This window comes from Oryzias latipes, chromosome 1 (assembly GCF_053564925.1).
Source record: "Oryzias latipes strain Hd-rR chromosome 1, Olatipes_Hd-rR_3.1".
Taxonomy (NCBI): domain Eukaryota; kingdom Metazoa; phylum Chordata; class Actinopteri; order Beloniformes; family Adrianichthyidae; genus Oryzias; species Oryzias latipes.
The window spans coordinates 6,863,448-6,935,536 of NC_136237.1; the positions used below are offsets into that span (position 1 = coordinate 6,863,448).

General features: G+C 40.5%; 1 protein-coding gene across 1 annotated transcript; it reads right to left on the reverse strand.

Annotated features, from left to right (window-relative positions):
- Nucleotides 1–46,380: 46,380 nt before the first annotated feature.
- Nucleotides 46,381–53,168, reverse strand: LOC144993845 (uncharacterized). Its single transcript, XM_078949657.1, has 5 exons — nt 53,012–53,168; nt 52,510–52,611; nt 52,240–52,407; nt 52,011–52,127; nt 46,381–51,814 (listed from the first exon to the last, which is right to left on the reverse strand). Exons 1-5 carry the CDS (start codon nt 53,058–53,060, stop codon nt 46,719–46,721), a joined length of 5,532 nt encoding a protein of 1,843 aa, XP_078805783.1. The 5' UTR covers nt 53,061–53,168; the 3' UTR covers nt 46,381–46,718.
- Between the last annotated feature and the right edge of the window lie 18,921 nt (nt 53,169–72,089).

The following is a 72,089-nucleotide window of genomic DNA, read 5'->3' on the forward strand; positions in this document are numbered from 1 at the left end:
CTTCATTTAAATACATGGAGAATCCTTGAAAACCTTTGTTGCTTTCAAGCATTATAACTTTAACATGCTTTCAGCTATAGGCACTGTTCAAACATAGAAATGTTCACAAGGCTTTGGACTTCAACATACGTTTTGAAATTATTATGGGATGGCAACACAACCTACTGTTTGGCGGCCATTTTGTGCCTAAACGTGAGGCGTTTTTAAACTTCTGTTTTTAACCATTTTACTATTGAAATGTTCAACTCTTATAGCTTATTCCTTTAAGTTATGAATTTTGGTCTTTCATATCCTTGAAATTTTCAAGATATTCCAGGAAATTCCAGGATTTTACAGGAGCTATGCTCCATTTAAATACAAGCATAATCATTGAAAACCTTTGTTTACTTTAACCATTGTAACTTCAACATGCTTTCAGCTAGAGACACCGTTCAAACATTGAAATTTTCACAAGGCTTTTGATTTCAGCATTGGTTTTGAACTTATTATGGGATGGCAACACTACCTACGGTTTAAATGCCATTTTGTGCCAAAATGTGAGGCAATTTTAAACTCCTTCAAACTTTCACCTATTTTAACCACTCTACTATTTCAATGTTCAACTCTTTCAGCTTTGGGCCATAAAATACGGTTAGAAATCATTATGGGATGTCGACACAACCTACTGTTTGGTGGCCATTTTATGACAAAATATGAAGCAAATATTGCAATAAACTTCATCCATGGCTGGAACAGAACATATTAAAATTCACTGGATCTGGACATATAAGGAATGTGGGCGTGGTTAGCAAACAAACTTCGTTGCTAAGGACGTCCAAAGGTTTACTTTTTCCGATTTGTCTGAAACTGACGTCGATTTGTTCGTCATACCCAGGCGACCCAAACGTAAAATGGTTGCTATGGAGATAAAATTAATAGAAAGCCGCCATTTTGAAAAAAGTGGATTTTCTATCAACTTAGAACATGTAGCTTTTACCAATATGATACTCTCAAACAACGTGTTTTTTGGAGTCAGTTGATAATGCTGATTCCAATGCTAGCACTTTTAGCCATATTAGCATTATCTTTACATTTTCAACAGTTCAGCCATTTTTTAACAATTTCAGCTTTCATGCTTAACTCCTTCTACAAACTTTGACCTATTTTAACCATTCTACTATTACAATGTTCAACATTTTCATCTTATTCCTGCTAGGACTTTTGCACCTTTAACTTTTCAAGGTTTTTCCAGAACAGTTAAGCCATTTCTTCAGCTAATTCAGCTTTCATTCAGCAGTACAGCATTCAACCCTGCATTTTCTTCTGGAAATGCAGCTTCTTCTAGTTTTTTTTATTCTTTACACCTATCTTCCGCCGTTTTTCGCCGCTTAACTCCTTCTACAATTTTTAACCGATTGTAACCATTCAACTTTTAAAATGTTCAGCTCTTTCAGCTTATTATTGCTATGACTCTTGGTACTTCTAATCCTTGTACTTTTTAAGATATTCCAGTTTTTCCGGGAATTTTTGCCCTATTAAAATGCATTGGAAAGTTATGGTGCAAGAGGTTCCCGGATCGACACCCGGTTCGGACACTTGAAATTTTTCTACCATTCACCTTTTTAAATGTTCAACTCTTTCAACTTATTACAGATATTACTTTTGGTCATTCAAATCATTAAAATTTTTAAGATATTCCAAGATTTTGCAGGATTTTTGCTCCTTTAAATACATAGGGAATTCTTGTGCTTAACCTTTTTTACAGGTTTTCACCTTTTTTAACCATTTTACTTTTAAAATGTTGAGCTCTTTCAGCTCAGTTCAGCCATTTCTTTTACAAATTAAGCTTTCTTTCAGCAATACAGCATTCAACCCTGCATTTTCTTCTGGAAATGCAGCTCCTTCTAGTTTATTATTGGTTGAATGCTGTAAAGCATTCAACCCTTTGTTTTCCTGTTTCTCTTTATTTATTATTATTATTATTGGTTGAATGCTGTAAAGCATTCAACCCTTTGTTTTCCTGTTTCTCTTTATTTATTCTTTATTACGCTCATCTTCCGCCGTTTTTCGGCACTTAACTCCTTCTACAGTTTTTAACCGATTTTTACCATTCAACTTTTAAAATGTTCAGCTCTTTCAGCTAATTATTGCTATGACTTTTGGTACTTTTAATCCTTGTACTTTTTAAGATATTCCAGTTTTTCCGGGAATTTTTGCCCTATTAAAATGCATTGGGAAGTTATGGTGCACAAGGTTGCCGAATCGACTCCCAGTTCGGACCCTTAATATTTTTTCTACCATTTTACTTTTAAAATGTTCAAATCTTTCAACTTATTACAGTTATTACTTTTGGCTTTTGAAATACTTCAACTTTTTAAGATATTCCAGGATTTTTGCTCCATTAAAATACACAGGCAATCCTTGTGCCTAACTTCTTTTACAGTTTTTTACCTACTTTAACCATTTTACTTTTAAAATGTTGAGCTCTTTCAACTTATTACAGTGATTACTTTTGGTCATTCAAATCATTGAACTTTTTAAGATATTCCAGGATTTTCCAGGATTTTTTGCTCCATTAAAATACACAGGGAATCCTTGTGCTTAACTTCTTTTACAGGTTTTTACCTACTTTAACCATTGTACTAACCATTCCTTTCCTTCAAATCTTCAAATTTTCAACAATTCAGCCATTTTTTCAACAATTTAGGGCCTTGTTTAACTCCTTTTACAATTTTTGTACCTACACAATTTTTTTACCACCACTTTTGGTCCTTCAAATCCTTTGACCTTTCAAAAGTGAAAATTTTCGTTCGTTTTTTCCACGTAAAAAACGAACTGTGGCATGAAATCGTTTCAACTCAGCTTCTCCCAATAAGACTATATACGACAAGCTTGATTAATAGATACCGGCTGCATTGTGTCGTCACAGAAATGTTAGCTCAATGGCTTAGAAAGTGGTCTTACAATACTGAGGTTCTCAGTTCGAATCCAGCATCTGACTTTTTCTGCATGTTTTTTTACCTTGCCTTTCTTGATGAAATTCAGTTCCACTAACTCAATTATATTTCGTTACATGGAAGAAATTTCTTTGAGGTGGGGTTACTCATAAGCTTTGACGTTTCAATGTATGTTAGAAAAAACAGTGGGAGCAAATCTAAGTTAGTTTTGATGTATTTTTTATTTTCCTCCTCGTAGCTGGAAGCTGCAGTTCAAACATGTGCTTCAGCCATTTTGTGAACAAGCGTCGCCCACGGCCGCTAAGGCTCATGGGAAGTGTTGATTCCCAAACCATGAGTTAGGTGGCTGTTACGAGAATTGACTATCATGTTGTTACGCCACACGTTAGTTGTTCAAAGACAATAAAATGCTGTGTCATCCAGCTATCTAGCTGATGATCAGCACAGCTCTCAATTATACATGGATGAGTATGCTAAGATTCATGACCCATGCAAAGTTGAGAGAATTAGTCATGAGGTTGAACATAAGACAGAATGCCCCTTTCTGGAGGAAGTGACCGTACTTTCACTGTTAAATTCTTAGTGCTTTGGAATATTACATCAAAGTTTGAAATCATTATGGGATGGAAACTGCATGGCAGCCATTTTGTGTTTTTCAAATTTGAAACTGTAGTTTCTTTCAACCAATATAACTTCCACATACTTGTAGGTAGAGACACAGTTCAAACATTGAAATGTTCGCAAGGCTTTGGACTTCAATATAAGGCTCAAAACTATTATGGGATGGCAACACCACCTAGAGTTTGGTGGCCATTTTGTGCCAAAATGTGAGGCAATTTTATACTTCTTCAAACTTTCACCTATTTTAATCATTCTACTATTACAATGTTCAACCCTGTCAGCTTATTCCTTTCAGCTACTACTTTTGGTCTTTCAAATCTTTGAACTTTTCAAGATATTCCAGGATTTTCCAGGATTTTTGCTCCATTAAATTACATAGGGAATTCTTGTGCTTAACCTCTTTTACAGGTTTTCACCTATTTTAACCATTTTACTTCTAAAATTTTGAGCTCTTTCAGCTCATTATTGCTATGACTTTTGGTCATTCAAATCATTGAACTTTTTAAGATATTCCAGGATTTTCCAGGAATTTTGCTCCATTTAAACACAAGGATGATCCTTGAAAACCTTTTTTGTTTTAACCATTGTAACTTCAACATGCTTTCAGCTAGAGACACCGTTCAAACATTGAAATGTTCACAAGGCTTTGGACTTCAAAATGAGGCTCAAAACTATTATGGGATGGCAACACCACCTAGAGTTTGGTGGCCATTTTGTGCCAAAATGTGAGGCAATTTTAAACTTCTTCAAACTTTCACCTATTTTAATCATTCTACTATTACAATGTTCAACCGTGTCAGCTTATTCCTTTCAGCTACTACTTTTGGTCTTTCAAATCTTTGAACTTTTCAAGATATTCCAGGATTTTCCAGGATTTTTGCTCCATTAAATTACATAGGGAATTCTTGTGCTTAACCTCTTTTACAGGTTTTCACCTATTTTAACCATTTTACTTCTAAAATTTTGAGCTCTTTCAGCTCATTATTGCTATGACTTTTGGTCATTCAAATCATTGAACTTTTTAAGATTTTCCAGGATTTTTGCTCCATTAAATTACATAGGGAATTCTTGTGCTTAACCTCTTTTACAGGTTTTCACCTATTTTAACCATTTTACTTCTAAAATTTTGAGCTCCTTCAGCTCAGTTCAGCCATTCCTTTTACAAATTAAGTTTTCTTTCAGCAATACAGCATTCAACCCTGCATTTTCTTCTGGAAATGCAGCTCCTTCTAGTTATTATAGTATCTTCCGCCGTTTTTTGGCGTTTAACTACTTCTACAATTTTTAACCTATTTTAACCATTCTACTATTAAAATGTTCATCTCTTTCATCTTATTTCTGCTATGACTTTTGGTTTTTCAAATCCTTTTACTTTTTAAGATATTCCAGGTTTTCCGGGAATTTTTGCTCCATTGAAATACATGGAGAATTTTTCGTTCAGAAGTTCACAGTTAAACTCCTTCTACAATTTTTCACCTATTTTAACCGTTCGACTATGAAAATGTTCAGCTCTTTCATCTTATTCTAGCTATGACATTTTGGTCCTTCAAATCTTTGAACTTTTCCATTTATTCCCGGATATTCCTGAATTTTCCAATCTTTTTGCTCCATTGGCCACACCTTTGCTTCTTTAAACAATTGTAACTTTAACATTCTTTTGGCTAGAGACACCGTTCAAATATTGAAATGTTCACAAGGTTTTGGACTTCAACATAAGGTTCAAAATTATTATGGGATGGCAACACCACCTACAGTTTGGCGGCCATTTTGTGCCAAAATGTGAGGCAATTTTAAACTTCTTCAAACTTTCACCTATTTTTACCATTCTACTATTACAATGTTCAACCCTTTCAGCTTATTCCTTTCAGCTATGACTTTTGGTCCTTCAAATCCTTGAACCTTTCCAGATATTCCCGGATATTCCCAGATTTTCCAATCTTTTTGCTCCATTGGCCACACCTTTGCTTCTTTAAACAATTGTAACTTTAACATTCTTTTGGCTAGAGACACCGTTCAAATATTGAAATGTTCACAAGGTTTTGGACTTCAACATAAGGTTTAAAAATTATTATGGGATGGCAACACCACCTACAGTTTGGCGGCCATTTTGTGCCAAAATGTGAGGCAATTTTAAACTTCTTCAAACTTTCACCTATTTTTACCATTCTACTATTACAATGTTCAACTTTTTCATCTTATTCCTGCTAGGACTTTTGCACCTTTAACCTTTCAAAAGGTTTTTCCAGTACAGTTCAGCCATTTCTTCAGCTAATTCAGCTTTCATTCAGCACTACAGCATTCAACCCTGCATTTTCTTCTGGAAATGCAGCTCCTTCTAGTTGGTTGAATGCTGTAAAGCATTCAACCCTTTGTTTTCCTGTTTCTCTTTATTTATTTATTACGCTCATCTTCCGCCGTTTTTCGGCCTTTAACTCCTTCTACAATTTTCAACCGATTGTAACCATTCAACTTTTAAAATGTTCAGCTCTTTTACCTTTTTTCTGCTATGACTTTTGGTTTTTCAAATCCTTTTACTTTTTAAGATATTCCAGTTTTTCCGGGAATTTTTGCTCCATTGAAATACATGGAGAATTTTTCGTTCAGAAGTTCACAGTTAAACTCCTTCTACAATTTTTCACCTATTTTAACCGTTCGACTATGAAAATGTTCAGCTCTTTCATTTTATTCTAGCTATGACATTTTGGTCCTTCAAATCTTTGAACTTTTCCAGATATTCCCGGATATTCCCAGATTTTCCAATGTTTTTGCTCCATTGGCCACACCTTTGCTTCTTTAAACAATTGTAACTTTAACATTCTTTTGGCTAGAGACACCGTTCAAATATTGAAATGTTCACAAGGTTTTGGACTTCAACATAAGGTTCAAAATTATTATGGGATGGCAACACCACCTACAGTTTGGCGGCCATTTTGTGCCAAAATGTGAGGCAATTTTAAACTTCTTCAAACTTTCACCTTTTTTTACCATTCTACTATTACAATGTTCAACCTTTTCAGCTTATTCCTTTCAGCTATGACTTTTGGTCCTTCAAATCCTTGAACTTTTCCAGATATTCCCGGATATTCCCAGATTTTCCAATCTTTTTGCTCCATTGGCCACACCTTTGCTTCTTTAAACAATTGTAACTTTAACATTCTTTTGGCTAGAGACACCGTTCAAATATTGAAATGTTCACAAGGTTTTGGACTTCAACATAAGGTTTAAAAATTATTATGGGATGGCAACACCACCTACAGTTTGGCGGCCATTTTGTGCCAAAATGTGAGGCAATTTTAAACTTCTTCAAACTTTCACCTATTTTTACCATTCTACTATTACAATGTTCAACCCTTTCATCTTATTCCTTTCAGCTATGACTTTTGGTCCTTCAAATCTTTGAACTTTTCCAGATATTCCCGGATATTCCCAGATTTTCCAATGTTTTTGCTCCATTGGCCACACCTTTGCTTCTTTAAACAATTGTAACTTTAACATTCTTTTGGCTAGAGACACCGTTCAAATATTGAAATGTTCACAAGGTTTTGGACTTCAACATAAAGTTCAAAATTATTATGGGATGGCAACACCACCTACAGTTTGGCGGCCAATTTGTGCCAAAATGTGAGGCAATTTTAAACTTCTTCAAACTTTCACGTATTTTAATCCTTCTACTATTACAATGTTCAACCTTTTCAGCTTATTCCTTTCAGCTATGACTTTTGGTCCTTCAAATCCTTGAACTTTTCCAGATATTCCCGGATATTCCCAGATTTTCCAATGTTTTTGCTCCATTGGCCACACCTTTGCTTCTTTAAACAATTGTAACTTTAACATTCTTTTGGCTAGAGACACCGTTCAAATATTGAAATGTTCACAAGGTTTTGGACTTCAACATAAAGTTCAAAATTATTATGGGATGGCAACACCACCTACAGTTTGGCGGCCATTTTGTGCCAAAATGTGAGGCAGTTTTAAACTTCTTCAAACTTTCACGTATTTTAATCCTTCTACTATTACAATGTTCAACCCTTTCAGCTTATTCCTTTCAGCTACGACTTTTAGTCTTTCAAATCTTTGAACTTTTCAAGATATTCCAAGATTTTCCAGGATTTTCCAAGATTTTTGCTTCATTTAAATACATGGAGAATCCTTGAAAACCTTTGTTGCTTTCAAGCATTATAACTTTAACAAGCTTTCAGCTAGAGGCACCGTTCAAACATTGAAATGCTCACAAGGCTTTGGACTTCAACATACGTTTTGAAATTATTATGGGATGGCAACACAACCTACTGTTTGGTGGGCATTTTTTGACAAAATCTGAAGCAAATGTTGCAATAAACTTCATCCATGGCTGGAACTGAACATATTGAAATTCACTGGATCTGGACATATAAGGAATGTGGGCGTGGTTAGCAAACAAAGCTCGTTGCTAAGGACGTCCAAAAGTTTACTTTTTCCGATTCATCTGAAACCGACGTTGATTTGTTCCTCATCTCCAGGCGACCCAAACATAAAATGGTTGCTATGGAGATAAAATCAATAGAAAAGCCGCCATTTTGAAAAGAGTGGATTTTCTATCAACTTAGAACATGTAGCTTTTACCAATATAATACTCTCAAACAACATGTTTTTTGGAGTCAGTTGATGATGCTGATTCCAATGCTAGTACTTTTAGCCATTTTAGCAACATCTTCAAATTTTCAACAATTCAGCCATTTTTTTCAACAATTTCAGCTTTCATGCTTAAGTCCTACAAATTTTGACCTATTTCAGCCATTCTACTATTACAATGTTCAACTTTTTCAGCTTATTCCTGCTAGGACTTTTGAAACCTTTAACTTTTCATGGTTCTTCCAGTACAGTTCAGCCATTTCTTCAGCTAATTCAGCTTTCATTCAGCAGTACAGCATTCAACCCTGCATTTTCTTCTGGAAATGCAGCTCCTTCTAGTTGGTTGAATGCTGTAAAGCATTCAACCCTTTGTTTTCCTGTTTCTCTTTATTTATTATTATTATTATTATTTATACTATCTTCCGCCGTTTTTTGACACTTAACTACTTCTACAATTTTTAACCTATTTTTACCATTCAACTTTTAAAATGTTCAGCTCTTTCAGCTTATTATTGCTATGACTTTTGGTACTTCTAATCCTTGTACTTTTTAAGATATTCCAGTTTTTCCGGGAATTTTTGCCCTATTAAAATGCATTGGAAAGTTATGGTGCAAGAGGTTCCCGGATCGACACCCGGTTCGGACACTTGAAATTTTTCTACCATTCACCTTTTTAAATGTTCAACTCTTTCAACTTATTACAGATATTACTTTTGGTCATTCAAATCATTAAAATTTTTAAGATATTCCGAGATTTTGCAGGATTTTTGCTCCATTAAAATACATAGGGAATTCTTGTGCTTAACCTTTTTTACAGGTTTTCACCTTTTTTAACCATTTTACTTTTAAAATGTTGAGCTCTTTCAGCTCAGTTCAGCCATTTCTTTTACAAATTAAGCTTTCTATCAGCAATACAGCATTCAACCCTGCATTTTCTTCTGGAGATGCAGCTCCTTCTAGTTATTATAGTATCTTCCGCCGTTTTTTGGCGTTTAACTACTTCTACAAATTTTAACCTATTTTAACCATTCTACTATTAAAATGTTCATCTCTTTCATCTTATTTCTGCTATGACTTTTGGTTTTTCAAATCCTTTTACTTTTTAAGATATTCCAGGTTTTCCGGGAATTTTTGCTCCATTGAAATACATGGAGAATTTTTCGTTCAGAAGTTCACAGTTAAACTCCTTCTACAATTTTTCACCTATTTTAACCGTTCGACTATGAAAATGTTCAGCTCTTTCATCTTATTCTAGCTATGACATTTTGGTCCTTCAAATCTTTGAACTTTTCCAGATATTCCCGGATATTCCCAGATTTTCCAATGTTTTTGCTCCATTGGCCACACCTTTGCTTCTTTAAACAATTGTAACTTTAACATTCTTTTGGCTAGAGACACCGTTCAAATATTGAAATGTTCACAAGGTTTTGGACTTCAACATAAGGTTCAAAATTATTATGGGATGGCAACACCACCTACAGTTTGGCGGCCATTTTGTGCCAAAATGTGAGGCAATTTTAAACTTCTTCAAACTTTCACCTATTTTTACCATTCTACTATTACAATGTTCAACCCTTTCATCTTATTCCTTTCAGCTATGACTTTTGGTCCTTCAAATCCTTGAACTTTTCCAGATATTCCCGGATATTCCCAGATTTTCCAATCTTTTTGCTCCATTGGCCACACCTTTGCTTCTTTAAACAATTGTAACTTTAACATTCTTTTGGCTAGAGACACCGTTCAAATATTGAAATGTTCACAAGGTTTTGGACTTCAACATGAAGTTCAAAATTATTATGGGATGGCAACACCACCGACAGTTTGGCGGCCATTTTGTGCCAAAATGTGAGGCAATTTTAAACTTCTTCAAACTTTCACGTATTTTAATCCTTCTACTATTACAATGTTCAACCCTTTCAGCTTATTCCTTTCAGCTACGACTTTTAGTCTTTCAAATCTTTGAACTTTTCAAGATATTCCAAGATTTTCCAGGATTTTCCAAGATTTTTGCTTCATTTAAATACATTGAGAATCCTTGAAAACCTTTGGTTTTTTCAACCATTGTAACTTCAACATGCCTTTAGCTAGAGACACCGTTCAAACGTTTAATTGATCACAAGGCTTTGGACTATAAAATAGGTTTAGAAATCATTATGGGATGTCGACACAACCTACTGTTTGGTGGGCATTTTTTGACAAAATCTGAAGCAAATATTGCAATAAACTTCATCCATGGCTGGAACTGAACATATTGAAATTCAATGGATCTGGACATATAAGGAATGTGGGCGTGGTTAGCAAACAAACTTTGTTGCTAAGGACGTCCAAAGGTTTACTTTTTCCGATTTGTCTGAAACTGACGTCGATTTGTTCGTCATCCCCAGGCGACCCAAACATAAAATGGTTGCTATGGAGATAAAATTAATAGAAAAGACGCCATTTTGAAAAAAAGTGGATTTTCTATCAACTTAGAACATGTAGCTTTTACCAATATGATACTCTCAAACAATGTGTTTTTTTGAGTCATTTGATGATGCTGATTCCAATGCTCGCACTTTTAGCCAATTTAGCATCTTCAAATTTTCAACAGTTCAGGCTTTTTTTCAACAATTTCAGCTTTAATGCTTAACTCCTTCTACAAATTTTGACCTATTTTAGCTATTCTACTATTACAATTTTCCACCTTTTCAGCTTATTCCTGCTAGGACTTCTGATCCTTTAACTTTTCAAGGTTTTTCCAGTACAGTTCAGCCATTTCTTCAGCAAATTTAGCTTTCATTCAGCAGTACAGCATTCAACCCTGCATTTTCTTCTGGAAATGCAGCTCTTTCTAGTTATTATAGTATCTTCCGCCGTTTTTTGGCGTTTAACTACTTCTACAATTTTTAACCTATTTTAACCATTCTACTTTTAAAATGTTCATCTCTTTCATCTTATTTCTGCTATGACTTTTGGTTTTTCAAATCCTTTTACTTTTTAAGATATTCCAGGTTTTCCGGGAATTTTTGCTCCATTGAAATACATGGAGAATTTTTCGTTCAGAAGTTCACAGTTAAACTCCTTCTACAATTTTTCACCTATTTTAACCGTTCGACTATGAAAATGTTCAGCTCTTTCATCTTATTCTAGCTATGACATTTTGGTCCTTCAAATCTTTGAACTTTTCCAGATATTCCCGGATATTCCCAGATTTTCCAATCTTTTTGCTCCATTGGCCACACCTTTGCTTCTTTAAACAATTGTAACTTTAACATTCTTTTGGCTAGAGACACCGTTCAAATATTGAAATGTTCACAAGGTTTTGGACTTCAACATAAGGTTCAAAATTATTATGGGATGGCAACACCACCTACAGTTTGGCGGCCATTTTGTGCCAAAATGTGAGGCAATTTTAAACTTCTTCAAACTTTCACCTATTTTTACCATTCTACTATTACAATGTTCAACCCTTTCATCTTATTCCTTTCAGCTATGACTTTTGGTCCTTCAAATCTTTGAACTTTTCCAGATATTCCCGGATATTCCCAGATTTTCCAATCTTTTTGCTCCATTGGCCACACCTTTGCTTCTTTAAACAATTGTAACTTTAACATTCTTTTGGCTAGAGACACCGTTCAAATATTGAAATGTTCACAAGGTTTTGGACTTCAACATAAGGTTTAAAAATTATTATGGGATGGCAACACCACCTACAGTTTGGCGGCCATTTTGTGCCAAAATGTGAGGCAATTTTAAACTTCTTCAAACTTTCACCTATTTTTACCATTCTACTATTACAATGTTCAACCCTTTCATCTTATTCCTTTCAGCTATGACTTTTGGTCCTTCAAATCTTTGAACTTTTCCAGATATTCCCGGATATTCCCAGATTTTCCAAGATTTTTGCTCCATTGGCCACACCTTTGCTTCTTTAAACCATTGTAACTTTAACATTCTTTTGGCTAGAGACACCGTTCAAATATTGAAATGTTCACAAGGTTTTGGACTTCAACATAAAGTTCAAAATTATTATGGGATGGCAACACCACCTACAGTTTGGCGGCCATTTTGTGCCAAAATGTGAGGCAATTTTAAACTTCTTCAAACTTTCACGTATTTTAATCCTTCTACTATTACAATGTTCAACCCTTTCAGCTTATTCCTTTCAGCTACGACTTTTAGTCTTTCAAATCTTTGAACTTTTCAAGATATTCCAAGATTTTCCAGGATTTTCCAAGACTTTTGCTTCATTTAAATACATGGAGAATCCTTGAAAACCTTTGTTGCTTTCAAGCATTATAACTTTAACAAGCTTTCAGCTAGAGGCACCGTTCAAACATTGAAATGCTCACAAGGCTTTGGACTTCAACATACGTTTTGAAATTATTATGGGATGGCAACACAACCTACTGTTTGGTGGGCATTTTTTGACAAAATCTGAAGCAAATGTTGCAATAAACTTCATCCATGGCTGGAACTGAACATATTGAAATTCACTGGATCTGGACATATAAGGAATGTGGGCGTGGTTAGCAAACAAAGCTCGTTGCTAAGGACGTCCAAAAGTTTACTTTTTCCGATTCGTCTGAAACCGACGTTGATTTGTTCCTCATCTACAGGCGACCCAAACATAAAATGGTTGCTATGGAGATAAAATCAATAGAAAAGCCGCCATTTTGAAAAGAGTGGATTTTCTATCAACTTAGAACATGTAGCTTTTACCAATATAATACTCTCAAACAACGTGTTTTTTGGAGTCAGTTGATGATGCTGATTCCAATGCTAGTACTTTTAGCCATTTTAGCAACATCTTCAAATTTTCAACAATTCAGCCATTTTTTCAACAATTTCAGCTTTCATGCTTAAGTCCTACAAATTTTGACCTATTTCAGCCATTCTACTATTACAATGTTCAACTTTTTCATCTTATTCCTGCTAGGACTTTTGCACCTTTAACTTTTCATGGTTCTTCCAGTACAGTTCAGCCATTTCTTCAGCTAATTCAGCTTTCATTCAGCAGTACAGCATTCAACCCTGCATTTTCTTCTGGAAATGCAGCTCCTTCTAGTGTTACATTTGTTTTCCTCTTATGCTATCTTCCGCCGTTTTTCGGCACTTAACTCCTCCTACAATTTTTAACCTATTTGAACCGTTCAACTTTTAAAATGTTCAGCTCTTTCATCTTATTACTGCTATGACTTTTGGTTTTTCAAATCCTTGTACTTTTTAAGATATTTTAGGATATTTCAGGATTTTTTGCTTCATTGAAATACATTGAAAAAAAATCCTTGCAAACCTTTGTTTCTTTCAACCATTATAACTTCAACATACTTGTAGCTAGAGGCACCGTTCAAACATTAAAATGATCACAAGGCTTTGGACTATAAAATACGTTTAGAAATCATTATGGGATGTCGACACAAACTACTGTTTGGTGGCCATTTTATGACAAAATCTGAAGCAAATATTGCAATAAACTTCATCCATGGCTGGAACTGAACATATTGAAATTCACTGGATCTGGACATATATGGAATGTGGGCGTGGTTAGCCAACAAACTTCGTTGCTAAGGACGTCCAAAGGTTTACTTTTTCCGATTTGTCTGAAACTGACGTCAATTTGTTCGTCATCCCCAGGCGACCCAAACATAAAATGGTTGCTATGGAGATGAAATTAATAGAAAAGCCGCCATTTTGAAAAAAGTGGATTTTCTTTCAACTTAGAACATGTAGCTTTTACCAACATGACACTCTTAAACAATGTGATTTTTTTAGTCAGTTGATGATGCTGATGCTAGCACTTTTAGCCATTTTAGCATCATCTTCAAATTTTCAACAGTACATCCATTTTTTCAACAATTTCAACTTTCATGCTTAACTCCGTCTACAAATTTTGATCCGTTTTCGTCATTCTTCTTTTACAATGTTCACCTTTGACTTTTGGTCCTTTAATTTTTCAAAATATTCCAGGATTTTCCAGGAAATTTCAGCCATTTTTTCAACAACTTCAGCTTTCATGCTTAACTCCTTCTACAATGTTTGACCTATTTTAGACATTCTACTTTTACAATGTTCAGCTTTTTCATCATATTTCTGCTTTCATTCAGCAATACAGCATTCAACCCTGCATTTTCTTCTGGAAATGCAGCTCCTTCTAGTTTATTATTATTATTATTTATACTATCTTCCGCCGTTTTTTGACACTTAACTACTTCTACAATTTTTAACCGATTGTAACCATTCAACTTTTAAAATGTTCAGCTTTTTCAGCTTATTATTGCTATGACTTTTGGTACTTCTAATCCTTGTACTTTTTAAGATATTCCAGTTTTTCCGGGAATTTTTGCCCTATTAAAATGCATTGGGAAGTTATGATGCACGAAGCGACCGGTTCGACACCCGCTTCGGGCCCTTCAAATTTTTTTACCATTTTACTTTTAAAATGTTCAACTCTTTCAACTTATTACAGTTATTACTTTTGGTCATTCAAATCATTGAACGATTTTTTGCTCCATTAAAATACATAGAGAATCCTTGTGCTAAACTTCTTTTACAGGTTTTTACTTATTTTAACCATTGTATGAAACAGTTCAGCTCATTCCTTTCCTTCAAATCTTCAAATTTTCATTAATTCAGCCATTTTTTAATAATTTCATGCCTTGTTTAACTCCTTTTACAATTTTTTTACCTCCAAAATTTTTTTTTACCACCACTTTTGGACCTTCAAATCCTGTGACTTTTCAAAAGTGAAGGCTCATGGGAAAGTGTTGATTCCCAAACCATGAGTTAGGTGGCTGTTACGAGAAGTGACTATGATGTTTTTGCACCACATAAGTTAGTGGTTCAATGAAATATAATGCTGTATCATTCAGTTAGCTAGCTAGCTGATGATCAATATATCTCTCCATTATAAATGGATGTGTGTGCAAAAACAAATGACACATGCATAGTTGAGAGATTTGATCTTGAAGTTCTGCTTTTGCCACAACGTCTCCTGTTGCATGATGTGGCTCCACTTTTACTGTCAAATGATTAGTGCTTTGGATTATAACATCAAGGTTTGAAGGCATTATGGGATGGAGACTGTTTGGCAGCCATTTTGTGTTTTTCAAATCTGAAAGCCTTTGTTTCTTTAAACGAATATAACTTCAAAATACTTGCAGCTAGAGACACCGTTCAAACATTAAAATGATCACAAGGCTATGGACTATTAAATACGTTTAGAAATCATTATGGGATGTCGACACAACCTAATGTTGGTGGCCTTTTTATGACAAAATCTGAAGCAAATATTGCAATAAACTTAATCCATGGCTGGAACTGAACAGATTGAAATTCACTGGATCTGGACATATAAGGAATGTGGGCGTGGTTAGCCAACAAACTTCGTTGCTAAGGACGTCCAAAGGTTTACTTTTTCCGATTTGTCTGAAACTGACGTCGATTTGTTCGTCATCCCATGCCGACTCAAACGTAAAATGGTTGCTATGGAGATAGAATTAGTAGAAAAGCCGCCATTTTGAAAAAAGTGGATTTTCTGTCAACTTAGACAGGTAGCTTTTACCAATATGATATTCTCAAAAAAAATTGTTTTTTTTGAGTCAGTTGATGATGCTGATGCTAGCACTTTTAGCCATTTTAGCATCATCTTCAAATTTTCAACAGAACATCCATTTTTTCAACATTTCCAGCTTTCATGCTTAACTCCGTCTACAAATTTTTACCTGTTTTGGTCATTCTACTTTTACAATGTTCACCTTTGACTTGTGGTCCTTTAACTTTTCAAAATATTTCAGGATTTTGCAGGACAATTCAGCCATTTTTTTGAACAATTTCAGCTTTCATGCTTAACTCCTTCTACAATGTTTGACCTATTTTAGACATTCTACTTTTACAATGTTCAGCTTTTTCATCATATTTCTGCTTTCATTCAGCAATACAGCATTCAACCCTGCATTTTCTTCTGGAAATGCAGCTCCTTCTAGTTGGTTGAATGCTGTAAAGCATTCAACCCTTTGTTTTTCTGTTTCTCTTTATTGGTTGAATGCTGTAAAGCATTCAACCCTTTGTTTTCCTGTTTCTCTTTATTTATTATTCTTTACGCCTATCTTCCGCCGTTTTTCGCCGCTTAACTCCTTCTACAATTTTTAACCGATTGTAACCATTCAACTTTTAAAATGTTCAGCTCTTTGTGCTTATTTGTGCTATGACTTTTGGTTTTTCAAATCCTTTTACTTTTTAAGATATTCCAGGTTTTCCGGGAATTTTTGCTCCATTGAAATACATGGAGAATTTTTCGTGCAGAAGTTCACAGTTAAACTCCTTCTACAATTTTTCACCTATTTTAACCGTTCGACTATGAAAATGTTCAGCTCTTTCATCTTATTCTAGCTATGGCATTTTGTTCTTCAAATCCTTGAACTTTTCCAGATATTCCCGGATATTCCCGGATTTTCCAATTATTTTGCTCCATTGACCACACCTTTGCTTCTTTAAACCATTGTAACGTCAACATGCTTTCAGGTAGAGACACCGTTCAAACATTTAAATGTTCAAAAGGCTTTGGACTTCAACATAAGGCTCAAAATTATTATGGGATGGCAACACCACCTACAGTTTGGCGGCCATTTTGTGCCAAAATGTGAGGCAATTTTATACTTCTTCAAACTTTCACCTATTTTTACCATTCTACTATTACAATGTTCAACTCTTTCAGCTTATTCCTTTCAGCTATGACATTTGGTCCTTCAAATCCTTGAACTTTTCCAGATATTCCCGGATATTCCCAGATTTTCCAATCTTTTTGCTCCATTGGCCACACCTTTGCTTCTTTAAACAATTGTAACTTTAACATTCTTTTGGCTAGAGACACCGTTCAAATATTGAAATGTTCACAAGGTTTTGGACTTCAACATAAAGTTCAAAATTATTATGGGATGGCAACACCACCTACAGTTTGGCGGCCATTTTGTGCCAAAATGTGAGGCAATTTTAAACTTCTTCAAACTTTCACCTATTTTTACCATTCTACTATAACAATGTTCAACCTTTTCAGCTTATTCCTTTCAGCTATGACTTTTGGTCCTTCAAATCCTTGAACTTTTCCAGATATTCCCGGATATTCCCAGATTTTCCAATGTTTTTGCTCCATTGGCCACACCTTTGCTTCTTTAAACAATTGTAACTTTAACATTCTTTTGGCTAGAGACACCGTTCAAATATTGAAATGTTCACAAGGTTTTGGACTTCAACATAAGGTTTAAAAATTATTATGGGATGGCAACACCACCTACAGTTTGGCGGCCATTTTGTGCCAAAATGTGAGGCAATTTTAAACTTCTTCAAACTTTCACCTATTTTTACCATTCTATTATTACAATGTTCAACCCTTTCATCTTATTCCTTTCAGCTATGACTTTTGGTCCTTCAATTCTTTGAACTTTTCCAGATATTCCCGGATATTCCCAGATTTTCCAATGTTTTTGCTCCATTGGCCACACCTTTGCTTCTTTAAACAATTGTAACTTTAACATTCTTTTGGCTAGAGACACCGTTCAAATATTGAAATGTTCACAAGGTTTTGGACTTCAACATAAAGTTCAAAATTATTATGGGATGGCAACACCACCTACAGTTTGGCGGCCATTTTGTGCCAAAATGTGAGGCAATTTTAAACTTCTTCAAACTTTCACGTATTTTAATCTTTCTACTATTACAATGTTCAACCCTTTCAGTTTATTCCTTTCAGCTACGACTTTTAGTCTTTCAAATCTTTGAACTTTTCAAGATATTCCAAGATTTTCCAGGATTTTCCAATGTTTTTGCTCCATTGGCCACACCTTTGCTTCTTTAAACAATTGTAACTTTAACATTCTTTTGGCTAGAGACACCGTTCAAATATTGAAATGTTCACAAGGTTTTGGACTTCAACATAAAGTTCAAAATTATTATGGGATGGCAACACCACCTACAGTTTGGCGGCCATTTTGTGCCAAAATGTGAGGCAATTTTAAACTTCTTCAAACTTTCACCTATTTTTACCATTCTACTATTACAATGTTCAACCCTTTCATCTTATTCCTTTCAGCTATGACTTTTGGTCCTTCAAATCCTTGAACTTTTCCAGATATTCCTGGATATTCCCAGATTTTCCAATGTTTTTGCTCCATTGGCCACACCTTTGCTTCTTCAAACAATTGTAACTTTAACATTCTTTTGGCTAGAGACACCGTTCAAATATTGAAATGTTCACAAGGTTTTGGACTTCAATATAAGGTTCAAAATTATTATGGGATGGCAACACCACCTACAGTTTGGCGGCCATTTTGTGCCAAAATGTGAGGCAATTTTAAACTTCTTCAAACTTTTACGTATTTTAATCATTCTACTATTACAATGTTCAACCCTTTCAGCGTATTCCTTTCAGCTACGACTTTTAGTCTTTCAAGTCTTTGAACTTTTCAAGGTATTCCAAGATTTTCCAGGATTTTTCAAGATTTTTGCTTCATTTAAATACATGGAGAATCCTTGAAAACCTTTGTTGCTTTCAAGCATTATAATTTGCTTTCAGCTAGAGGCACCGTTCAAACATTGAAATGCTCACAAGGCTTTGGACTTCAACATACGTTTTGAAATCATTATGGGATGTCGACACAACCTAATGTTGGTGGCCTTTTTATGACAAAATCTGAAGCAAATATTTCAATAAACTTCATCCATGGCTGGAACTGAACAGATTGAAATTCACTGGATCTGGACATATAAGGAATGTGGGCGTGGTTAGCCAACAAACTTCGTTGCTAAGGACGTCCAAAGGTTTACTTTTTCCGATTTGTCTGAAACTGACGTCGATTTGTTCGTCATCCCATGCCGACCCAAACGTAAAATGGTTGCTATGGAGATAAAATTAATAGAAAAGCCGCCATTTTGAAAAAAGTGGATTTTCTGTCAACTTAGAACATGTAGCTTTTACCAATCTGATACTCTCAAACAATGTGTTTTTTGGAGTCAGTTGATGATGCTGATTCCAATGCTAGCACTTTTAGCCATTTTAGCATCATCTTCAAATTTTCAACAGTACATCCATTTTTTCAACAATTTCAGCTTTAATGCTTAACTTCTTCTACAAACTTTGACCTATTTCAGCCATTCTACTATTACAATGTTCAACTTTTTCATCTTATTCCTGCTAGGACTTTTGCACATTTAACTTTTCAAGGTTTTCCCAGTACAGTTAAGCCATTTCTTCAGCTAATTCAGCTTTCATTCAGCAGTACAGCATTCAACCCTGCATTTTCTTCTGGAAATGCAGCTCCTTCTAGTTTATTATTATTCTTTACACCTATCTTCCGCCGTTTTTCGCCGCTTAACTCCTTCTACAATTTTTAACCGATTGTAACCATTCAACTTTTAAAATGTTCAGCTCTTTCTGCTTATTTGTGCTATGACTTTTGGTTTTTCAAATCCTTTTACTTTTTAAGATATTCCAGGTTTTCCGGGAATTTTTGCTCCATTGAAATACATGGAGAATTTTTCGTGCAGAAGTTCACAGCTAAACTCTTTCTACAATTTTTCACCTATTTTAACCGTTTGACTATGAAAATGTTCAGCTCTTTCATCTTATTCTAGCTATGACATTTTGTCCTTCAAATCCGTGAACTTTTCCAGATATTCCCGGATATTCCCGGATTTTCCAATTATTTTGCTCCATTGACCACACCTTTGCTTCTTTAAACAATTGTAACTTTAACATTCTTTTGGCTAGAGACACCGTTCAAATATTGAAATGTTCACAAGGTTTTGGACTTCAACATAAGGCTCAAAATTATTATGGGATGGCAACCCCACCTACAGTTTGGCGGCCATTTTGTGCCAAAATGTGAGGCAATTTTAAACTTCTTCAAACTTTCACCTATTTTTACCATTCTACTATTACAATGTTCAACCCTTTCAGCTTATTCCTTTCAGCTATGACTTTTGGTCCTTCAAATCTTTGAACTTTTCCAGATATTCCCGGAGATTCCCAGATTTTCCAATGTTTTTGCTCCATTGGCCACACCTTTGCTTCTTTAAACAATTGTAACTTTAACATTCTTTTGGCTAGAGACACCGTTCAAATATTGAAATGTTCACAAGGTTTTGGACTTCAACATAAGGCTTAAAATTATTATGGGATGGCAACACCACCTACAGTTTGGCGGCCATTTTCTGCCAAAATGTGAGGCAATTTTAAACTTCTTCAAACTTTCACCTATTTTTACCATTCTACTATTACAATGTTCAACCCTTTCATCTTATTCCTTTCAGCTATGACTTTTGCTCCTTCAAATCCTTAAACTTTTCCAGATATTCCCGGATATTCCCAGATTTTCCAATCTTTTTGCTCCATTGGCCACACCTTTGCTTCTTTAAACAATTGTAACTTTAACATTCTTTTGGCTAGAGACACCGTTCAAATATTGAAATGTTCACAAGGTTTTGGACTTCAACATAAGGCTCAAAATTATTATGGGATGGCAACACCACCTACAGTTTGGCTGCCATTTTGTGCCAAAATGTGAGGCAATTTTAAACTTCTTCAAACTTTCACCTATTTTTACCATTCTACTATTACAATGTTCAACCCTTTCAGCTTATTCCTTTCAGCTATGACTTTTGGTCTTTCAAATCTTTGAACTTTTCCAGATATTCCTGGATATTCCCAGATTTTCCAATGTTTTTGCTCCATTGGCCACACCTTTGCTTCTTTAAACAATTGTAACTTTAACATTCTTTTGGCTAGAGACACCGTTCAAATATTGAAATGTTCACAAGGTTTTGGACTTCAACATAAGGTTCAAAATTATTATGGGATGGCAACACCACCTACCGTTTGGCGGCCATTTTGTGCCAAAATGTGAGGCAATTTTAAACTTATTCAAACTTTCACGTATTTTAATCCTTCTACTATTACAATGTTCAACCCTTTCAGCTTATTCCTTTCAGCTACGACTTTTAGTCTTTCAAATCTTTGAACTTTTCAAGATATTCCAAGATTTTCCAGGATTTTTGCTCCATTAAAATGCATAGGGAATTCTTGTGCTTAACCTCTTTTACAGGTTTTTACTTTTTTTAACCATTTTACTTTTAAAATGTTGATCTCTTTCAGCTCAGTTCAGCCATTTATTTTACACATTAAGCTTTCTTTCAGCAATACAGCATTCAACCCTGCATTTTCTTCTGGAAATGCAGCTCCTTCTAGTTATTGGTTGAATGCTGTAAAGCATTCAACCCTTTGTTTTCCTGTTTCTCTTTATTTATTATTCTTTACGCCTATCTTCCGCCGTTTTTCGCCGCTTAACTCCTTCTACAATTTTTAACCGATTGTAACCATTCAACTTTTAAAATGTTCAGCTCTTTCTGCTTATTTGTGCTATGACTTTTGGTTTTTCAAATCCTTTTACTTTTTAAGATATTCCAGGTTTTCCGGGAATTTTTGCTCCATTGAAATACATGGAGAATTTTTCGTGCAGAAGTTCACAGCTAAACTCCTTCTACAATTTTTCACCTATTTTAACCGTTTGACTATGAAAATGTTCAGCTCTTTCATCTTATTCTAGCTATGACATTTTGTCCTTCAAATCCTTGAACTTTTCCAGATATTCCCGGATATTCCCGGATTTTCCAATTATTTTGCTCCATTGGCCACACCTTTGCTTCATTAAACAACTGTAACTTTAACATTCTTTTGGCTAGAGACACCGTTCAAATATTGAAATGTTCACAAGGTTTTGGACTTCAACATAAGGTTCAAAATTATTATGGGATGGCAACACCACCTACAGTTTGGCCGCCATTTTGTGCCAAAATGTGAGGCAATTTTAAACTTCTTCAAACTTTCACCTATTTTTACCATTCTACTATTACAATGTTCAACCCTTTCAGCTTATTCCTTTCAGCTATGACTTTTGGTCCTTCAAATCCTTGAACTTTTCCAGATATTCCCGGATATTCCCAGATTTTCCAATCTTTTTGCTCCATTGGCCACACCTTTGCTTCTTTAAACAATTGTAACTTTAACATTCTTTTGGCTAGAGACACCGTTCAAATATTGAAATGTTCACAAGGTTTTGGACTTCAACATAAGGTTCAAGATTATTATGGGATGGCAACACCACCTACAGTTTGGCGGCCATTTTGTGCCAAAATGTGAGGCAATTTTAAACTTCTTCAAACTTTCACCTATTTTTACCATTCTACTATTACAATGTTCAACCCTTTCATCTTATTCCTTTCAGCTACGACTTTTAGTCTTTCAAATCTTTGAACTTTTCAAGATATTCCAAGATTTTCCAGGATTTTTGCCCCATTAAAATGCATAGGGAATTCTTGTGCTTAACCTCTTTTACAGGTTTTTACTTTTTTTAACCATTTTACTTTTAAAATGTTGAGCTCTTTCAGCTCAGTTCAGCCATTTATTTTACACATTAAGCTTTCTTTCAGCAATACAGCATTCAACCCTGCATTTTCTTCTGGAAATGCAGCTCCTTCTAGTTGGTTGAATGCTGTAAAGCATTCAACCCTTTGTTTTCCTGTTTCTCTTTATTTATTATTCTTTACGCCTATCTTCCGCCGTTTTTCGCCGCTTAACTCCTTCTACAATTTTTAACCGATTGTAACCATTCAACTTTTAAAATGTTCAGCTCTTTGTGCTTATTTGTGCTATGACTTTTGGTTTTTCAAATCCTTTTACTTTTTAAGATATTCCAGGTTTTCCGGGAATTTTTGCTCCATTGAAATACATGGAGAATTTTTCGTGCAGAAGTTCACAGTTAAACTCCTTCTACAATTTTTCACCTATTTTAACCGTTCGACTATGAAAATGTTCAGCTCTTTCATCTTATTCTAGCTATGGCATTTTGTTCTTCAAATCCTTGAACTTTTCCAGATATTCCCGGATATTCCCGGATTTTCCAATTATTTTGCTCCATTGACCACACCTTTGCTTCTTTAAACCATTGTAACGTCAACATGCTTTCAGGTAGAGACACCGTTCAAACATTTAAATGTTCAAAAGGCTTTGGACTTCAACATAAGGCTCAAAATTATTATGGGATGGCAACACCACCTACAGTTTGGCGGCCATTTTGTGCCAAAATGTGAGGCAATTTTATACTTCTTCAAACTTTCACCTATTTTTACCATTCTACTATTACAATGTTCAACTCTTTCAGCTTATTCCTTTCAGCTATTACATTTGGTCCTTCAAATCCTTGAACTTTTCCAGATATTCCCGGATATTCCCAGATTTTCCAATCTTTTTGCTCCATTGGCCACACCTTTGCTTCTTTAAACAATTGTAACTTTAACATTCTTTTGGCTAGAGACACCGTTCAAATATTGAAATGTTCACAAGGTTTTGGACTTCAACATAAGGTTCAAAATTATTATGGGATGGCAACACCACCTACAGTTTGGCGGCCATTTTGTGCCAAAATGTGAGGCAATTTTAAACTTCTTCAAACTTTCACCTATTTTTACCATTCTACTATTACAATATTCAACCCTTTCAGCTTATTCCATTCAGCTACGACTTTTAGTCTTTCAAATCTTTGAACTTTTCAAGATATTCCAAGATTTTCCAGGATTTTCCAAGATTTTTGCTTCATTTAAATACATGGAGAATCCTTGAAAACCTTTGTTGCTTTCAAGCATTATAACTTTAACAAGCTTTCAGCTAGAGGCACCGTTCAAACATTGAAATGCTCACAAGGCTTTGGACTTCAACATACGTTTTGAAATTATTATGGGATGGCAACACAACCTACTGTTTGGTGGGCATTTTTTGACAAAATCTGAAGAAAATATTGCAATAAACGTCATCCATGGCTGGAACTGAACATATTGAAATTCACTGGATCTGGACATATAAGGAATGTGGGCGTGGTTAGCAAACAAACTTCGTTGCTAAGGACGTCCAAAGGTTTACTTTTTCCGATTTGTCTGAAACTAACGTCGATTTGTTCGTCATCCCCAGGCGACCCACACGTAAAATGGTTGCTATGGAGATAAAATTAATAGAAAAGCCGCCATTTTGAAAAAAGTGGATTTTCTGTCAACTTAGAACATGTAGCTTTTACCAATATGATACTCTTAAACAATGTGGTTTTTTGAGTCAGTTGATGATGCTAATGCTAGCACTTTTAGCCATTTTAGCATCATCTTCAAATTTTCAACAGTACATCCATTTTTTCAACAATTTCAGCTTTCATGCTTAACTCCATCTACAAATTTTGACCTGTTTTGGTCATTCTACTTTTACAATGTTCACCTTTGACTTTTGGTCCTTTAATTTTTCAAAATATTCCAGGGTTTTCCAGGACATTTCAGCCATTTTTTCAACAATTTTTTAGCTTTCATGCTTAACTCCTTCTACAATGTTTGACCTATTTTAGACATTCTACTTTTACAATGTTCAGCTTTTTCATCATATTTCTGCTTTCATTCAGCAATACAGCATTCAACCCTGCATTTTCTTTTGGAAATGCAGCTCCTTCTAGTTTTTTTTATTCTTTACACCTATCTTCCGCCGTTTTTCGCCGCTTAACTCCTTCTACAATTTTTAACCGATTTTAACCATTCAACTTTTAAAATGTTCAGCTCTTTCTGCTTATTTGTGCTATGACTTTTGGTTTTTCAAATCCTTTTACTTTTTAAGATATTCCAGGTTTTCCGGGAATTTTTGCTCCATTGAAATACATGGAGAATTTTTCGTTCAGAAGTTCACAGTTAAACTCCTTCTACAATTTTTCACCTATTTTAACCGTTCCACTATGAAAATGTTCAGCTCTTTCATATTATTGTAGCTATGACAGTTTGGTCCTTCAAATCTTTGAACTTTTCCAGATATTCCCGGATATTCCCAGATTTTCCAATCTTTTTGCTCCATTGGCCACACCTTTGCTTCTTTAAACAATTGTAACTTTAACATTCTTTTGGCTAGAGACACAGTTCAAATATTGAAATGTTCACAAGGTTTTGGACTTCAACATAAGGTTCAAAATTATTATGGGATGGCAACACCACCTACAGTTTGGCGGCCATTTTGTGCCAAAATGTGAGGCAATTTTAAACTTCTTCAAACTTTCACCTATTTTTACCATTCTACTATTACAATGTTCAACCCTTTCATCTTATTCCTTTCAGCTATGACTTTTGGTCCTTCAAATCCTTGAACTTTTCCAGATATTCCTGGATATTCCCAGATTTTCCAATCTTTTTGCTCCATTGGCCACACCTTTGCTTCTTTAAACAATTGTAACTTTAACATTCTTTTGGCTAGAGACACCGTTCAAATATTGAAATGTTCACAAGGTTTTGGACTTCAACATAAGGTTCAAAATTATTATGGGATGGCAACACCACCTACAGTTTGGCTATCATTTTGTGCCAAAATGTGAGGCAATTTTAAACTTCTTCAAACTTTCACCTATTTTTACCATTCTACTATTACAATGTTCAACCCTTTCAGCTTATTCCTTTCAGCTATGACTTTTGGTCCTTCAAATCCTTGAACTTTTCCAGATATTCCCGGATATTCCCAGATTTTCCAATGTTTTTGCTCCATTGGCCACACCTTTGCTTCTTTAAACAATTGTAACTTTAACATTCTTTTGGCTAGAGACACCGTTCAAATATTGAAATGTTCACAAGGTTTTGGACTTCAACATAAGGTTCAAAATTATTATGGGATGGCAACACCACCTACAGTTTGGCGGCCATTTTGTGCCAAAATGTGAGGCAATTTTAAACTTCTTCAAACTTTCACCTATTTTTACCATTCTACTATTACAATGTTCAACCCTTTCATCTTATTCCTTTCAGCTATGACCTTTGGTCCTTCAAATCTTTGAACTTTTCCAGATATTCCCGGATATTCCCAGATTTTCCAATGTTTTTGCTCCATTGGCCACACCTTTGCTTCTTTAAACAATTGTAACTTTAACATTCTTTTGGCTAGAGACACCGTTCCAATATTGAAATGTTCACAAGGTTTTGGACTTCAACATAAGGTTCAAAATTATTATGGGATGGCAACACCACCTACAGTTTGGCGGCCATTTTGTGCCAAAATGTGAGGCAATTTTAAACTTCTTCAAACTTTCACCTATTTTTACCATTCTACTATTACAATGTTCAACCCTTTCATCTTATTCCTTTCAGCTATGACTTTTGGTCCTTCAAATCTTTGAACTTTTCCAGATATTCCCGGATATTCCCAGATTTTCCAATCTTTTTGCTCCATTGGCCACACCTTTGCTTCTTTAAACAATTGTAACTTTAACATTCTTTTGGCTAGAGACACAGTTCAAATATTGAAATGTTCACAAGGTTTTGGACTTCAACATAAGGTTCAAAATTATTATGGGATGGCAACACCGCCTACAGTTTGGCGGCCATTTTGTGCCAAAATGTGAAGCAATTTTAAACTTCTTCAAACTTTCACGTATTTTAATCCTTCTACTATTACAATGTTCAACCCTTTCAGCTTATTCCTTTCAGCTACGACTTTTAGTCTTTCAAATCTTTGAACTTTTCAAGATATTCCAAGATTTTCCAGGATTTTCCAAGATTTTTGCTTCATTTAAATACATGGAGAATCCTTGAAAACCTTTGTTGCTTTCAAGCATTATAACTTTAACATGCTTTCAGCTAGAGGCACCGTTCAAACATTGAAATGCTCACAAGGCTTTGGACTTCAACATACGTTTTGAAATTATTATGGGATGGCAACACAACCTACTGTTTGGTGGGCATTTTTTGACAAAATCTGAAGCAAATGTTGCAATAAACTTCATCCATGGCTGGAACTGAACATATTGAAATTCACTGGATCTGGACATATAAGGAATGTGGGCGTGGTTAGCAAACAAAGCTCGTTGCTAAGGACGTCCAAAAGTTTACTTTTTCCGATTCATCTGAAACCGACGTTGATTTGTTCCTCATCTCCAGGCGACCCAAACATAAAATGGTTGCTATGGAGATAAAATCAATAGAAAAGCCGCCATTTTGAAAAGAGTGGATTTTCTATCAACTTAGAACATGTAGCTTTTACCAATATAATAATATCAAACAACGTGTTTTTTGGAGTCAGTTTATGATGCTCATTCCAATGCTAGTACTTTTAGCCATTTCAGCAACATCTTCAAATTTTCAACAATTCAGCCATTTTTTCAACAATTTCAGCTTTCATGCTTAAGTCCTAAAATTTTTGACCTATTTCAGCCATTCTACTATTACAATGTTCAACTTTTTCAGCTTATTCCTGCTAGGACTTTTGCACCTTTAACTTTTCATGGTTCTTCCAGTACAGTTCAGCCATTTCTTCAGCTAATTCAGCTTTCATTCAGCAGTACAGCATTCAACCCTGCATTTTCTTCTGGAAATGCAGCTCCTTCTAGTTTTTTTTATTCTTTACACCTATCTTCCGCCGTTTTTCGCCGCTTAACTCCTTCTACAATTTTTAACCGATTGTAACCATTCAACTTTTAAAATGTTCAGCTCTTTCTGCTTATTTGTGCTATGACTTTTGGTTTTTCAAATCCTTTTACTTTTTAAGATATTCCAGGTTTTCCGGGAATTTTTGCTCCATTGAAATACATGGAGAATTTTTCGTGCAGAAGTTCACAGCTAAACTCCTTCTACAATTTTTCACCTATTTTAACCGTTCGACTATGAAAATGTTCAGCTCTTTCATCTTATTCTAGCTATGACATTTTGTCCTTCAAATCCCTGAACTTTTCCAGATATTCCCGGATATTCCCGGATTTTCCAATTATTTTGCTCCATTGGCCACACCTTTGCTTCTTTAAACAATTGTAACTTTAACATTCTTTTGGCTAGAGACACCGTTCAAACATTTAAATGTTCACAAGGCTTTGGACTTCAACATAAGGCTCAAAATTATTATGGGATGGCAACACCACCTACAGTTTGGCGGCCATTTTGTGCCAAAATGTGAGGCAATTTTAAACTTCTTCAAACTTTCACCTATTTTTACCATTCTACTATTACAATGTTCAACCCTTTCATCTTATTCCTTTCAGCTATGACTTTTGTCCTTCAAATCTTTGAACTTTTCCAGATATTCCCGGATATTCCCAGATTTTCCAATGTTTTTGCTCCATTGGCCACACCTTTGCTTCTTTAAACAATTGTAACTTTAACATTCTTTTGGCTAGAGACACCGTTCAAACATTTAAATGTTCACAAGGCTTTGGACTTCAACATAAGGCTCAAAATTATTATGGGATGGCAACACCACCTACAGTTTGGCGGCCATTTTGTGCCAAAATGTGAGGCAATTTTAAACTTCTTCAAACTTTCACCTATTTTTACCATTCTACTATTACAATGTTCAACCCTTTCATCTTATTCCTTTCAGCTATGACTTTTGGTCCTTCACATCTTTGAACTTTTCCAGATATTCCCGGATATTCCCAGATTTTCCAATGTTTTTGCTCCATTGGCCACACCTTTGCTTCTTTAAACAATTGTAACTTTAACATTCTTTTGGCTAGAGACACCGTTCAAATATTGAAATGTTCACAAGGTTTTGGACTTCAACATAAGGCTCAAAATTATTATGGGATGGCAACACCACCTACAGTTTGGCGGCCATTTTGTGCCAAAATGTGAGGCAATTTTAAACTTCTTCAAACTTTCACCTATTTTTAGCATTCTACTATTACAATGTTCAACCCTTTCAGCTTATTCCTTTCAGCTATGACTTTTGGTCCTTCAAATCCTTGAACTTTTCCAGATATTCCCGGATATTGCCAGATTTTCCAATCTTTTTGCTCCATTGGCCACACCTTTGCTTCTTTAAACAATTGTAACTTTAACATTCTTTTGGCTAGAGACACCGTTCAAATATTTAAATGTTCACAAGGTTTTGGACTTCAACATAAGGTTCAAGATTATTATGGGATGGCAACACCACCTACAGTTTGGCGGCCATTTTGTGCCAAAATGTGAGGCAATTTTAAACTTCTTCAAACTTTCACGTAGTTTAATCCTTCTACTATTACAATGTTCAACCCTTTCATCTTATTCCTTTCAGCTATGACTTTTAGTCTTTCAAATCTTTGAACTTTTCAAGATATTCCAAGATTTTCCAGGATTTTTGCTCCATTAAAATGCATAGGGAATTCTTGTGCTTAACCTCTTTTACAGGTTTTTACTTTTTTTAACCATTTTACTTTTAAAATGTTGATCTCTTTCAGCTCAGTTCAGCCATTTATTTTACACATTAAGCTTTCTTTCAGCAATACAGCATTCAACCCTGCATTTTCTTCTGGAAATGCAGCTCCTTCTAGTTATTAATATGTTTTATTTATTTATTTATTTTACCATGTTTACTATTTTAACTACTAATTTTTTATCTTACTAATACCTATTTTATTATTACGACGGAGTATTAGGGCCACAAAAAAAAAAAAATTAGAGCCACCAGAAAAAAAAAAGAAAGTAAAATTACGAGATTTTATCTCGTAAATTTAGGAGATAAAAACTCGTAAATTTAGGAGAAAAAAACTCGTAATTTTAGGAGATTACAGTGGAAGTGAGCATGCAGAGCAGCAGGTGAACGCCGTGCAGCCGCAGAGAAGACCGACTAAACTTTGTTGAACAGCTGAGCTGAATGTTTATTGATAACGTTCCAAATGTCTGGAAGGTCATTTGTTTGATTTCCGATTCATTAAAGTTTTATTTATTGATGGTTGGTTTGCAGGATCTCTGCAGCCCGATGAAGCCGTCGTCGGTGTCCCTGCAGCTGTTCGCTTGAATCCTTTCTTCCTCCACCAAAGCCAAAGACAAGACTCTACGTCTGTGTGACGCTTCCGTCACACAAAAGGAGGAGCACTTTTTTTTTTGGCATTTTCAACGTTCCAAAGCCAATATAAAACACTATTTTCATTCCTCTTTATTGTTTTATGCTGAAACGGGACATTTCATCTGCAGGAGGGGGCGTTTGTAACACTGTTTACTTCCGCATTGGTGTTGGGATGACAGGTTCATGACGTAATGAGACAAATGAACTTCAGGATATGTGAATAAAAAGAAGAATAAAGGCTGCAGCGATTGTCTACACCCAAACGTGTCTCTGAGCTCTTTATTTTACATATTAAACTCCGCTTTACTGACACTGAACCCCGGAAAGACTGCTACACGGAAACTAATCTGATTTTGAGTCGCCAAAAGGTTCAGAATCTCTTTGTTTTACGCCTATAATAATCCGGAAATTAAGCTTCACAAAAGGCTCCACATACTTCATCTTCAAGCTAGGTTCCGATAAACGGACAACTTCGGTGTTTTTTCCTTAATCTACGACTTTTTTCTCGTAAATTTATGAGATTTTAAGTCGTAAATTTATGAGATAAAAAGTCGTAAATTTACGAGTTTTTATCTCCTAAATTTACGAGATAAAATCTCGTAATTTTACTTTTTTTTTTTTTGGTGGCTCTAATTTTTTTTTTTGGTGGCCCTAATACTCCGTCGTATATTATTAATATGTTTGTTTATTTATTTATTTATTTTACCATGTTTACTATTTTAACTACTATTTTTTTTATCTTACTATTACATATTTTATTTTTAATATGTTTTATTTATTTATTTTACCATGTTTTCTATTTTAACTACTATTCTTATCTTACTATTACCTATTTTATTATTAATATGTTTTGTTTATTTATTTATTTATTTTACCATGTTTGCTCTTTTAACTACTATTTTTTATCTTACTATTATCTATTTTTTTAAGGGGAAGCACTTTGTAGGAAAGGTGCTATAAAATAAAGTTGAATTTGAAAGTTGTTGGTAAAGTTGAACTCACTTTGGTATGGAATTAACTCCATACTTTGTCTTCGGTCTACAGGTAACGTAAAAGCAAAACGTTTTTGAAAATACTTTGACTCACTTGTTTGTGCACAGGCTGATGTAATCACTAAAAACAACTACCATAGTCAATGTGTGTTTCCACAATAAGGTAGAAGTGTACCTTTAGGACAAGGAATCTGGATTGACAGGCGCAGCTTCTGCAGAAGATGCCACAGCGAGACACAGCTGGCGAGCAGCTGCAGAGCTCTGCTACCCCGTGATGCAGCCCCGGGGTGTGATTACAACACACAGACTTGCACCATGACTCCTTTTCTCTTTGATGTGAAGCATTTTGATATGCTTCTATGTTCTGTTTGTGACTACCAGAGACTCAGTACCAGTGACAAAAAGCATGTCCGACTGCACACCGAGAAAAGGGGTTTAAAGAAATCAAGGGCAAAAGATAAAACTATAGAGAACAGAAGCAGATTTGTTTCACTTTCATAAAAACTAAAACTGCAGAGTTTGGAATCATTATCATAGTGAGTATGGTTTAAGCTTTGAAAGACTAAAAGGAAATACAGTATATGGTCATTCATCTTCTAAACCTGTTTTGTCCCTTTCAGGGTCACGGAGCTGCCGGAGACTATCCCGGTCTGTCACAGGCTGTCTGTAACATAAAGAGATTTGATTATACTAGTGTATAGCAGAGGTGTTACATTTCCATGCCTTTTCTCTGCATCTGACACCAACTTCGACACCTTCTGCTTGTCAAAGCACAGGGAGTTTGTACCCTTTTGCCTTCTGTCTTTGGCCACACTCTTCATGTCAGGCACGCGACACAGAGTTTGTCTCACAGTCACCACAGCATGCAGAATCATTGGACATTAGTCTTCCAGACATTGGTCTACATTCCATCACCCTTCATGGACACTTGCTCCCAAACAGTTGTTTTCAGTTTTCTCTTTCTCTGATCTCAGTACCAAGCTCTTGGTGTCAGTTCTTTTAAATGAGCGGCTGGGCTGGCATGTGATGAACGCAGAGTCTTTTAGAGGTGTGAAGTGGATCAAGTGCTCATCTTTTCAAAACAACAGGACCACTACTTACAGCTGTTACAGACATGGAGATGTGATTACTGATGCGTTTGTATGGCTTTTTAAAACAAAAAATGATATCTAAACATCCTCATTGTCTTCCATGCATGCATTAAAATGTACACAGACAAACTTTTGAATTGATCTGCTGTGAATGAAAGTATTGTTCACATCCGTGTTTTTAAATGACTTATTGCATGAGTTGGTTGGTGTTTATTTGGATAATTATGATTTAATGGGAACAGTGTAATGGTGAAATTTTGTTTTTTCAACATTTCTAGAATGTCGATAAAGTTTTGAGCGAATACGGGGAAACAGGAAGTGAGGGAAAAGGGAAAGGGAAACACAGCAAGTAAGAACAATAGCAGAAAGTATAAACTTACTTCTGAATGAACTGTGTCAAATTTCAATCTTTGGTGATACATGCATGCGTGATATACGTAATCATAAGTGTTTCTTGCGTTTGTCATTCTTTGGTGTGCGCAGATGTCTGTCGAGGGTTTAGGGTCTTTATGTGAGTGAATTCAATTTTGAGCTGTACAAAATTTTTGGTCGGTGGAGAATTACGCAATTTATGCATATTTTATGTAGTTTATCTGCAATTATTACGTAAATTGTATGCAATTGTGCGTGATTTTTGCGAGATGCACACAGTAAATGTATGGCTTTCCATGACCGTTCCACATAACAGACTTTTTACGCATGTACCACTGATGTATAACTTTTGTATATGGCGTGTTTGCACATAGAAAGCGCAATAATCACGCACGGTTTGTGTTCTACATTGTTTTATGTGTTGTTAACGTTGTTCATTCACGTAAAGACCACAAACTTGCTCACTTTTTCCACATCTATCCACGTATGATCAATTTTCCTCCATTCAATATAAATGTGTGCAGTGGCTGTGTGACACGACCTTAAAAGAGCATACATCTACAGGTAAGAAAACGTTTAACAACACATTTGTTATTTTCTAAATAGCAAGCATGTGGCCAAAAAAATAAAAACGAGCTTTTAAGTTGGATAATGCGTTATTGAAGCCAGTTGTCATGCAGGGATTTGCTCGTCTTCCTCCTGCAGTCCTGATTCTGTCAGTTGGGCTTCATGAAGTTCTATCATGTTTGTAAAACAATCGTTTATTTTTGCTTTAGCCCGAAACAGATTCTTTGCTCTAAATTTACAGAGCTAATGTTTTTCCGCTCTGCACTTTCTGCTGGATTCATTATTTCAGTCTGTCGTTTCCAAAAACGACAGACCCAGGAATGTAACTTAATATTTATTGGGCTGAGGAGACTGGGGAGCTGGAGCTTGCAGTACTCGGAATAGCAAGAGATGGGAGCCGCCAGCAGGCTGAGAGGAGAGTCGAAAAACAGTCACTTAGGGAGAAGCGAGAGGGGGGGTGAAGCGTGGAAACCTTGAATGAAGAAGTCCTCTAGAGGCCAGAGCCGGGAATGAGAGATTCTTGGGATGGATCCGACTTGGAATTGCAGTCTTGTGGAGAAAGACACGGAGTGAGAGCGTCGGCTGACGAGCAGGCAGAATGCTTGGTCTCTGGAAGCGTGACAGGTAAGTAGTTGTTTGGCTTGAGGACCTGGAGCGTTAACATAGACAGGGCGTAAGGTTAATAACTTGAACTTCAGCTCAAATCACAACAACGAGGCTGGTAGTCAGGCAAAAAGGCTAGACGTTCCGGCAATAACTGAGACTACGTGGCAGGCTTAAATACTGAGGCGTACAGGTGAGGAGAATCAGACCTGATGAGCGGCCGCTGAGAGGGAGGGGTACTGTCATGACTGCCGCTGCCCCTCCCTCAACGACCGGCACCTGACGGTCGGGCAGGCTGGTCAGGATGCTCACTATGAAACTGGGCAACAAGATCAGGGTCAAGGATGAACCGAGCAGGAACCCAGGAACGTTCCTCAGGACCATAACCCTCCCAATCTACTAGGTACTGTAGGCCACGTCCACGGCGGCGAGAACGAAGCAGGCGCCTCACTGTATAAGCAGGACCCCCATCAATGAATCGAGCCGGTGGCGGGGCCTCAGCAGGAGGGACAAGAGGGCTGGTCTTGACAGGTTTCACCATGGAAGTGTGGAAGGTAGGGTGTATACGGAGAGTCCTGGGTAGACGCAGGCGAACTGCCACCGGATTGACCACTTTGGAGATGGGAAAGGGACCAACAAACCGTGGAGCCAGTTTTCTGTTCTCCACACGAAGAGGCAGGTTAGTGGTAGAAAGCCAAACCCTTTGACCCACTTGATAGGAGGGAGCAGGAATCCTCCGTCGGTTTGCGGTGGTGCGGTAGGTCTCCACGGTCCGTAGGAGAGTCTGCCGGGCCCTGCGCCAGGCCTGCTGACATCTGCGAACGGACGCATGGGCAGATGGCACAGAAACCTCCCCCTCCTGGGAAGCAAAGAGAGGGGGCTGGTAGCCAAACACCACCTGGAAGGGGGACAACCCTGTGGCAGACGAAGGAAGCGTATTATGTGCATACTCAACCCAGACCAGATTGCGGGACCAAGATGCAGGCTCGCGGCTACAGAGAAGACGGAGGCCGGTCTCCAACTGTTGGTTGAGCCGTTCTGATTGGCCATTGGATTGTGGGTGAAAACCAGAGGACAGACTCACAGAGACTCCAAGCAAACGGCAGAACTCGGCCCAGAACTTAGCAGTGAATTGGGGTCCCCGGTCTGAGACAATATCTCTGGGAAGGCCATGGAGACGAATGACGTTGCTGAGTAGGACCTCAGCAGTCTCCTTGGCCGTGGGGAGCTTGGGTAGAGCAACAAAATGAACCATTTTAGAAAAACGGTCTACTACCGTAAGGATCACTGTCTTGCCCTCAGATGGTGGAAGTCCTGTGACGAAGTCCAGGGAGATGTGGGACCAGGGCCTTCTAGGGACGGACAGAGGCTGCAGAAATCCAGCAGGTGGGGACGTAGTTACTTTGACTTGGGCACATTCTGGACAAGCAGAGACATATTCATTGATGTCCTTCCTCATGTTGGGCCACCAAAAGCGCTGTCCAATGATGGAGAGTGTTCTTCTCTGTCCAGGATGGCAAAACATACGTGAGGTGTGAAACCATTGAATAACCCTGGCTCTGAGATCTACAGGTACGTAGAGACGTCCTACGGGGCAGGCAGAAGGAGATTGAGAGTCCTGGTTAGCCGACCTTACCTCCTCTTCTATGTCGATACTGAGAACAGCGAGTCGAGCAGAGGTAGGCAGTATAAACTCAGGAAAGGCCTTCTTCAGGGGGCATTCATCCCTTCGGGACAGTGCATCAGCCTTCACGTTTCGAGACCCTGGTCTATAGGACAAAGAGAAGGTAAACCGGTTAAAGAAAAGGGCCCAGCGAGCCTGGCGTGAGTTCATCCTTTTGGCAGTTCTTAAATACTCCAGGTTCTTGTGGTCAGTAAACACAACGAAAGGAATTTCGGCCCCCTCCAACCAGTGCCGCCATTCTTCTAATGCTTCTTTAATAGCCAATAACTCCTTCTCCCCGACATGGTAGTTCATTTCAGCATTGGACAGACGGCGGGAATAGAAGGCACAAGGGTGCACCTTGTTATCCAGACTGCGTTGGGATAGAACTGCTCCGATCCCAGTGTCGGAAGCGTCTACTTCCACAATGAACTGTCTACTGGGGTCAGGAACAACCAGCACAGGAGCCGATGTGAAGCGGTTCTTTAGATCTTTGAAGGCAGATTCTGCTCTCTGGTTCCAAGAAAAGCTCTGTTTGGATGATGTTAAGGCATGTAGAGGCGAAGCGATTTTACTGTAATTCTTGATGAAGCGCCGATAGAAATTGGCGAATCTTAGAAAACGTTGCAATTGCTTACGGTTTTCGGGTTTGGGCCATTCCAACACTACCTGGACTTTCTTAGGATCCATCTTAACTCTGCCCTCAGCGATGACCAGACCCAAAAAAGAAGTGGTGGTGGCATGGAATTCGCACTTCTCAGCCTTAACATATAGCTGGTTTTGGAGTAGGCGTAGGAGAACCTTGCGCACATGTTGGATATGCTCAACCTCTGAACGAGAAAATATCAGGATATCGTCCAGATAAACAAAAACAAAGCGGTTGATCATGTCCCCTAACACATCGTTAACCAGGTTCTGAAAAACTGCGGGAGCGTTGGTTAAGCCAAATGGCATGACTTGGTATTCATAATGACCTGAAGGTGTGTTGAATGCCGTCTTCCACTCATCTCCTTCCCTGATCCGCACCAAATGGTAGGCATTACGAAGATCCAACTTCGTAAAGATCCTGGCCCCCTGAAGGAGTTCAAAGGCAGAGGACATGAGTGGCAGAGGATAACGATTGCGTACTGTAATTTCATTTAGCCCTCGGTAGTCAATACAAGGCCTTAGACCCCCATCCTTCTTCTTTACAAAGAAAAACCCTGCCCCAGCTGGGGAGGAGGAGGGTCTAATGAGTCCAGCAGCTAGGGACTCCTTAATATACGTCTCCATGGCCGCTCTCTCAGGGACCGACAGAGAGTATAAATGACCTCGGGGGGGAGAAGTACCTGGCAAGAGGTCAATGGGACAGTCGTAAGGGCGATGTGGAGGTAGGTTGGTAGCTTTTACCTTATTAAACACTTCCTTAAGGTCGTGATAAGGGGTGGGTATTTTAGAGAGGTCAGGGTATTTTTCAATAGAGATGATTTTCTGGCTAGGGACTGATGGGGTTTCCATGGCACCAAGGCAGTTTCTGTGGCAGTCAGTACTCCAGGTCAGGATTCGTCCTGTAAGCCAATCAACCTGAGGATTATGACGTTGTAACCAAGGCAGTCCTAGTATAACGGGTAGGTCAATATTCCTGAGGATGTGGAATCTGACAGTTTCAGTGTGATTGTCGATCTGCATCTTAACAGGTTCTGTAACAAGAAGACTGTTAGTGATCACATGTCCATCAATGGCTTTGACACTCAAAGGTTGCTGAGACAAAGAAACGTTAACACCCCACTTTTGTACAATCGCCTCTGCCATAAAATTGCCATCAGCCCCTGAATCAATAAAAACAGTTTCTGTGAGTACCTGATTCTTGACGTGAAAAGATGCTCTGGTTCTTGGGTTGGGATGAGAGGAGGAGGACACAGAAAGGCTCAAACACGTCTCCTCCTTCCGTGTTGAGCCTGGTCTTTTACTGGGCAGTTATTGACATGATGACCAGGAGAGCCACAGTAAAAGCACAGGTTCTGCTGGAAACGACGATCTTTCTCTTCTTTGGAGAGTCGGGTGCGACCCAACTGCATGGGCTCCTCCGTGCTTGAGCCTGAAGGGGCTGACTGCTTGGGGAAAAAACAGGATTGCTGTTCATGTGAAACGGGGCGTGATCTTTGTGGTCTCTCTCTCCCTCTCTCCTGGATGCGTCTGTCAATGCGAGCGGCTAGGGACATCAAGTCATTGATGCGACTTGGAAGTTCACGTGCTGCCAGTTCATCTTTAACGTTGTCAGACAGACCTTCATAGAACATGTCGTAGAGGGCCTCCTCATTCCACTCACTGTTACTTGCAATGGTCCTGAAACGAATGACATAATCATCAACTGTCTCTTTCCCTTGGCGTATCTTGGTTAACTGTCGAGCAGCTTCTCTATGGGGTTTTACTGGGTCGAAAATCTCCCTGAGCTCTTCTGAGAATCTCCTGTACGAGGAACAGATGATAGAGTCACGAGTCCATTCAGCTGTTGCCCACTGAGCCGCCCGGCCAGTCAGCAGAGAAATTACATAGGCAACCTTAGATTTTTCTGAGGGAAAAGAAGATTCCTGAAGAGAAAAAATCAGTTCGCATTGACAGAGAAAAGTCCGACATGAAGCAGGATTTCCGTCATATCTTTCTGGTGGATTCATCTTGGGTTCGTTGATGGATTGCACAGTGACAGAGGGCGGTAATCCTTGGGAAACACTCATAGAAGCGAGTTTCTCAGTTATGTCACGTAAACCTGAAGAAAACTCAGCCATCCGCAGATCATAGTTCCTGAAGGCACCCTCAACCTGGGATTGGAACTCCTGAGCTGTCTTTGGGTCCATTGTGGCCGGAACGTTCTGTCAGGAAGGATCTTGGGGACCAACCCAAAAACGACAGACCCAGGAATGTAACTTAATATTTATTGGGCTGAGGAGACTGGGGAGCTGGAGCTTGCAGTACTCGGAATAGGCACCAGAGGGCGTTGCAAGAGATGGGAGCCGCCAGCAGGCTGAGAGGAGAGTCGAAAAACAGTCACTTAGGGAGAAGCGAGAGGGGGGGTGAAGCGTGGAAACCTTGAATGAAGAAGTCCTCTAGAGGCCAGAGCCGGGAATGAGAGATTCTTGGGATGGATCCGACTTGGAATTGCAGTCTTGTGGAGAAAGACACGGAGTGAGAGCGTCGGCTGACGAGCAGGCAGAATGCTTGGTCTCTGGAAGCGTGACAGGTAAGTAGTTGTTTGGCTTGAGGACCTGGAGCGTTAACATAGACAGGGCGTAAGGTTAATAACTTGAACTTCAGCTCAAATCACAACAACGAGGCTGGTCGTCAGGCAAAAAGGCTAGACGTTCCGGCAATAACTGAGACTACGTGGCAGGCTTAAATACTGAGGCGTACAGGTGAGGAGAATCAGACCTGATGAGCGGCCGCTGAGAGGGAGGGGCAGTCATGACATCCACTTTTCTTTGCGAATCACTTCCAAATCATTCAAACATGATGACTGTCGCTTCGTAACTCTGAGCTTCGGTTCCTTCTGTAGGACTGAGGTCCGGAGACTGGCTGGGCCACTCCATGACCTTGATATGTTTTCTCTTCAAGATTTCCACGTTTGCCTTGGCTGTGTGTTTTGGGTCATGATCCTGTTGGAAGACCCATCTACGACCCATTTAGACCTCCTGGTAGAGGTTCTCCTTTGGTTTTGATGGTACAGGGCTACACCTATCCTTCCATTGAAGTGGCCCTGTGTAACCCCCCCCCCCCCCCCCCCCCAAACCATGATGTTTCCACCTCTATGCTTGACATCATTTCTCTTCCACCAGCCATGTTGGTCTCATCTGACCACAGCACCTTCTGCCAATCATTCTCCAAATCATGAAGGTGTTCACTGACAAACTTCAGGCCGGCCTGCACGTGTGCCTTCGTAAGCAGGGGAACTTTGTGAGCTCTGCAAGATGTTATTCCGGTGTAAAGCATTCGGGGGGAAGGAATAAATATTGATGGGTATGATCTGTTTACTTATTTTGTTTATGACAACATAATAATATTGAGCACAATGCAGCAAAGTCTGTGGGTGACCTGCTGCATGCTCACATTGTGGGTGTGGTCAACTTTGTCATAATAGTTTAAGAATTTGCTCACATGTTTTTAGGGAGGAGATAAGGACACGTCTACAACCTGCATTACTCGAACACGCTGGTTCATTTTAAGAGAGAGTAAAGATTTTAGGAGCTACTGTGGAGTTTGTTTTAACAATAATGAGTACTTGCCATGTTTTTGAGATTATTTAGGGTGAGTTACAGAGAAACAGCTTTTGTTTGTCTGGGGTGTTTTTGTGTACTTTATTGACGGTCCCTGCCTGGCAATGAAGCTTCACATTAAGGCAAACTCCGGCGGCTGTAACCTGTTTTCTGCATCACCCGCAGACAACATAAACAGTTTATACTGGTCAGTAGAACCACATCCAACGTTTTGCTCTGCAATGTTTGTGGATAAGTTAAGTAGGAAGAACATAACAGACTAGCAATGAAAAAATGGATCATGTCTATGACATATTGTGGCTTTTCAACTTTGATTTGCAGCTTGCACTTGAGGTTAGAACCCAGCCTGTTAGTAGTCCTTTGCTTTTATAGGCCTTGAAAACATTAGAATGAAAATCACTGAAAACATTTCAACAGAGTTTAACCAGGTTGTTTTTTTTTTTAAAACACAAAATAAATAAATAAATAACTGAATGCAATACGCTTCCATATGAAGGAATGCCTGCCGAAATACATTAGTTCAACAAAGCATCCACTATTGGCTCTAATGATTCCTAAATTTGACTTTTTCTGTGTCTTAATTTCTGTATTTGTTGGAAATGTTTTCTTTCTCAAACAAAACGGTCGTTATTTTTGTCTTTAGCTAAAAAAAGTCATTATTTGGTTTTTCTTGACTGTTTTGCTGATTAGAAATTCAGAATAAATCACCAGCTGAAGCGGCGATTTGCTCTAAATGCATAATATTAGCTTCTCTTCAAGAGTGTGTTTGTGGTGGTACCCAATTAATTACATTTCATTACTAGTGCTAGGATACACTATAAAAAGGACTTGACTTAACCCATTCATTTAAATGCAGCTAATTAGAAGAGCTGTCTGGGGAAAAGGGCCCCACAGGGCCATTTGTACAGCAGACAGTATGTGTTTGTGAATGTGTGTGCAGCAAGTTTTTCATAAGATAAATGGATGCTGCTTAACGGTGCAGTAAATACAGAGCGCTCACGGGGTTTTGCCACTTGCTCTCTTCTTTTTCTGTGTAACTCCTTCTGACACTTTTTGAATCAAATGAATCCTTTAACTTTTGCTGTTCCCCTTTTCTTTATTTAAAGCTACAGAAACAGTAGATTTAAACAGAAATCATAGTATATATATATATATTTAAAAAAATAAAATAAAACATGATCCAGAAAGGAAATTCTGACTCTAGAAAAGAGAAAAACTAACTTTTTGCATTATAATCTAAGAATAGCTTAACATGTTATACAGTGTATGTTATGCATTTTAATGAATTTATATCTTTTAAACATAGGTAAATTTTTAAGAAAAGCTTATTTCTCTGACCAGATGGAAGACCCCATAACTGCATGTTAGTCCTTTTCTTTGAGTATCAGATAATCATTTTTATGACTATGAGTCGTCGGGATGCATGATACAGTGTTTGCTAAATGATATGTTCTTTGAGATTGGAATTAATTGAACCGATTTTCCTTCGCAGCAAGGCTGATTCCAGAGCTTGTGAAATTGTGTTTTGTATTACACCTGGGAAATGAAAATACCACTGGTGTCAGGCCGGAACAATCCTCAGGCAGGTTGAGAGTCCCTGCCCCAAGAAGAAGAGCTAAATTATCTTGGGATGTTGTTCATGAGTGAGAAAGGAGGTAGCGTGAGATTGACTGATGCATAGGACCAGCAGCTGCTGTCATACGATTACTGTGTCAATTTGCTGCACTAAAGCAGCTGAGATGAAAGCCAAAACTATCGATTTCCTGCATGGATAGTCTTTGTTCCTACTATCAGAAATGATCAAACATTTTGAGTCAAGACAGAATGGATGGAATCTTGGATGCAAGTAGCTGAAAGGAACTTCTTCTGCAGGTTGGATGATGAGCTCTTTCACCAGGCGGATCTGAGACAGAGCCACTGCTCATCCACATAGAAAGAGACCAATTGTGGTGGCTCGGGCATTTCTTTCTGATTCCTCCCAGATGCCTCCCTGGGTAGGTATTTCAGTCGTGTCCCACTGTAAGAAGAACACAGCAGTTGGAACATCTTATTTCAGTTACCCAGGCAGTGGATTTAAATTATTTTAAAGAAGGGGTTAACATTTTCATCAGTCATGGAACGGTTTGGCCATTGAACCTCCAATCACACCACTAGCAAAAACAGATCAGAAAAGCATAAGGACATATTTCAACATATTTTATTATGTGCTTTGTCCTGAAAAAAACTAGATACTTGTAAATCTTACATTAAAACACTACGATGATAAACTGGAGAAAAAAAAAAAACTGTTGTCAAATTGAGAAAAACTTCAATTAACGATTTTCATAAAAACAGAAAACCAGAGTGTCACTGGAACAAATTGGAGAGGATACTATAGCTTAAAAGAAACACCCACCAAAAGGAAATGATATTATAATTTGGACTTTTGATCTGTTCCAACATCTTTGCATCACTCGTCTTTTCTTTATGTTCTTTTTTAATCAATTCCCTCTTCTCTGTAGTTCATATTCAGCCAAGTGAATTCTCTTCTGTGTACATACACGTTTCGTAGCTGATAATCTGCTTTGATCCCAGGGGTCAGTGAATAAAGAAAGAAGTAAAGCAAAAAAAAATATAAAATAACACGGGGGAACAAATTAACTTTTGAAGGTGAAACCACAGATCAATTAAAAGACAAAATAGTTTAGAATTTAATTAAAATTCGTAATTTTTTTGTAAATCTGAATCCGCTTTGTTTTCTTTGCACAATGTGCAACAGAGTGAATGAAAATCAAAGTGTAATACACTGTTGTTATGCTTCATAGATGGAAGGGCAAGCAGCGTCTTTCATTTAACGTTGCATGGGGGGCCAGCGTGATGGAGGCAATAGCTTTGTTCTTCAGGCTGTTCTGAAGTTTTGTCTGTGCTGAAACTGCTGAACTTCTTCCTCAACCTGCTCACAAAGGCTGAGTCCTGCTTCAGCAACAGAGTCCAGAGGATGGCACGCCGTCCTGAAGTCAGCCTCGCTGCGTGCTGCTGCTGGGCAGGACTATAGAAAAATGCTCAAAAATGATCTTCAAGGTAATTCTGTGAATGTTGAGCATCAGTCTCTGTGAGGAGCTGGACATTCTTTAGCTTCCTGGTGGGAAGGAGTCATTGATGAGCCTTTTTAAGAGGTTTGGATTGTTCTCAGTGCCTTTAAGCCAGCTGATTACACTTCAACTTCCTCCTTGAGACTGATTTGAAAAGAAAGGTAAGTAGTCATGAGTGGAAACAGCAAAGAGAGTGTGAAAGGTGGGTGGATATAGGCACTGGAGAGACAACAGTCCTGCAGTCAGATCCTATGTATAGCTAGGTCTCTTGTTTTTGGTAGCTCCAACCTTAGGATTTTACCTAAATCATCACTGTCTTTCCTCTCACTGCGTTGAAACTATTTCAGTGTGCTTTCCTGCATTCATCTCCTAAATGTCTCTCATGATCTGTTCCTCTGTTTTCATTCCTGATCCTCTCCATCCTGGTCTCTCCCAAAGAGGGACCTCAGCATCTTCATCTCTGCCATCTCCAGCTCTGCCTCCTGTCTCTGCATCATAATCTTTAAACCAACAACATGGCTGCCCTCACCACAGTCTGACACACATTTCCTGTCATTCTTACTGACACTCTTTTGTTAAGCATTCCTTCCTCCACACATTCCTACCCGGTTGCCGATGGCTCCTCATCTTTTTTCCAACACTCTCTGTTACTCTGAACTGCTGACCCTAAATACTTAAAATCCTCTTTTTTCTTAACTTCTGCAAGTAGGACTCCAGGTATTTTCTGTTAAATGCAACATGTATAGTTCTCTGTCCCCTCAAAAGATGATTTTCTCTGCACAAAGACATTTAACCTTTGTTAACTTTGCGAGCCTGGGTTTCAATTGAGCAGTATTGTATTACGTGTAACCAGACTGAGCAGCTGCTATAGGAAGAGTAGGTGAGAAATGTAAGTGAGAAAAGCATTTTTGAAGAATCACGGTCAGAGGTGTGAAGAGATAGAAGTTAAGTTTTTTTTACTGTGCGGCCCAGAACCTATGGAGTCCTATACTGTTCATAGTTAAATAAATAAATATTTAATTAAATAAATAAATATGACCTCATGCAAATACACAATAAACCAATAAATCTCTCATAAACATATAAAAAGATCATGAAATTGTGAAAAACCTGCACACAGATTTTAAATTAGCCATTGTATTATTCAATATATTTCATTTTGCTTTAAAAACCTGTTAATTTTTTTTTAAAACAGCATTTTAAAATATTCATTTTATTCATGTTGAATATTATTATAATTCAGAAGCTCGTATTTCAAAATCAATATTTTCCAAAGTAGCTTTGTTTTTATTTCATGTTGCTGTTTTTTACAATGGCTTATTTATTTCATGAAGAGCTTTTTCAGGAGAATAGGTCTGTCTGTCAATCAGTGATAGTGGGCGGGATCTAAACGCTCATTGGCTCATCCGTGGAAATCGACTCATATTCCTCGATACCCGCTCAGCGGTGTGTCAGTCAGAGAGATTACATGTTTCAGCGATATATCCGCGTGGCTTTGCTGACATTAGAGATCAAATAGAGTCAAACAATCTGTCTGCTGCAGAAGATGCAAACATCTACAACTCTGTTTTTGTAGTTTGAGGGTTTGTGTGGACCAAACCACAGAGGAGCTCCGGTCGTCCACGTCTCGAAGTCCCTGGTTGAAACACTCCTCATTCTTACGCCATTCACTCATAGCTGACATCGTGCCTGATGTCGGCTAGCAGGAGGTGAGCTGGCGGACCGACAGTCAGACCAGGCAGCTGCGCAAAGCGGGACAAGCCTGCTCAGGCCTCCTGAACCTTATATTTTTCTATTTTCATTGAGACAATGATCATAATCAGGTCCTCTGATTTTATTTTTCCCTCTCAGGGAAAATGTTGAACCTTTCCTGCGATGACGTTTCTGACATCTTAACACTCTCCATGTGCATTGTGCATCCATGCATTGTTACTGAGGTGAGCACAAGCAACCGCTCCATGTGGCTATCAGGCTAAAAACATTAGCTGATAGCTTCTCCCACACGCGGCATGGTGCGTTCATGGAAACTCCAGTTCAGTTCAGAAGCTTAGTGGAACTCCAACAACCACTCAGCCTAACTTAGACCACTACTAAATGTTAATGAGAAGATGAAAATTGCTGAACCGACCACAAAATCACCCGAATTATGCACACTCACCCAAAGCCACTTTTATCCGCAAATTTAGAACCAAAACTGCCCAATTTATGGTAACACTGTGGATGTGTTGAGGTGCATACTCCCCCTAGTGTTGAGGGGTGTGCATTGCGCCGTTACGTTTGCTGAAGCATCTTCGATCGAAGTAGTCAGGGTGCTGCTGCTCATGTCTGAGTAAAAGAGCAGCCAATCACAAAAGTGTCTCCGCCTTGTCTAGTTTGATTGACAGACAGAGACATTCTCCTGAAAAAGCTCTTCATGAAATAAATAAGCCATTGTGAAAAACAGCAACATGAAATAAAAACAAAGCTACTTTGGAAAATATTGATTTTGAAATCCAAGGTTCTGAAAAAAGACGTAGAATTATAATAATATTCAACATGAATAAAATGAATATATTAAAATGCTGTTTTATAATAATAAACATTAAAATAGTTGAAAGGTTAAAAGTTACAGTAATTTGGGGAAAACTGCCAAGCTTAATGTGACGTAGACTTCCTCAGAACTCCAGCTCTGAGGTCATTCCGGGGATCTTCTTTAGCCATTTCTCCAGCTGGGGGGTCACTGCCCCCGAGTGCTCCAACTACCACAGGCCATCACTTTTCATGCTTTCTTCAGTTCTCAGAGTCCTTTATTACTGCATTTTTTTGCAGCATTTTGTTGTTTTCCTTCAGGTTTTCTTTATAGTTGTATTGGTGTGGAGTCTCATGGTGGTCTAAACATCACTTCTATCGTCACTTTGCTGCGTTAAAACAGAAAATGTTTAGAAACATTTCAGAAGCACTATTAGACAGACTGAGGAGTCTAGTGGATCTCTCTGGAAATGTTCCTAAGTGGTTTCATTCTTACTTTTATGTTAGTATGGATAAATGCTCTTTAGTTGTTGTGGGGTTCCCCAAGGCTCTATTTTAGGTCCAACACTTTTTAACTTCTATACGTTTCCTCTTGGGGAAGTAATCAGGAGACACGGCGTTGACTTTGACAGCTATGCTGATGATACACAGCTTTACATCGCTGTGTCTCCATATGACCTTTAATCTGTTAACATTGTTTCAAATAGTATTTTTGAATGGCAGAAAACCTCCTACAGCTCAACCAGGAATAAACTGAAGTTTTAGTCATTGGTTCTGAAGACAAGAGAGAGAGGATTTGACCACATCTTCAGAACTTGAAACCTTCTCAGTGTGTGAGAAACCTGGACGTACTTTTTGACTTTTTGAGTTCGCCACCAGTGTGTGACTGTAAAGCGCTTTGGGCCTTGTAGGTAGAAAAACGCTGTATAAGTATATATAAGTATACGCCATTTACCATTTATTTTTAGTCCTTTAGATATTTTAAATCCCTGCTCTCTGGTTTATCCAAAAACTCTCTGAAACCCTTTTGCTATCCTAGGCACGTGGGTCATCTAGACCCACTAGACAGTGCTCTGAACAACGATTTGTGATCTTCACTGGTGTCCATGGATTACATGAAATCTTTCCACCTTTATCCACCTTTGTCATGGTAGGAGTACATAATAAACCTACAACTATTACAGAATTATTACTGTTTCTTATAGTCCCAGGAGCCTCAGTTCAGGCCTCACAAGAAGAGCAAAATCATTTTAGTTTGACGCATAAAACTTTATTTACAACTGGTTAAAAGACAATATTTAATGTGGAGAAACACAAAGAAATAAATATTTGATGAAAGGTTGGAAAAAAGCTTCTCTGACTTTAACCAATAAATGTTAAATAACAGTTTGTTCCAACAACAAACAATAAATAGGAATGTTAAATAATTATGCAGGAACATCAAAAATATCTTCAAGTTTAGGTTCATACTGTGACCTTTTTCACATTTCTAGATTTCCATTGGTAACCAGATGTTCACGTTTGGTTTAGCATGAAAGACAAATGCAACTTTCCCAACAAAACGGAGCTAAAACCTCCACGGTCAATTACAACATGAAGACCAGAAGACCAAGCAGGAGGTTGAAAACACACATTTGGACAGAAAGTCCAGAACTGGTGGTTGTTGACACCGTGGTTGATTGGGTTGTTCCAGCTCCAGTGGCACCGCTAGTTACAGATGAAGAAACAGTCATGGAACCAGATGCAACAGTGGCTTCATGTGATGCAACCGTTGTACCTGGTCCTGTTGCTGATGATGGGACAGTTGGTGCATCATCTGCCTTAGGAACAGGTGTGGTGAGGGTTGCTGGGGGAGCTGGTGCAAGGACGGCGGAGGTTGCTGGGGCAACTGGTGTCGGATTGGTGGAAGCAGCTGTTGTCATTTCAAAGGTAGTGGATGTTGATGTGGCAACTTTTGTGGCTTGAGGGAGACTTGGGCTTGGTAATGCAACTATTGTGGTTTCAGAAATGGTGGAGGTTGATGCTGCAACTGTTGTGGTTTCTGGTGTTGCGGAGGTTGATACTGCAACTGTCATGGTTTCAGAAATGGTGGAGGTTGATGCAGCAACTGCTGTGGCTTCAGAGTTAGTGGAAGTCGATGTTGCAGAGATGTTGGAGGTCATTGTGGCAGCAGTTGATGGTGCGGGAGTTGATGCGGCAACTGTTGTTGCCTCAGACACAGCGGAAGGTGAAGCGGCAACTGTTGTGGGGTCAGAGTTTGTCAAGGTTGATGCGACAACTGTTGTGACTCCAGAGATAGCAGAGGTTGATGCTGCAACTTTTCTGGTTTCAGCGATAACGGAGGTTGTTTCGGAAACTGTGGTGGCTTCAGAGATAGTGGAAGTTGATGCTGCAGCAGTTGATGTTGCAGAGATGGTCGAGGTTATTGCCGCAGCAGTTGATGGTGCGGGTGTTGATGCGGCGACTGTTGTGGCTTCAGAATAAGTGGAAGTTGATGCGGCAACTGTTGTGGCTTCGGGGATGACAGAAGTCGATGGAGCAACTGTTGTTGCTTTAGAGATAGCAGAAGTTGATGTGGCGACTGTTGTGGGGTCAAAGCTTGTAAAGGTGGACGTGGCAACTGTTGTGGCTTCAGAGGTAGCAGAAGTTGATGCTGCAGCAGATGATGTTGCAGCGATCGTGGAGGTCACTGATGGTACGGGGGTTGATGCGGCAACTGTTGTGGCTTCATAGTTAGTGGAAGTTGATGCGGCAACTGTTGTTGCTTCAGAGATGGCGGAAGTTGATGCGGCAAATGTTGTTGCTTCAGAGATGGCGGCAGTTGATCCGGCAACTGTTGTGGCTTCAGAGATGGCGGCAGTTGGTCCGGCAACTGTTGTTGCTTCAGAGATGGTGGAAGTTGATGCAGCAACTGTTGTGGCTTCAGAGATGGCGGAAGTTGATCCAGAAACTGTTGTTGCTTCAGAGATGGCGCCAGTTGGTCCGGCAATTGTTGTTGCTTCAGAGATGGCGGCAGTTGATGCGGCAAATGTTGTTGCTTCAGAGATGGTGGAAGTTGATCCGGCAACTGTTGTGGCTTCAGAGATGGCGCCAGTTGGTCCGGCAACTGTTGTTGCTTCAGAGATGGCAGCAGTTGATGCTGCAAATGTTGTTGCTTCAGAGATGGTGGAAGTTGATCCGGCAACTGTTGTGGCTTCAGAGATGGTGGCAGTTGGTCCGGCAACTGTTGTTGCTTCAGAGATGGCAGCAGTTGATGCTGCAAATGTTGTTGCTTCAGAGATGGTGGAAGTTGATGCAGCAACTGTTGTTGCTTCAGAAATGACAGAAGTCGATGCAGCAACTGTTTTTGCTTCATAAATAGCAGAAGTTGATGTGGCAACTGTTGTAGGGTCAGAGCTTGTCAAGGGGGAAAGGGCAACTGTGGTTATTTCAGAGATAGCGGAAGTTGAAGCGGGAACTGTTGTTGCTTCAGAGATGACAGAAGTCGATGCAGCAACTGTTGTTGCTTCAGAGACAGCGGAAGTTGATGCGGCGACTGTGGTGGGTTCAAAAATAGTAAAAGTTGATGCTGAAGCAGTTGATGTTGCAGAGATGGTGGAGGTCATTGAGGCAGCAGTTGATGGTGTTTGGGTTGATGCTGAAACTGTTGTGGCTTCAGAGTTACTAGATGTTGATGCTGCAACTGTTGTTACTTCAGAGATAGCGAAGGTTGATCCTGCAACTGTTGTTTCTTCAGAGATGGCGGAAGTTGATCCGGCAACTGTTGTTGCTTCAGAGATGACGGCAGTTGGTCCGGCAACTGTTGTTGCTTCAGAGATGGCGGCAGTTGATGCGGCAAATGTTGTTGCTTCAGAGATGGTGGAAGTTGATGCGGCAACTGTTGTGGCTTCAGAGTTAGTAGATGTTGATGCGGCAACTGTTGTTGCTTCAGAGATGGCGGCAGTTGGTCCAGCAACTGTTGTTGCTTCAGAGATGGCGGCAGTTGATGCTGCAAATGTTGTTGCTTCAGAGATGGTGGAAGTTGATGCGGCAACTGTTGTGGCTTCAGAGTTAGTAGATGTTGATGCGGCAACTGTTTTTGCTTCAGAGATGGCGGCAGTTGGTCCGGCAACTGTTGTTGCTTCAGAGATGGTGGCAGTTGATGCGGCAACTGTTGTGGCTTCAGAGTTAGTAGATGTTGATGTGGCAACTGTTGTTGCTTCAGAGATGGTGGAAGTTGATCCTGCAACTGTTGTTGCTTCAGAGATGGCGGAAGTTGATCCGGCAACTGTTGTTGCTTCAGAGATGGTGGAAGTTGATGCGGCAACTGTTGTGGCTTCAGAGTTAGTAGATGTTGATGCGGCAACTGTTGTTGCTTCAGAGATGGCGGCAGTTGGTCCAGCAACTGTTGTTGCTTCAGAGATGGCGGCAGTTGATGCTGCAAATGTTGTTGCTTCAGAGATGGTGGAAGTTGATGCGGCAACTGTTGTTGCTTCAGAGATGACAGAAGTCGATTCAGCAACTGTTGTTGCTTCAGAGATAGTAGAAGTTGATGTGGCAACTGTTGTAGGGTCAGAGCTTGTCAAGGGGGAAATGGCAACTGTGGTTGCTTCAGAGATAGCGGAAGTTGAAGCTGGAACTGTTGTTGCTTCAGAGATGGTGGAAGTTGATGCGGCAGCTGTTGTGGCTTCAGAGATGACAGAAGTCGATGCAGTAACTGTTGTTGCTTCAGAGACAGCGGAAGTTGATGTGGCGACTGTGGTGGCTTCAAAAATAGTAAAAGTTGATGCTGAAGCAGTTGATGATGCAGTGATGGTGGAAGTCATTGAGGCAGCAGTTGATGGTGTTTGGGCTGCAACTGTTGTTGCTTCAGAGATGGCGGCAGTTGATGCGGCAAATGTTGTTGCTTCAGAGATGGTGGAAGTTGATCCTGCAACTGTTGTTGCTTCAGAGATGGCGGAAGTTGATCCGGCAACTGTTGTTGCTTCAGAGATGGCGGCAGTTGGTCCGGCAACTGTTGTTGCTTCAGAGATGGTGGAAGTTGATGCAGCAACTGTTGTGGCTTCAGAGATGGCGGAAGTTGATCCAGAAACTGTTGTTGCTTCAGAGATGGCGGCAGTTGGTCCGGCAACTGTTGTTGCTTCAGAGATGGTGGCAGTTAATGCGGCAAATGTTGTTGCTTCAGAGATGGTGGAAGTTGATGCTGCAACTGTTGTGGCTTCAGAGTTAGTAGATGTTGATGCGGCAACTGTTGTTGCTCCCGAGATGGCGGAAGTTGATCCGGCAACTGTTGTTGCTTCAGAGATGGCGGCAGTTGGTCCGGCAAATGTTGTTGCTTCAGAGATGGCGGCAGTTGATGCGGCAACTGTTGTTGCTTCAGAGATGGTGGAAGTTGATGCGGCAACTGTTGTTGCTTCAGAGATGGCGGAAGTTGATCCGGCAACTGTTGTTGCTTCAGAGATGGCGGCAGTTGGTCCGGCAACTGTTGTTGCTTCAGAGATGGCGGCAGTTGATGCGGCAAATGTTGTTGCTTCAGAGATGGTGGAAGTTGATCCGGCAACTGTTGTGGCTTCAGAGATGACAGAAGGCGACGCAGCAACTGTTGTTGCTTCAGAGATAGCAGAAGTTGATGTGGCAAATGTTGTAGGGTCAGAGCTTGTCAAGGGGGAAATGGCAACTGTGGTTGCTTCAGAGATAGCGGAAGTTGATCTGGCAACTGTTGTTGCTTCAACTGATGTGGTTTCTAATTTTGTGGAGGTTGATGCTGCAACTGTTGAGGTTTCTGGTGTTGTGGAGGTTGATGTAGCGACTGTTCTGGCTTCAGAGGTTGTGGAGGTTGATGCTGCAACTGTTGTTGTTTCGGGTGTTTTGGAGGTTGATGTTGCAACTGTTGTGGTTTCAGAGCTTGTGGATGTTGATGCTGCAACTGTCGTGGTTTCAGATCTTGTGGATGTTGATGCTGCAACTGTTGTAGTTTCTGGTGTTGTGGAGGTTGATGTAGCGACTGTTGTGGTTTCAGAGCTTGTGGAGGTTGATGCTGCAACTGTCATGGTTTCAGATCTTGTGGATGTTGATGCTGCAACTGTTGTAGTTTCTGGTGTTGTGGAAGTTGATGGTTCAACTGTTGAGGTTTTTGGTGTTGTGGAAGTTGATGGTGCAACTGTTGAGGTTTCAGAAGTTTTAGAGGTTGATGCTGCAACTGTTGAGGTTTCTGGTGTTGTGGAGGTTGATAGTGCAACTGTTGTGGTTTCAGTGCTTGCGGAGGTTGATGCCTTAACTGTTGTGGTTTCTGCTGTTGTGGAGGTTGATGCCTCAACTGTTGTGGTTTCTGCTGTTGTGGAAGTTGATGGTTCAACTGTTGTGGTTTCAGGTGTTGTGGAGGTTAATGCTGCAACTGTTGTGGTTTCAGTGCTTGTGGAGGTTGCTGCTGCAACTGTTTTGGTTTCAGAGCTTGTGGAGGTTGATACTGCATTTGTTGTGGTTTCAGAGCTTGTGGACGTTTCTGCTGCAGTTGTGGCTGCTTTCGTAGTAGAAGTCGTTGGTTGAACAGTTGTGGTTATTTTGGTTACACCGCTGCAAAATGGTCCAGCAGTGATGGATCCAACGTTCTCCATGAAAGGCAGCTTCCCCAGGCCGGTTGCAGCTGCACATGTGTTTGGAGACACGCAGCCCTGAGCTGGATATGATGTGGAGCCGTCATTCACTGTAGATCAACACAAGGAGGTTTAGTTTAGAATGTTGTCAACATTAACAATAAGAAAGTTGATCAAATCAAGTTCTTGCTAACACGTTTTGGAATCTGTGACTCATGAGTTCTCCTCAAACACAGAGGCTGATGATTATTACAAAGCAGAAGAAGATTCTTGAGGTCAGACTCCTAAGTTGCCATGAAAACTCACAGGTTGCTTGGAAGCAGCTGGTCTGGTCTCCTGAACACGGAACTGTAGAGCTGCACTGAGAGGTGATCGGGTCACAGGTGGGACACGTCAGGCCGTTGGCAGACAGAGGGGTAGGAACTGAAACCCAGTAAGAGATTTATTATCAACCAGACAAATGTGTAGAAGCTTCAGAGGAACATCCACATGTTTGGAAATCGGAGGTTTGCAGTAAAAAGCTGAGTGTCCGTACAAGCCAGGGTCTGGGAGTTGCAGTTGTCCGAGTTGCAGCACTGAGCCGATGCAATGGCACTGGAATAACCCAAGTTGACAGAAAAGGTTGCCGCTCCAGCCATGGGACAAAGAGAAGGAGCAGCACAGTCCTTGTAGACCTGTGTTCCTGAAGCTCCAGGTGAAGAGGCTGCAGTCAAAGGACAGTTGGTGTTACTGATGGAAACCCCACAGAACTTTCCAGAACAGCTTCAGGCTTTCACTGTACAGTCATGAGAGGAGAAGATTATACCTGTGATGGAAGCGGTTACACACATGGTCCCTGAGCCGCACGTCTTAGGAAATGTTTGTGAACATGCTGCGTCTGCACAGGCGACACACTGAAGAGCAGCAGCTGCAGAGACAAAAACATTTCAGTCCATTCATGAATGTGGATCCACCTTTCTGCAGGGATCCTTTCTGATCCAGTTGTTGTGTGTAATCATGACAATCAGCGATCCATTTGGAATCAATGACAAAAACGTTCAAGTTTCAAAGCTTTAGAATGGAGAGTTTTCTGTTGAACTTGAAACTTCTCATCTTTCAAATATTCTCTTTGATCATTTCTAAGCGTTCTTTATCCCAGAGAAATCTATTTACCCTCACATTTCAAATGTTGGACTTCCTAAAGAGTTTTCTGCATTTGAATCTTTGAATTGAACACAAGTGAAGGGAAAACCTGAAAAGAGCTGCTCAGATGTCACAGACGCTTCAAAGATCCTAAAGTGGGAGAGAAACAGGTGAATGTTGGTTACCTGAGCTGCAGAGCGCATAGATGAGAGTCAGAGAGAAGATCAGCTTCATCCTGATGCACAGGTGACTTCTGCCGGTTTGATGCTGCTGCGGAGCAGCTGCTCTGCTTTTAAGCTGCTCAGGTGACCTCAGCTTTGGGTGTGTTGCTGTGCTACAGCGTCAAACCCGTGTTACCTCCTTTGTGAGCATCACAGCAAGCAGGCACACCCTTCTGAACCGTCAACATGTATTTGTGGAATATTTAGCTAAGAGAATGGGGGAAAGCCCCATGAATCAGTCAAATGAGAGAAAGAACAAAAGCATTTCTATTGATTAGTAGCTTCAGGTAAACGGCGTGGGTGCGTTAAGGGTCTGAGATGACGTTCAAACACTAAAGTCCATGTCCTTCCTCATATTTGAGCATCACTTCGCTTCTCTGGGTTTTGGTAATGGTAAAGGAAAATGACAAGTCCTTTCTAAGGAGCAGTTTCTTTTCCATTGCAGTCATGTTTTCATGCTGTGTTCATTGTGTGTGGGGGGGTCACAGGGTCAGTGGAGGGGTTCAACGGTTTGAATCTTGGTGGTTCCTTTTTTCCAGTTAGTTTTGAACTGTAAAGCTCTGAGAGCTGCTGAAAGCGTGGAAAGATGTTTGCATGAATAAAGGTGGACGTCTATGGAGGCTGAGGGAGGTTCTGTCAGTATTTCTGGAAAACGACGTCCTTATTGTTTCTACATGTGAGCAGCACATATTTGCTCCTGTTTCCAGGTGTTTCTTGTTGCTGCTGTGGTTTGTTTTGGGCAAACATGGATGAGTAAAAAGGGAGAAATGTTCCCCTGAATGAAAGCAGAGATGCTTTCCTGCGTCGGTGCGTCTTTTGACGCTACAGAAAGTGATTGACGTGGAGTGGAATGCTTCAAATTACGGGGCAACCCTGCGGCCTGTGTCACAGTCCTGCTGTTCTCCTGAGTCGACGTCAGGAATCTGGTCCGTTCACTTCTCTGCTGCAGGGCGGGGCGCGGCACGCCGTCCTCCCATCATGCAGCAGCTGGCCCTGAGCCAGTGAGGATTAATAAAAAATGTTATGTTACTCCAGGCTAGATTATTTCTTGGTTAACAGCTCCTTGTTGAGCATAGCTACGGAAGCACAGATCCACCCCATTACTATCAGTGACCACGCACCGGTTTCCCTAACTTTATCGACTTTTTTGCTGAAGAATGGTCCTCATATTTACAAAATAATGACCACCCAGGTATATCCTCATGCCTTTTATGGGAAGCCGGGAAAGCAGTCATGAGAGGCAAAATAATCACCTTCTCATCCCACAAAACAAGAAACAAAAACTCTAAACTAGTGGATTAAGAGCAAAAAATCAGACTGTTAGAGGAAACGTACAGCAACTCTCTGGATGAACAAACTCTACAACAAATAAGGAAAGTAAGAATCGAACTAAATCAAATAACTAATCAAAGAACACAGTTTTTACAGAGATTGCGCTTGGAGAAGTTTGATCACAGTAATAAATCTGGGAAATATTTGGCAAATCAACTCAAAATAAACAAAGAGAAGACAACTATTTCATCAGTCATAGACCTAACAGGAAACGCAACACATGATCCAGCTGCAATAAATTCTGTTTTTAAAAACTTTTACCAATCCCTCTACTCATCCCAAATTAATCCTTCTGACAATGACATTAATAGTTTTCTCAATAGCATAGATTTGCCTAGACCAACAGAGGAACAAATCACAGCCCTGGAGTCCCCTCTTACTGAAGAAGACCTACATAAAGCATTAACCAACATGCCTAGTAAAAAAGCCCCAGGACCAGACGGCTTCCCAGCAGAATTTTATAAAGAGTTTTGGCAAATCTTAGCTCCCATTTTTCTCAGAATGACAATAGAAATTAAGGATAACAATTATTTACCTCCAAATATGAATTCTGCTAATATTATCTTACTTCTGAAACCTGGAAAAGATCACACATCACCATCCAGCTATCGACCCATATCGCTGATTAATGCAGATCTTAAAGTTTTCTGCAAAGCTTTGGCAGGAAGACTGGAGAAGGTAGTTCCTTCTCTCATGCATCCTGACCAAACAGGCTTTATAAAGGGTAGACATTCATCCACCAACATGCACAGATTAATCAACCTCATAGATTATACAACCATCAACAACCGAGAAGCAACCATTTTGTCACTGGATGCAGACAAGGCATTTGATCGGGTCAACTGGAAATTTTTAACAGCCACCCTGAATAAATTTGGCTTCGGAAAATAGTTTATTAACTGGATTAAAATATTATATGCCTCTCCTAATGCTCGTGTCAGAACCAATGATCAAACAACTCCAAGCTTTAACTTACAAAGAGGAACCAGACAAGGCTGTCCACTATCTCCGTCTTTATTTGCACTATTTATTGAACCTCTAGCTGCTGCAATTAGGCAAAGTTGAGACATTGAAGGCATTCAAACCAGAAATCTAGAAAACACAAAATAAGTCTTTACGCAGATGATGTTTTACTATTCACTCCAAATTCACAATCTTCCATCTGCCAAATCATTTCCCTAATTAATACATTTTCTTCAGTTTTGGAATACTCCATAAACTGGTCTAAAAGCACAATTCTACCAATTAATTGCAATTATCTAAATCCGTCATGTGTTAAACTCCAAACAGGCAACATAAAGTACTTAGGTATAAATATTTCCTCTAGGCTTTCTGATCTATTCAAGCTAAACCACACCCAACTCCTTAAAACAACTGAGGCTGATCTCACCAGATGGAAAACTCTTCCCATTTCCCTTCTAGGGAGAGTTGCAACCATAAAATGACGATTCTCCCCAAAATTAACTATCTGTTTTCAATGATTCCTTCCAAACCTCCAACTACTTGGTTCAAATCATTAGACTCATTAATTTCCCAATTCCTTTGGGAAGATAAACCACCAAGGATCAGTTTGAAAACTATTCAAAAACCTAAAGATAGAGGAGGACTAGGCCTACCAGACTTCCAGGACTACTCCTCCACAAACAGATTGTTTTATGTCCAAAAAGGGCTGAATCCTGGTGTGTTAGATGAATCTTGGCTAGATATAGAACAAAATCTCTGTGATAACCTAGATATTTCTAATTTACCTTTCTTCAGTTCTAAAATTAAACAACACAAATGCTTCAGAAGTTTAAACATCAGATCATCCTTAACAGCCTGCTGGGATTTACTTAAAAAAAAACAACCTCACATTATTTCCATGTAAACTCACCCCCATTTGGAATTACCCTGACATTTTAATTAACAAAAACATGATTAACTTTATTTCATGGAAGAACAAAGGAATTCATCAGTTTCAGCATATAATTCAGAATGGGACATTTATGTCCCTCTCAATGTTATCCTCAATCTATGGGATTAGGGTAAACAAATTTCTAGAATATCAGCAGCTTAAATCAGCTATAAGCACTAAATACTGCCTGACCCAAATAGACCTAGACCTTCCCCTTACAGTAACACATTTCACTGATCTTAAAAATCCAAAGTTCGGCTCCAAAATTTATAAATTGATATCTAACATAGATGAAACAATTTACTTACCCATGACAAAATGGGAGTCTGAGCTATCATTGAATTCTAGTGATCAATTTTGGCTACAGATCTGTTTGAATGCCTTTAATATGACCAAAAGTCCTAATCTGCAATTTATCCAATACAATTCTCCACAGAATTCACTACACCGGACAGAGGTTATTTAAAATGGGTCTCAATCAGTCTGCTGTATGCACACAGTGCACAGGTAACAACATAGATGACTATTTGCATGCCCTGTGGGTCTGTCCACCTGTCCAATCATTCTGGCGCAAGGTCTGTGAAGATTTATCAATCTGGTTCAATCATAAGATTCCTGCATGCCCCAAACTCTGCTTACTAGGTGACCTGAATATCATCAACGTAGAATCTAACAAGGCTTATATGGTTCTCACCGCTGTATGTATTGCAAAGAAAACTATCCTGCTAAACTGGAAATCTAAAAATAATCTTAGCAGGAATCACTACAGAAACTTCATGTCACAGCATATTAGTTTAGAGATAATGTCCTCCAGCAAAAACCTCTAGCTGGTTAGTCACATCACCTAGTAGGGGTGGGATGGTGATGGGTTGAGCCAGGTCCTGGGTGGTTGGGTGGGCCGGGGTGGTTGGTCCTGCTGGGCCTGCTGTTCTCCTGGCCTCGGGGCGCTTGGGTGGGGTGGGGGGGGGTGGCGCACTTTGCCAGCACTTGGCAGGGGTTCCTGGGCTGGTGCCTTCTGGGCGCAGGGTGTGGCTGACCGGGAACGGTGTGTGTGTGTGTGTGTGGGTGTGTATATATATATATATAGCACCCCCCCCCCCCCCCCCAGGATCCCCCCCCCACCTGAAGAATAAATAGAGAACCCAAAATAGAAATAAATAAATAAATAAATAACCCTATTTGACATTTATTTGGGGGGGGGGGGGGGGGGGGTTTGCTAGTCCTTAGGGATGTCAGGGCATGAATGGTGGGGCTGGACCTCCTGCCCCTCTGTTTTGGCCGGGCCCCTTCCTTGCTGACTGTCTATCAGCGCTGGCGCGGCTCTGGCCTCTGTCTGCAGCTGGCTTGCCGCCTCCTGTCTGCCTGGCATGCCCTGGGAGGGGGGGCGCTTACCGCGGCCGGCCGGTCGCTAGGGGGAGCCTTCTTCCCCCGGTTTTGCCCATCTGCCTGCTCCTCCCCGCTCCCACCCAAACAAACATTGCACACAGGCACATAAGGCCCCGGGAACTGGATGGGTGGGTCATGCTGGGGGGGCTCACTGGGGGTGTCTCTCTCTGGGTCGTGTTGGCGCCCGCCCTCCATTCCACTTTTACTTGCATATTAGACACCTTGATTCATCCAGGGCCTTGTGGGGAGGGTCTGGTGGAGGGGGGCATGGTGAAACATCATCTTTCACTGGTCCCCCCCAAAATTTTAACTTATACTTTAGACACACACACTGCATGCTAGCAGCACACACACAGCAAATACACACCACTCACAGAGGGACCCCGGAGTGGAGGGGCTCTGCGGCTTGGCAGCGGTGGGGCCCCCCTCACCTGAGACCTCCTATTTTACCTGCAGCACACACACAGCACACCCACACAACCATACATGGGTGGGGTCGGGGAGGGGCGGTTGGTCTTCTGCCGCCTGGTCCTCGTGGGTATCCTGTCAGCTGCGATGGTGGCCTGGCATGCGGCGCTGGGGGGTTGGTCGGCCGGAGGGGGTTACTGTGTGGTGACTGGGGGTGGGGGGCAACCAGAAGATTGTGAGTATGTGTGCGAGAGTGCTTGGATGAGACAGACCTGGGGGCTGGCTCGCTGGGATCCTCTGGGACTCTCCCTCCCCATCACAGAGAGAGGAGGGCATTAGAAGAAAAAAAGGGCTACTTTCTGTCACACACCTATGAAATTTGTTAGGGGGGGTAAGGGGGAGTGGTCGAATAAAATGGCGGGTGAAGAGGGTTGTAGAGGGTAGGGTTATGGGGGGACTGTGGTTGCGCGGTGGTCTCTGGGTTGCTTGGGTTGGGTACCGGGGCTGGCTGGTGGAGACGGGGCGCCGGCTGGGTGGTGGGGGGTCCCCCCCCCTCCCCGGGCTACTTGGGTCCCGGGGGCACTCCTGGCCTGGGGGTCTCTCCCCCCCTCTCCTCATCTGGCTGGTCGGGCTGGGTAGGATCTGGTTCCCCTTATGAACACATGGTTCACTTCGGCAGCATGCATGTATCTCCACCCCCACGTGCACGTGCACACTGCCACACTGCTCCCTGTATGCTTCATCACCCCCCTGCCCCCCCCTAACCCACAGTGTATTGATGGACAGATGTCTTCACAATTTCACCTTTGATGTAATATTTGTCGTCTCAGCAGATCTGGTATAATCATTACAACTTAAAATAATAACTCCTTCAAATCAGTACTTGTATCCCCACTTTCTCATCTTTCTTCCTTTTACTCTCTTCCACCCCCCCTCACATTCTTCCCCTCTCCCCCCACACACTAAATGTAACAAATAAATAAAAAAAACCTGTCCAACAAAAAAGGCCTTCAGCTCTGATCTGTTTGTGTCATGACGAGCGTAACAAATAGACCCAGACGCTGGAACCCGGAAGAAACACAGGTGAGTACGTGGTGGAATGAAAGAAGGTTTTAATATTGATTCTTGGTTTGTGGATTGTTCTTGGTGGAGTTGATGTCCTTGGAGGAACCCGTGGCGAGGATGGTTCGGTCCGGTGGCCCTTGGCGTCACCGGTGGGTCGGCAGAGACTCATGGTGTCTCAAGAGTTACGGCAGAGGCTCTAGGCGTGACAGGAGGGAATGCTGTGGCTTGGATCCGTGGATGAAGAAGACTCAGACGACCACTCGTGTTTATGGATTCCTGAGAACAAGGTAGAGAGCGAGACTTAGACCAAGGCTTAATAACGAGAGCTATGAACATGACAACAATACTATGCACCATCAGGGGCAACGGACTGGCGATGAATACTGGTTCAGGGGCTCCTTAAGAAGACAGGCAGGTGATGAGGTAAGTGGTCGCAGCTGAGTCGCATCAGGAACCAAGCAGAGAGGGGAGGAGTCTGACAGAGGCACCATGACAGTACCCTCCCCGCAACGACCGCCCCCAGGCGGTCAAGGGCGGCGATCTGGGTGGGCCCGGTAGAAATCCTCAATGAGCGAGGGGTCCAAAATAAAGGAGCGGGGAATCCAGGAGCGCTCCTCCGGACCGTAGCCCACCCAGTCGACCAGGAACTGGAACCCACGACCCCTACGACGGACATCCAAAACCCGGCTGACGTCATAGGCCGGAGCGCCGTCGATGAGCCGGGCGGGCGGTGGGGAAGTGGACGGCGGGCACAGAGGACTGTCCTGAACAGGCTTGACCTGCGAGATATGGAAAGACGGGTGTACCTTGAGGGCCTTGGGCAGACGGAGACGGACGCAGGTAGGATTGATGACCTTTTCGATGGCATAAGGACCAATGAATCTGGGAGCCAGTTTCTTGGAGGATGCTTGGATGGGTATGTTGCGGGTTGAGAGCCAGACCCTCTGACCAGGTTGGTAATCGGGTCCCACCACCCTGCGGCGATTGGCTAGGCGGCAGTTGCTCTCCTTGGTGCGGAGGAGAGCAGCCCTCGTCTGATTCCACACACGTTGACAGCGTTGTAGGTGGTGTTGGACGGAAGGCACTGCCAAGTCTAGTTCTTGAGATGGAAACAGAGGTGGTGAGTACCCAAGGGCGGCCTCAAAAGGAGAGATCCCGGTAGCAGTGGAGGGATGAGTATTATGAGCATACTCGATCCAGACGAGGTATTGGGATCAGTCCTGCTGATTCTGTGCCGCCAGACAGCGAAGAGCTGCCTCCAGTTCCTGGTTCGCTCTCTCTGCCTGGCCGTTGGATTGTGGGTGATAGCCGGAGGTGAGACTGACCGTGGCCCCAAAGGCCGTACAAAACGCCTTCCAGACTTGCGAGATGAACTGGGGGCCATGGTCGGAGACGATGTCAGCGGGGATACCATGGTGACGGAAGACATGATTAATCATGATATCAGCAGTCGCAGTGGCGGTGGGTAGTTGAGGGAGAGGAATGAAGTGAGCCATCTTAGAGAAGCTTTCAATGACTGTGAGAATGACCGTATTACCTCGTGAGGGGGGTAACCCAGTGACAAAGTCTACAGCCAGGTGAGACCATGGACGATTGGGGGTAGAGAGTGGGTGGAGTAATCCTGCTGGAGCAGAGGACGACGCCTTGGAACGGGCACAAGTGGTGCACGCCGAGACGTATTCGCGGACGTCTTTATCCATGGAGGGCCAGAAAAACCTCTTCCGGAGTAGGCTAAGGGTCCGGTGCACCCCACCATGGCACGCCACACGAGAGGAATGACCCCAGGAAATGACGTCCGAGCGAAGTGAGGATGGCACAAACAGTGTACCCCTTGGAGCAGGCGGGTGGTCAGTCTCCTCACCTTGAGCCTGGAGAACCTTGGATTCAATGTCCCAGGTAAGGGTCCCAATGATGCAGGTGGGCGGCAGAATGGGTGTGGTGGTGCGTTCTGAGGGGCTATACTTCCGGGAGAGGGCGTCCGGCTTGATATTACGGGAGCCTGGTCTGTAAGTAATAATGAACTGAAATCGGTCAAAAAAGAGACACCAACGAGCCTGCCTGGAGTTGAGCCTTTTGGCGGATCTGAGGTATGCCAGGTTCTTATGATCGGTCCACACAATGAACGGCTGTTCAGCTCCCTCCAACCAGTGACGCCACTCCTCCAGAGCCAGTTTAATAGCCAGGAGCTCTCGGTTGCCAACATCGTAATTTTGTTCTGAGGGAGAGAGCTTACGGGAGAAAAAAGCACATGGTTTCAGCTTGCCTGTACTCTCCTCCTTTTGCGATAGAACAGCTCCTACACCAGAGTCCGAGGCGTCAACTTCAACGATGAATTGTCGTGATGGATCAGGTTGGATGAGAATAGGCGCTGACACAAAAAGTTTCTTAAGCTTATCAAAGGCCTGTTGAGCTTCAGTGGACCACTTGAAGGGATGATTGACGGAGGTGAGACGAGTAAGTGGGGCGGCTATGCTGCTGTAGTTCCTGATGAAACGTCTATAGAAGTTAGCAAAACCGAGAAATTGCTGGAGCTTTTTGCGGGTTTCAGGAGGTTCCCAGTTGGTGACGGCCTCTATTTTGGAGGGATCGGGACGGATGCACCCCGCTTCCAGAATGTAACCAAGGAACCGCACCGTGGGTACATGGAATTCGCATTTCTCATGTTTTACATATAGCTGGTTTTCTAACAGTCTCTCCAGCACTAAACTCAAACTCAAACTCAAACTCAAACTTTATTTATTTATATAGCGCCTTTCATTTTGGAAACGATATCATGGGGATCCATTCATTCCAAGGCCCAGCCGGACCACAGGGGCCATCACCGCAGCGCCCGCCCAACACAGGGCAGCCCAGGGCCCCATCCATGGCTATTAGACCACAGAGTGGGACCCCAGCCCGCCCAACCAGAACGGGCACCACAGCAACGGCATGCCCTACAGGTCAAGCTGGTGGTGCCCAAGAACGATGGATCCCCCAGAGGAAACACTGGAGTAAAAAACATCAGAATAAAAAATAAAAATGATCATAGAATAACAATAATAAAAATAGAAAAAGATAAAAAATAAAATAAGATATAAGAATGTTAGTAATTAAAAAATAAAAAAAATAAAAACGTCAGTGATTAAAACATAACCTAAGAATCATTGGTAAAATAACAATAAAAAGAATTGCATATTAGAAACAAAGATAATAATAGTCCTTACAAGAAAATAAATAATTAAATATGTAAATAAATACCTCAATTAATAAATAGATGAATAATAAAAGACATAAGGAATGATCAAAGTCATATAAAAGCCAGACTAAAAAGGTGGGTCTTGAGCCTCTTCTTAAAAACCTCTACAGTCTCTGCGGCCCTGAGGCTCTCCGGCAGGCTGTTCCACAGGCGAGGACCATAATGGCAGAATGAAGCCTCACCATGTGTCTTGGTCCTTACCTTAGGGACAACTAAGAGGCCAGTGCCAGAGGACCTCAGGGTCCGCGAGGGTTCGTATTTTAAAATAATATCATTTAAATAAGAGGGCCCAAGACCATAAAAACATTTATAAACCATTAAAAGAACTTTAAAATCAATCCTGAAACGCACAGGGAGCCAATGCAGCGATTTTAAAACCGGTGTAATGTGTTCCCGCCCCCTGGTCCTCGTCAGAACTCGTGCCGCTGAGTTCTGTAGAAGTTGTAGATTTGAGATCGACTTTTGGGGTAAACCAGAGAGCAGGGCATTACAGTAATCTAAACGACTAAAAATAAAAGCATGCATTAGCACCTCTGTGCTGGCAAGAGAGAGGAACGGGCGGACTCTGGCAATGTTTTTGAGATGATAAAATCCTATTTTCACAATGTTTCTGATGTGAGGAGTAAAATTCAGCTCAGAGTCAAAAAGAACGCCCAGGTTTCTCACACACTGAGAAGATTTAAAATACCTAAGTTTGGGTAAAATCATCTCTCTCTTGTCTTCAGGACCAATGATTAAAACTTCAGTATTGTCCTGGTTGAGCTGCAAGAAGTTTTCTGCCATCCACAGCTTTATATCTAAAATGCAGTTTAAAAGAGTGTTAACAGGTTCAAGGTCATCAGGAGACACTAAGCGGACATGGTGTTCATGCTGGGCCTGGTTGTGAGAGTAGATTAAGATGTCCAGATAAACGAAAATGAAGCGGTTCAGGAAGTCACGTAATATGTCATTAACCATCCTTTGGAAAACAGCTGGGGCGTTGGTAAGGCCGAAAGGCATGACTAAATATTCATAATGACCCAACGGGGTGTTGAAGGCTGTTTTCCACTCATCACCGTCTCTTATGCGGACAAGATGATACGCGTTTCTGAGATCTAACTTGGTAAAAATGCGGGCTTCTTGTACAGAGTCGAAGACTGATGAAATGAGAGGTAGAGTGTATTTGTCTTTTACGGTTATTTGATTGAGCTCCCTGTAGTCAATGCACGGCCTTAACGTTTTGTCCTTTTTTTCTACAAAAAAGAAGGCGGCTCCCACTGGGGAAGAGGATGGTCTGATATGCCCCAGTGACAGAGCTTCTTGAACATACTCTTCCATGGCGACCTTCTCAGGACGGTGGCGGTGAGGTGGAAGAGCGCTGGCCTTGGCCTTACAGAAAACGGATTTGAGATCGTGATAACACGGAGGGATTTTAGACAAATCAACATTACTGGAATCTTCAGAGCGGGAAACAGAAACAGTGGGAACTGCGGATAGCAGACAATTGGCGAGGCAATATGAACTCCAATTAGTAATGGTGCCTTGGGACCAGTTGAACTGAGGGTTGTGTAGTTTTAACCAGGAAAACCCTAGGACAATGGGGTTTTGCGGAGACTGCGTGATGAGAAGTTGAATGGATTCTCTATGGTTTCCTGATGATACGAGCAGGATGGGTTTGGTCCGATGGGTAATACGTGACAGATGTTGGCCACCCAGGCCCGAAGCCTCTATGGGAATTTCCAGTGGTTCTGTGGGTATGGAGAGTTCATTAACTAGTTGCTGATCAATGAGACTTTGCTCCGCCCCGGAGTCAACAAGAGCATGAAAATCATGAGCATGAGTTTTAAGGCAGAGCTTGATAGGAATAAGCAAAAATTCTTTACCAGAATTGGCTATTGCCCCCAGCGACCTGTCGTTTTGCGTGGTGTTCTGTGGTTTACGGAGAGGGCAGGTGGAGACCAGATGACCCTTAGTTCCACAATAGAAACAGGAACCTTCTTCTCGTCTTTTACGGCGTTCATCTCCAGTTAATTTTGAGTGGCCGATTTGTATCGGTTCCTCCAGATATTTTGCCGTGGCAGGAGCTTCAATAAGAGGAGTATTTTTGGCAGTAGAGATGCTTAATGGGCTAGTCACCGGTTGAAGAAGAATTTGTGTGCGCTCTAATTGACGCTCGCGTAAACGAATGTCGGAGCGGAGAGCCGCCGTGACTAACTGTTCAAAAGAGCGTGCTTCTGGTTGGGTGCAGAGGTGGTCTTTTATTCTCTCATTTAATGACTGGTAAAAAACACCTTGGAGTGCCAGGTCGGGCCATCCAGCTTCAACTGCTAAAATACGAAAATCAATGACGTGGTCGCTGACTGATCGATTGTTTTGTTTGAGTTTGAGTAAGCATCGAGTAGCTTCCTCCTGTTTCCGGGGTTAATCGAATATTAGGCAAAATTCACGGAGGAAATGGTCATATGAAAGACGTGCAATGGGGTTAGCAGATATGAAGGCCTGCGCCCCACGGAGGGCTTTATTTCTGAGAGAATTGACAATAAGGGTGATTTTGTTGTGGTCGGTCTGGTAATACCTGGGGGCTTGCTGGAAAATCAGCTGGCTTTGTAATAAAAATCCACCGCAGGCTTTGACGTCACCATGAAATGGTTCCGGTTGGAGGCGGATATTTTCCGGTAGTTCGGCTAAACTGGAAGCGGAAGTGGGACTGTTGCCGGAACATGAGGAAGGATCGGGAACTGTGGAATGACCAGAGAGGTTGGATATATTATGTAGTATTTGTGAAATAACCTGGATCCGCGAGAGTAGATCTTCCTGAAGGGCAGTAATTCTTGAGATGGCGTTGGAGTGGAGTTCCAAAAAGGCTCCTTGTTGAGAGAGGGCGAGGCGAAATCCTTCCGAGTCAGCTGGGTCAGGAGTATGGCCAGTCCGTTCTGTCATGACGAGCGTAACAAATAGACCCAGACGCTGGAACCCGGAAGAAACACAGGTAAGTACGTGATGGAATGAAAGAAGGTTTTAATATTGATTCTTGGTTTGTGGATTGTTCTTGGTGGAGTTGATGTCCTTGGAGGAACCCGCGGCGAGGATGGTTCGGTCCGGTGGCCCGTGGCGTCACCGGTGGGTCGGCGGAGACTCGTGGTGTCTCAAGAGTTACGGCAGAGGCTCTAGGCGTGACAGGAGGGAATGCTGTGGCTTGGATCCGTGGATGAAGAAGACTCAGACGACCACTCGTGTTTATGGATTCCTGAGAACAAGGTAGAGAGCGAGACTTAGACCAAGGCTTAATAACGAGAGCTATGAACATGACAACAATACTATGCACCATCAGGGGCAACGGACTGGCGATGAATACTGGTCCAGGGGCTCCTTAAGAAGACAGGCAGGTGATGAGGTAAGTGGTCGCAGCTGAGTCGCATCAGGAACCAAGCAGAGAGGGGAGGAGTCTGACAGAGGCACCATGACAGTTCGCTCAGCTGTTGGACAGAACAAGTAAAAAAAAACGCATGTTATGGAACAAAAGTCGACATAGATCCAAGAATTTACAGAGATTATAAAGCAGCTCATTTTTATTATGCAACTTTCTGTTTGAGAGATGGAATTTGTATGTTTTTATGTAAAGAAAAGCACGCACACACACCCACACAGCACACGCGGTCCCCATCATACACGCCCCCACTCCGCAACACAAGCAAATAAATAAACGGCTTCTGGCCTGTTCCAGAGCAATGGTGTCCAGCTTGATTAGTTACCGTTTGCGTCCCGACCGGGACCGGACAGGAAATAACAGTGGTTTCTGACTACGGTCTGAAGCCTGAGGCTGAAAGGTAACACGCTGACAGCAAAATCAGCGCACAACAGTAGTGATGGGACGAGCTACACTGGTGCATCAGCACTGTGCCGAGAGCTCAAGAGGGAAACCTCGTATCGGTGCGTGTATTGCTTTAAGAAAGAATCACGTGACCGATACAGGAACTGTATCGTTTGGATGTGCCACGCCAAAGTGTGTTCATCAGGAAACAAACTGTGTCAACATGTCGTGGGTTTGTCAGATGGAGTTTTGCTTGATCATGGATCGTCCTGGGAAGTGTTCCCCCGTGTGGACTAATTTTGATATTGTGACGCCAAACAAGGTATATTTTTTTCTCCTTTATATACTATTTTTTACGGTGGCGCATTGCACTCACTTTATCAGTTTATCAAATGAATGACCTGTGATACATCTGATAGTCAGTTAAAGAGCCTAACAGTTGCTTTATTCATGTTATCATGTAATTATGAGATCCTGATCTCGTAATCATGAGATAGGGTGTCTATTTTTTAACAAGTGAATGCAATTTTCTGGTAAGAGGTTTGGATTGTTTTCAGATAAATTTACTTTTTATGTTATTGTAGGTGAAGTGTCGGGTCTGCTCCACAGAGCTATCTTATATCAATAAGAGCACTTCATCAATGCTGAGGCATTATAGAACTCGGCATGGCAATGAAGAATTGGCAGATACTCGTGAGAGTACGCCAGGTATGTTGAAATTCTCTCTAAAAATTGTGCTAAAAAAAAAAAACATGCATGCAAACAGACAGGCTCCAGGCCTGGTATCGAGCCTCCAACCCTCTTGCTGTGAGGCGACAGTGCTAACCACTACACCACTATGTTGTCTTATGTCTATTTGATATTGTTTGTAAAAATTACAGTCCTTTTATTAAGCTTTTGACAAAATAGTTCCTTTTGGCTTGCAGTTCCTAACAAGCAAGCAGTGGATGAGGCAGTGGTCAATATAAAGGTATGTTTAAGAATTTTTATTATATGTTTGTACTAACTATATAACTATATTTTGTTGGTGTAACAGTATTTGTATGGTTATTTTCAGACCATCAAGGACACGGTGAGCCAGAGATATGAGGAGGAAAAGGAGAAAACCAAAAAGGACCTCCAGAGTGCCGTTGCTGTTACTTTAACAGCTGATATGTGGACGTCTATGAATATGGAGGCATATCTAGCCGTTACTGGCCACTATGTGGACAAAGAAAGCCATGAACTCCATTCATCAGTCTTGGCAGTGCAGCATTTTCCTCAGAAACACACTGCAGAAAACATCGCCACGGTTAAAAGGAGCCTCATGGAGGAGTGGGGCATAGCAGGAAAGGTCAGGGGTCTTGTCACTGATGCAGCAGCAAACATGACTGCATGTGCTCGAATGCTGCAAATACGGCATACCATTTGTATAGCCCATTAGCTGAATTTAATTATAAGATAATCATGTGATCAAATCCCAACAATAACTGAAATACGCAACAAAACACGACACATTGTAACATACTTTCGATCGAGCGTGACTGCTAGAGAGAAAGTCACACAAATACAGCAACAGCTGGGACAACCGGGTCATAAATTATTAAACGAGGTGCCAACACGATGGAACAGTACCTACCAAATGTTTGAAAGAGTGACTGAGCAGAAGGAGGCAGTCTGGGTGTCACTGGCCTCATTAAAACCTGACATCACTCCACTGACTCCAGAAGAATGTCAGATCATTGAAGAGATGCTAAGGGTTCTTGCTCCTTTTGACCAAGCTACAAGAGAATTGTCCCATGATGAGAATGCTCCACATTGAGCTTCAACGTCAGGCCACAACAGTGACAAAAACAGCTGCTCAGCAACTGGCTGAAAACCTGAGGAAGCGGCTAACTGACGCCATTTGCGGCATAGAATCTCTCAGTGTGATGAATCTGGCAACTCTGTTAGATCCCAGATTTAAAAAGAATGGATTTGTTAGTCAGCAAAAGGCAAGTGAAGCGGTGAAGAGACTGCAGTCAGAATGTGCAGAAGAAATGAGGGGCCAAGAGAAGAAGAGCCTAGCTCTTCACATGGGTCAGAACCCAGTCCAGGTATGAAAATACATTTCTGTGGCACTTTGTGATATGATATATCATGTGATAATAAAGTAATGATTAACTATTTTTTTGGGCACAATCTCTGGAAAACTTTAGATATGGAGGTTGCAGAGACCCAGAAGACGAGGAACGCAACAGCTGACTCCATTATTGAAGTCCAACGCTACCTGGCAGAAACAAACACACCCAGAAACTAAGATCCTTTGCAATATTGGAAATGGAACCAGGAAATATACCCACATCTTCATCAACTTGCACTTAAAACTCTCTGCTCACCATCATTGTCTGGACCATGCGAAAGAGTATTTTCCAAGGCTGGGAAGCTGGTGTGTAAGAGGAGAAATCGCCTTGGAGTAAAGACTCCAAAAACTTTTGTTTCTCAATAAAAATTCATGAACTAATCACTTTTTTGTCTTTTATTTCATATGATTTAACAGTTAAGTTGACAAATGTGCACATAAGTTAAAAAATTGTAACTCTGAATTTTTACTCTAATTTGCTGTATTTTACATACCAACTCAGTTTTAGCATTTACACGAACAAGGAATTTCTTTACCTGCAATGATTTTATAACTACTGCAGGGGTCACTATTGGGTGACCAACACAGTATCGATACAGTGCAGACACAGTTTGTTTAGTGTGTTAATACACTCCTTGAGGTATCATCGTCCCATCACTACACAACAGCACCTTAATAAGTCATGTGATCTCAGTTGGTGGTGTCCTGAGTTGACGTCACTGACGTACGACTCGCATTTACTGGGGAATATCCGATTAGTTTGCTTACATGGCACACGCAAATGCACGTATGCGTTTCCGATTTATTTCCATATATGAAAGAGGCCTGTAGCCGTTCTGAAAAAATCGGAATCCATGCGCTTTTTTTCCTGCTTACATGTTCACCGGTCATATCCGATCTGTGCGACATGAGAGGAAAAAATCGTAATTGGGTCACTTGAACCATGCAGTGTAAATGCGGCCATAGTATGTTAACATAGACAACCTACTGTACTACTCTCTGCTGAGAATTTTAAAAATCTGCACAAATGTCTTTGAGCAACCTTTTCAATCTCTGGTCACTTTGCGTGATGGGCAGATTAAAAATGTCACTGAATCTCCCACATTTTGTTTTCTGTGAATGCCTCATCTTGGACTTTTGACTTGAGCCGTTTTCATTTGGCCCTGCAGCACTCTCTTTTTTTCCCCAAGAGCAGGAAAAAAATTTCCGATTTTCTGAATGTCTTGGTGTGCTGCGGACTTTGACTTTAACCTGCCGTCCAGAGCGAGTTCAACTCTGAGCAGGTCAAGACAGCTTGCTTGTGGCTTTTTAGGAATAGTCACTGTGGGGGTCTAAAAACCTGGGAGCCATAGCTTTGGAGTGCTAAATTTTGGTCCCAACAAATGATGCACAAGCAAAAATGAAGTACAAAAGTAAAAATTAAATACTTCATTTTGATGAGCCCACTGCATCCTCTATATTATATACATTCTGGAAAATGTATATAATATAAGCAAAATAGTTTCAAAACAGACATTCAGTGACTGATGTTAAAGTATCTACATGTATATTTTACTTGAAGTTACAGAGTAGAAGAAGTCCCTTGAAAATGGTCCTCCTACATTAGCTATACTCACTGCAGCTCATGTAACACAAGTCTGGCAAAAGCAGAGAACAATGCAGTTTTTGTTATACAAATTCAGTTCATTTTAATTTCTAATATTCGCTGAATGATTTTTCTTAGTCTTAGAGTTTCATTGATTTTTCAGATTTTGTTTCTTAAGCACACTTTAACTTTAACTTGAAATGGATTTGACATCAGTGAGATATTTATTTTATATTCAGGTAAGGCCTTCGGGAGTGCAAAGTTGTCCTTGGAGGACACATGCACACATACACGTGTACACAAAGATCTAATAAATCATAGTGTAACAGCTGTTTTTTCTTCTCTCTCCTCTCTCTACTTACAGTCCATTTCTCCAACACTGCATCTGCTCCTGGCAATCAGTCATTACTATAATACTGGGAAAAAAGCTCCACCAAGCCCCTGTTAGCCTGCACATGAAACACTGGCTAATGCACACACACACACGCACACACACACACACACACACACACACACAGTAGGTAATACTAAAGTGCAGAATGGACATCACCATCAGCAATCAGTCCCCAGAACAGACCAATAAACTCCACCCCCACTTTTTACACTATGGCTTGATAATAGCCAGAAGGAGCAGGTATCTACAGTCTTCTATAATAAATTCATACTGTTCAAGATATTCCTCCTTCCACTCCTAGCTCAGGTATCTTGGTTTTCCTATACTTTTGTTTTCATCACAGCACTTGTGTTTTGATATACTTTTCTCTATCTCGTTTTTTCCCTCTGTCTGTCCATCACTTCCCCCTAAAAATTAAGGGTTTTGGATTATTTATCATTTTGCCCATCCATCCATCCATCCATCCATCCATCCATCCATCCATCCATATCTTGATTCATGCCTCTCTCAGCTCTGCTGGACTTAAGATGTCCTTCAACATAATAATACGGTGTTTTGGTTTTCTTAAACCTTCCAGCTGGAAAGGGCAAAAAGACTAATTTAAATTCTGACCGTGGGAGGATTTATAAACTGTAGACCCAATTTTTTTTTAATAATCTTACTAAATGAGTGTTTTTTTATACTTTACTTGTAGTGTATGCTTTTTCAGAGAAGTATTACTGCGTTAAATGGTTCTGTCTACAACAACAAAAACTAATTTGCATGAATGTATTTTTCTTATACTTCTTCAGTGACTTAGGTGGTACAGTTTCTAGAATCAGAATAAAAATACAGATGGAACATTATCATATTTGACTTGATTATGTGCCTAAATAGTCATATCTTCACTAAAAAGGATGTTTTCAACGACATCTGTTTACCTTTAAGTGGAGGGAAATAGTTTTTAGAGATTCTCTAAACTACTGTGGAGACGGGGAAAAATGGTGACACTGTCAGGGAAGAAGGAAAACTTCATACATTTAAATGTGAAAACTTTTAACTCCACAACAATATTAAAATCCAAAACATCCAGCTCTCTGTTTGATGTGATTCTATTAAGAGAAGTTAAAAATAGCTGCTGGCAACACTCCCACACAAACAGAGCCGCACACAGACAGTGTGACAAACTAAGATGGCAAAACGAATCAGTCACTCCAGGCAATGATTCCATGAGGAGAGCATCCACACAAACAAGCAGGGGACTCCTGGTGCTTAACATGCTGCCAAAACTGTGAAAGGCCACAATATGACAGTATAGGAAATAGATTAAAACTGAATATGCAATGATTTGCCTACAGGCATTTATGAAAATCAAATGGAGCGTATAAAATATTCACAATTTTGGGATTTCTTTTAAACAAAAATTGCTGAAATATTTCAAGATCACAAAGGAAAATAATAGTGTATAGACATTACATCACACCGTTAACATCAATCAACATAAGCTGTTGGCCTGCATATGCTGTCTGTCACTACATGAACATTCTTTAACTCGTTTTTCAAACTTTTGAAGATCAGTCAGTAGGCAGCGACTCTTAACCCCTCCTCCTCTGAGAATTAATCAAAGACTTTAACCTTTAATGCACTCTGGGACAAGAAAAGCAGCATGGTTCCGCATGGACGCTGCTCTGTGCATCTGCCCCCTTGTTCCGTTTTGTTTCTGTTGATGGCTTCGACCAAAGCTCCCAATCTCCTGACAGCATTTTATGTCAGGCCTTTCCATCAGAGGAAACAGGAAATAATCAAAATGCAAACATGATCCACAGCTCACAAAGAAACTTCTGATTTGATCAGCTGTGTCAAAGGAAGAGAA

What these genes read in the sequence shown, in the direction of transcription:
- LOC144993845 (XM_078949657.1), bottom strand. Translation starts at nt 53,060, where the DNA reads ATGAAGCTGATCTTCTCTCTGACTCTCATCTATGCGCTCTGCAGCTCA. An exon ending in CTATGCGCTCTGCAGCTCAG is followed by an intron (nt 52,612 to 53,011) that starts GTAACCAACATT and finishes TTGTCTCTGCAG; the next exon opens with CTGCTGCTCTTCAGTGTGTC. An exon ending in CAACTCCCAGACCCTGGCTT is followed by an intron (nt 52,128 to 52,239) that starts GTACGGACACTC and finishes ACTGGGTTTCAG; the next exon opens with TTCCTACCCCTCTGTCTGCC.